Below are 72,089 nucleotides of genomic sequence, written 5' to 3' on the forward strand. Positions count from 1 at the left end.
TTAAAAAATGGGCCGTGGAGTTTTACGATACCAATAGGTATAGTGCGCCTCGTAATAGTGTTTGGGATGCCTTTAAGGCCGCTCTTCGAGGAGAGACGATAAGCTGTTCCGCCAGGATTAGGAAAGATGACAAAAGGGAGATTGAGAAGTTGTTAGATATGCTAATGGTAGCGGAAGAACAGCATGTTAAGGATTTAGGTCAGGGACGGGAGGGTCGGGAGAGTCTAAAAAGGATAACAGTTATTAAAGCGGACCTGCAGAAAACAGTCACTCAGAAAGAAACTAGCGAGTTTCAGGCTTCCAAGGCAAGTCGCTATGAAACAGGAGAACAGGCGGGTAAGGCACTTGCCTTGCAGATAAGGCAAAAGAGGATTAAGAATGTAATCTCCCGTATACAGGATGAAGATAAGGAGTATACAGAGCCCAAAGACATTTTGGGAGTCTTTCAGAATTTTTATCAGAATCTTTATAATAAAGAGGGCGTTTTGGGTGAACACGATCCAGTTTCAGGCTATGTGGATGATGGGCCTTGTCTAGACATTCAAACTAGAGAAGATCTCGATAGAGATATAGATATGTCAGAATTAACTAAAGCTTTACAGGAACTAGCCTCAGGTAAAGCAGCAGGACCTGATGGAATCCCTCTAGAGGTGTATAAATGTTTAGAAAAAGAGATCGCCCCAATTTTACTAGATTTATTCAATGGTATCTTGTGGTCAGGTTTAATTCCCGAGTCCTGGAAGGAAACTAACATCGTTATCTTCCACAAGAAGGGGAAACCTAAAGAACTGCCGGGGTCCTACCGACCAATATCATTGATTAATGCTGATACCAAGCTATATTCTAAGATCTGGGCTGGTAGGTTGGGGGGGATCATTGGGCGTCTTGTTTCCCCGTGGCAGCATGGGTTTATACCTGGGAGAGGTACTACAGAACACACTAGAAGAGCAATTGCGCTATTTGATGCCCATGATGCCACGGGGGGGGAGATGGCCATGATCCTCCTCGACGCTGAGAAAGCCTTCGACCGAGTGGTTTGGGACTTTCTCTGGAGGATTTTGGTTGGTAGAGGCTTTGGTAATAATTTTCTGATGGCAATTAAGGCTATGTATCTTGATCCCGTGGCTCGGGTTATGGTCATGGGGGAAAGGTCTGATAAAATAGTGATAAAGAGGGGGACACGCCAGGGGTGTCCTTGTTCCCCGATCCTATTCTCCCTATATATAGATCCTTTCATTCAAAAAATTTTAGGCTCTCGACAAATTAGCCCTGTAGTGTTTAATGGCTTCACTACAAAATTGCTCGCATACGCTGACGACTTGGCGATAACTACATCTGACCCTCACCAAGCAATGCCAGCGTTGGTTCAATTGGCCAACGAATTTGGGCTTCATTCAGGTTATCGGCTAAATGAGGGGAAAACGCAGATAATTTGTACTAAAAATATAGTGAAGACCGATCATAGATTTGTAAATTCAGCCACATACCTTGGAGTTAGAATTAATTCAGCAGTCAAGAAGATGGTTGGAGAGAATTATATTCCCCTTATTAATGAAATCGAAAAGGATTTGAAAAGAATTGACGTCCTACACCTATCATTAATTGGTAGGGTAAATGTTTTAAAAATGACGATGTTCCCTAAATTGTTATACTTGTTTAGGGCCATCCCACTGCTGTTAGAGGAAAGTGTACTGAGGAAAATCGAATCCACTTTTGTTAAGTTTGTCTGGCAGTACGGCAAAGTTAGACGTTCAATTAATTTTATGTCACTACCATGGGACAGGGGAGGTCTGGCTATGCCGAACCTCAGACTATATCATTTGGTTTGCCTTCTTACACAGATGAACATACTACTTGAACCGGACCATCTAACATCTGAAGATCAAACTGAGAGTCAGGTCCCTCCCTCTATTTTCGAGCTGTTATTGGGGAGGAAGGCTTATGGGTTATTGCACTGCGAGTTAGATCGAAGATACTATAGGAAGGCTAGGTATAAGATCATTGAAGGAGTCTGGGGGACTTGGAAAGCTATCAGTAAAATCATGAAGATTCCCAAAATAAATAGCAATGTAAATCTTTGGAAATCAAATCTATTTCCATATCTAGGCCAAAGTGTGTACTGTACTGTATGGAGAGAGCATGGGATAAGATCTCTGGGCGACATCATGAAAGGAGGTGCTCTCTATAGTTTTGACGACCTACAGAAGATGTATGGGATCCCCGGTACCCACTGGATTTTATATGAACAAATTTCTCAAACATTATTAGCACAAAGACCAAAGATTTTAATATCCCCAGATAGTCAACTGGTTGAGTACCTAAAAAAAGGGGGAAAGAAGATAGGTACTGCCTACAACTTTGCGTTGCTCGCCCTCACAGATGATCTGGAGAAAACTGAGGCCACATGGGCACAAAAATTGGGGGATCCGGATGTCGATATAGACCTAGCCCTAATATTAAGTCAGAAAGTTTTTCGTGCAGTAAACTTTAGGTCTCAACATTATAAGACGTTGTTTAACCTATACTATACCCCTGCGAAATTGTATGGGTGGGGAATTAGAGAAAATGATAAATGCCCCAAATGCAATTCAGGCCCGGCAGACCTATTGCATATGTTTTATGACTGTCCTAGTTTGGTCTTAATACGCAGTGAAATAACTTTATTTTTGGAGGGGCTGCTAGGTATTAATATCAACCTATCCCCTACCCTGGTTATTACAGGGATAGATAATAAACTTCATGTTGAGAGAGATACCCAAGCGTTATTGTTCATTGCAGTAGCGGTATTACGAATTCTTATCTCGGCTGGGTGGAAGGATACTGTCGCTCCTACATTTCAAATGTGGTTATCCAGATTGTTAGGTATGCATAACCTAGAAGCATGTTTATATGAATTTAAGGGGAGGACAGCTCGAGAATTTGGTAGAAATATCTGGGAGCCCTTGAAGAAATGGAGGAACTAACAAAAAGATAAATCACATTACTTATGAGTGTTTTAAGTTGATCAATGTATTTATAATAGGAATATGAACCCCCCAGGAACTATGAATTATGAATGTACATTTTTATACTATGTTTTGTACTGTGCTGACTAACTTTTTTTTTTTTTCTTTTATGTGTTACTTTCTGCATTTTATACATGTATAATTTTTCAATTGAATATGTATTGGATTTTAATGGAATTACACCTTATTTTTCAATAAAAAAAAAAAAAAAAAAAATGAAGTTTGAAGCTAGATTAGTGAGCTATAAGATGCCTGGTCTTAGCAAAATTAGGAAATGGTTTAGTTGTGGTTGCAACAAGGATTCCCGATTGGAGGACTCGTGTCCGATACCTCCGGTTTGAACTCCAACTTATGAGCTCTATTCAAAACACGGAGTGGGTCCTATTACTTATAATGAAGTGTGGGTCCACTATACTAAAAAAGATGGTGTTTTACGATGGCCCCAATATGGTAGTTTCAAATCAAATATTTTAGATAACCTAGAAGTTGTGCTGTTCAAGAAGAAAGCCCGGCTGGCAATGTTTGACTCTTTCCGCCTTTGGCGAAAAGAAGCCAAACAGAGAGAAATTAAACAAGCAAAAAGAGATAGGAAAGATAAAAATATGTCAGTATTACAAGCTGCTAGGCAGTTAAAGGAAGATGGAGAAGAACGTGTGAGTGAAGTCTTAGATGGACAGCGTTGCATGGCTATCGATAAATGTTATCCGGCCTTGCCGCCTTCCCTTCCAAAAGTGAAAGAAGACCCTGAAAAAGATCCTTTGATCTCCCATTTACTGAGATTGCCACCTTCCTATGTGCAGGGTGCTACTGAGCCTCCATTACCCCCGGTTGTTCCACCCTTTGTTGTTCAACCTCCTGCTGTTGTTCAGCCAACCGGTGCTCCACCGATGGTTTTGCCTCCTCCTGCGCAACCCATTCTAGGGTCGCCAGCTTTGCTACCTGCTTTGCCTCAAACTCCTTTGCCTTCTGCCTCTGCATCTTTGACTTCTACTGTTCTTGGCCCTACACCTTCTTTGCCTCAGAATACTTATTCTCCTGTTCTTATGTCTACTTCTTCTCCTTCTGCTCGAAAACGAATGACCGAGACTGTTGTTAATCTGTTGTCACCATTGTTTGGGTCACTGAATATGACCCCTGTTTCGGAACGTAAGCAGAGTCGTAGTCAGCTTCCTAGTTCTGAGGAATGGACAGTGTTGGATTTAGTGGCTCGTAGGTGGATTTTAAATGCTCCGAGGTATGATTTGCCAGCGGTTATGGATGTTTTCTTTCAGTGGGAACCGCCTAAGCAAGGTATGTTTTTGATGTAATGTGTAGTTTTCTGCGTCAGGAATGGGAAGATAATGAGTTGGGTCCGATTCCGCAGGATGTGCTTGATGTTCAGTCAGAGTTTGCTAAAGGGATGATAGTGGAATCTGATGTTACAGATGCCGTAGAGACGATACTTGCTTTCAGATCTAGGCTTTCGCCTCAGACATTGTATGAACCTGATTCCTCCGTTAGGAGGAAAGTGAAACAGTACCCTATGAGAAAAGTTCCTCCTGTATGGAAAGAAGCAGTTCAGGCTAATGTAAATCAGGGTATTGCTGCCGCTCCGGCTCATTTTCAGCGAGTATGGGTACATGTCCCTTGGAAGAGAGCAGAGGTCTTGGCTCTTAAGCAGACCTTCCCTGACCCTCGTAAGAATCCTGATGGTTATTACAAGGAGTTATCCCAGACAGTTGAAGCGTGTATTATGAATTTAGCTGACATCTATATGTTGATGGGTAATGTAGTCCCTCAACCTTTGTGGGCGAAGAATCGTCATGAGAATCAAGCTGCTGAATTAGGTGATACCTGGGCGAATATTGTTGCTGCAGATGGTAGACAGGAGGGAGGTGCTAAACCTGAAACTTTAGTTTCAGAATTACCAGGTAGAATTATTAATTTGATGAAAACGATGATGCCTGCTTTACGAGTGAATTGGGATAAGTTAGCAGCATGTAAGCAGAAGAAAGACAAGAGTGTATCTGATTTCTTAACTAGGTTTGAAGAGATGTTTATTGATCATAGTGGTCAGGATATGAGTACGGAAGGTGGTCAAAGGTTGTTCGTGGATAAATTTGTCTTTAATTTGCTTCCCGAACTTTCTAATAAGTTAAAGGACTCTGAGAGTTCATGGGCTGTTTTGTCGTCGGCCCAGATTTTGGCTACTGCACAATATTACGAGAATAGGGATAAAGATGAGAAGTATAAAGTAGAGAAGAAAACTAAGGAGTTAAAGACGAAAGTTATTTTGCAGCAAGCTTATCCGCCTTGTCAGAATCAGCCTCAGTTTCAGCAACCTCCACAATTTCAGAGATTGTTACAGAAGCCTGAGCCCTATGCTCCGCGATTCTTTCCCGGTCCTAATCAGTGTGCTTATTGCAGAGAGGAAGGTCATTACAACAATAGTTGCCCGGCTTTGTTACAGCGTGCGAATGGTGTACCTAGTCAGAGAGGTCGTGGTAGTTTTCAGCAAGCTCCTAGGGGTAGGGGACGTGGTGTGACCCCCCAAAATGAGCGTTCCTCTTCCTTACAGAATTCTGCGAATTATTTTAACAGACAGAATGTTCCGAGTGGTCAGTCTGCCCAGTATTATGTTGAGGATTATTACGTCGAAGGTGAGAGTTCTGGTTATAATGATAACTAGGACAGCCAAGGACAAAGTGAGGGAGTAGTGTCAGTTCCAGTAGATCAGAGTGGACCTTATGTTGAAGTGATTACATCAGGTGTGGTAGAACCTTTTCTTTTGGATACTGGTGCGACAAAGAGTTCTATTATGCACTCTAAACTTCCTGGCGCACCTTTGTCTGGCTTTATTTTCAGCTGCCCCAGTTCGTAATCCGGTTTCTAGTCCTTTGTCCCTTTCCATTGGCCCTTGTGAATTGGAAGCTCCGCTTATTCTAACGACTGGTTGTGGTGAGAATCTGTTGGGTTGACACTTGCTGAAAAGATTGTATGCAACATTGCATTATTCTCCTTCAGGAGTATAACTTACCCTCGGTAAGAAAGTGATTTCTCCAATGTATTTGTCTAAGGATTGTTTGCCACTGGAATTGCGTTCGCTTCCTGATACACTTTGGGCCACAGGTCCAAATGATGTTGGTCTTTTGCAGATTCCTCCGTATGTTGTTACCCTTAAATCGAATGCTAGGCTGCCTCGTATTCCACAATACAAGATTTAGAGCGATGGCGAGAGAGCTCTTTTAGCGATTGTCTACGATCTTTTTGAGAAGGGTGTAGTTGAGGAAACGAGAGGTAATGTGTGTAACAGTCCTGTTTTGCCTGTCCTTAAACGTACTGATGCTTCTCAGCCACCTGTGTACCGGTTTGTGATTGACCTTCGAGAGGTCAACAAGATTGTCGTGCCACAGTTTCCTGTGGTACCTGATATCACTGCTTTGTTGACTTTGATTCCTGCTTCGGCAGCTTGGTTTTCTGTCATCGATTTGAAGAATGCTTTCTTCAGTATTCCTATTGCTGAGGAAAGCATGGATATTTTTGGCTTCTCATTAGGAGGCCGAAGCTTCCGGTTTAAGAGAGCTCCCCAAGGTTATTGTGAAAGTCCCTCCATCTATAGTCAAGCGTTGAAAACTCAGCTTGATGGTTTTGTGTTACCTGTTGGTGCTACTCTTATTCAGTACGTCGATGATTTGTTGATTACTGCTGATAATGAAAAGATTTGTAAAGAGGCTACTCTTTCTTTGTTGCGGTATTTGTCTGACCTCATCATAAAGTGTCACCTTCAAAGTTGCAATATTGTCGCCAAGAAGTGACCAACTTAGGTCATCTCTTGTCGAAGGAGGGAAGGAGATTGACCCCAGAACGAATTCAAGCAATTGCGCAAATGAGTGTGCCATCCACACAGAGAGAAGTGCGTGCCTTTTTAGGTATTACATCGTATTGTAGACAGTGGATTCCCAATTTTTCACTGTTGGCGAATCCTCTGTTAGCATTGACTCTGAAATATACTCCGCATCCTCTTCCTTGGTCTGACGAATGTCAGAAAAGTTGTTCTGAACTACGCGATGCATTGTGTTCGGCTCCTGTGTTGGGTACCCCAGACTATAGTAAGCCTTTCACGTTGTACGTGCACGAGAGAGAAGGTTGTGCGTTGTCACAACCATTTGGGGACAAGCAGCGTCCATGCGCGTATTTTTCAGCAACGTTAGACCCAGTTGCTAAGGCGTTGCCGAGTTGTCTGAGAGCTACCGCTGCAGCGGCTGTTTCTATCCGACAGTCTGCTGCTTTGGTATTGGATAATACGTTGATTGTGATGGTCCCACATGCAGTGGATACCTTATTAAACAGGACTAAGACACAGCACCTTACTATTGCAAGTCTGTCAGGTTACGAGTTGACATTGTTGGCTAGTCATGTTCTCATCAAAAGATGTAATGTGTTGAATCCAGCTACGTTGTTACCGATCTCTACAGAGACGGATCCTCAGGAACAGCATGATTGTTTTCTTCAAACAGAGGAAGAAACGAAAGCTAGAGTTGACCTAAGGGATACTCCCCTTACGGATGTTGATGGTACGCTGTGGGTAGATGGTTCGTCTTTTAAGCTTCCGAATGGTGAAACGACTGCAGCGTATGCTATCACAACCTTATATACAGTTGTTGAGACAGCACGCATACCACAGAATTCTGCGCAAGCAGCAGAGTTGATTGCACTGACTAGAGCGTGCGTGTTGTCAGAAGGAAAGCGAGTGAATGTTTACACCGATAGCCAGTATGCGTTTGGTGTTGCCCATAGTTTGGGGCGTTTGTGGAGAGAGCGTGGGTTCCTTACTTTGCATGGGACAAAAATACAGCATGGGCAGTTGGTGAATGAACTTTTGGAATCTCTCACTCTCCCAAAGCAGATTGCAATTGTGAAGTGTAGTGCGCATAAGAAAGTTGTGGACGATGTTGGTCGAGGGAATGCGTTTGCGGATGAAGTTGCGAAGGAGACGTCGAAAGACATGATGAGCCGTATGTATGTTGCAGGCCCAGCTAATTGGGTTATGGCTGTTGGAATGTGTGAAGACACAATAGAAAGTGTGAAAATGATTCAGGCTGAAGCGACTGAGAAAGAAGTGAGTGTTTGACGAGAGACTACGGGTATGTTGGATCCTACAGGTTGTTGGGTTGAGTTGTCAGAACACCAGCGATAGTTGTTGCCAGATGCGTATGTGCTCCCAGTGGTCACAATGGCTCATGGAATGGCTCACATAAGTTCAAAGGGAATAAGTAAGTTGTTGGCTCCAGTTTGGCAGAATGCTGGAATTCCGAAATGTGCAGAGAACATGGTGAAGCATTGTATGATTTGTCTGAAGTATAATCCTGGTAAGGGAACTCCAACTCCAGCTGGTCATTTTGCTCCTCCAACGTATCCATTTGAAGTGATACAGTTAGACTACATTCACATGGAGGGATGCAATAATTTGAAGTATGTCCTTGTGGTTGGTTGTGCCTTTTCCAGATGGATAGAGGCCTACCCCCTAAATGATAATACTGCCTTGTCTAAAGCCAAGGTTTTGCTGAGAGAATACTTCCCTAGGTATGGTTTGCCAAGAATTGTATGGTTGGACAATGGGAGTGAATTTGTGGGTAATCATGAAGAAAGTGTGTGCTGGATTGGGAATAAATCAGAAGTTTCATGCTGCGAATCACCCCTAGTCTGCTGGACTTGTTGAATGTTACAATGGTACCTTGAAGCTGAAATTAGCTAAGGTACAAGCAAGCACTGGTCTTACATGGACGGATGCCTTGCCATTGGCTCTTTTGTCAATGAGGACGACAGTACATTCTCGTATGGGACTTAGCCCATGTGAAATTGTGTTTGGTCGTCCTGCCAATGTTTGGGGTGTGCCTCGTCCTAAAGAATACAGCAGTATTGAGTACCCTATGTTGGTGTATTACTTACATGACTTGACTGCTAAATTACGTGTTCTCCACCAACAGGTCTATGACAGTTTGCCGACAGCTACTACAGATCCAGGACATTCAATCCAACCTGGTCAATACGTCCTCATCAAGAACTTCCAGCGTACCAAGAATTTGGAACCTAGATGAACTGGTCCTTACTTAGTCCTTTTGGTTACTAGAACCGCTGTTAGAGTAGTCGGCAAAAAGAACTGGGTGCATGCCACCCACTGTAAAAAAGTTCCTTTGCCTTTACCGTATGATCAGTGGGTGAGGGATGGTGTAGCTGATACAGATTGCGAGCGAGTCCCCACATTCATGCCTTATAGTGATGCTTATTTGACATGGACACAGTCAGAACGCGAGGATGATGATGTTCTGCAAGCTGCTGTGCCTCCTCATCTAAAGATTGACACCACCAATCCGGAACTTTTATTCAAGGATCCAACTGTACCTGATAAAGAACGCTACGATTTGAGGCCAAGAAAGCCTGTTGCTATGGACAAATAAAACCGAATTTTTTATATAGTGAATTACACCTTGTCAGATCAAGAGACTTTTTTGCTTTTTCCTTTTTCGAGTCACCATCCGGACTTAGCTGCAGGGTCGCAGTACAGCCTTAAGGGGTGAGCCACGTATTGACACAATGTCTGTGGTTCAGGGTCGTTAGTGCGATCTTGGCGCACACTTAAGTGAAGAAGGTAATAGCCGTGAGCAGCACGTTAGAGGATGGAGTTTCTTGAGTCTGATAAATGTGTTAGGAAAGTGGATTCTAAAGTCCGAATATGTATATTGATTCGTAGCAAATGTTTTTTAATAATGTGTTTCCTTATGCTTGTGAATATTACGTTAGCTTGTGTGGGTTGGATTTTCTATGTCACACAATTGCCGCTTACATCTACCTCCCAACCTACTCTTTTTTTTCTACTGCTTCTCCACATGAGTTTCATACGTTACCTGAACTTGAACAGACACGAAGATCAGAATTTGTGAACAATTCGTTTATACAGATGTTGCATCAGCATCAGCTAGTCATAAATACTACGAATTGTTGGGTGTGTGGTCTTATGCCACATACTACAGATAAGGGAATGCCATTTTTAGTCTTGCCTTTTTCGCCTAATGGGTCAATTTGGGCACTCCAATCAATGTTTATCTATGCGAATGAAGACTCTTCTGTACGTTCTGTCAAAGACAATGCGAGTAATAATGCCTTAATACGGGGAATAGTTGATATGATGAGAGATATCGATGCATATAACGCTATCCCTAAAGATGAGGTACGAGCATATATCGGTTGGAATAAGACAACATATAGAGTTAGCTTGACGGAGAAAGAAAGACAGCGGAGGCCTCCTCCTATTTGGATTGTACCCCACCGAGGTCATCTTTGTTTGCAAGGTAATGGTCAGAATCCGAGAGCTCAGCTTGGTAAGAGTGTGTGTGTTCACACATACGTTTATACGTCCCAGAAATCTCCTCCGTTCGTGCCAACCAAAGGCACGTATTTTATTTGTCACGACAGAGCCTACACACGGTTGCCATCTGATTTTTCTGGCACATGTTATGTGGCATTTCTGCTGCCCCCTACATACACTGCTGTTTTCGACTACCATAAGACAAGATATGGTAGAGGTGTTATCGATTCGAAAGATACTGTCGCACAAGAAGTTGGAGACTTCTTTAAGGGTTTCCTACCCTTTTGGGGCCCTATGGCTAATAGTAGGAATATTCGCCAGCTCACGAGAGTGGTTGAGGCCACTATAAATGAGACTGCAGGTGCCCTTAGCAATATTACAGCTGAGCTTCAAGCGGATCACCTTATGACATTACAGAACCGCTTTGTTTTAGATATTATACTTGCAGATAGAGGTGGGGTATGCAAATTGATTAGATCTAGTTGCTGCATTTTCATACCAGATAATGCCCCGACAGTGTACCAAGCCATCTCTAGACTACATAAGATCTCTGAGTCTATTCATGTGGACGAAGGAAACTGGTCGTTGATGGGATGGATTTGGGAATTGTTGTCCAAATGGGGATGGAAGATTCTGATGTTTCTTGGTATGGCGTTAGCTATCCTTTTCTCGTGTTGCCTATGCATCCAGTGTGGTCCCGCCATTTGTAGTCTTTGTGCTACAATCTGTGTGAGAAGACCCGTCCCGAGAGAAGTGAAGGATAATAAGAGGATGTTACAGCAACACCTTGATCACCTGATGAGAATAGATATAGACCTAGATTCAGATTGACTTGAGTTTAGGTTATTGCCTACGTAATGGCAAAAGGAGGGTCTGAGGTTCTGTAAAATCTGCCTTGTCCTGTTATATTATGGTTCTGTCACGATTTTGGTGATGCTGTACCGTATTTAGCAAGTGCGGCTAATATGGAGTGAATTCGTCATGTTAACTAGCGAGTTCATTACGTGTTCAGAGACTTTGTCTCGAATATGGGTTCCATTTTGTTTGTGCCTCCATTTTGGTCATCACGTAGGCCCATGGAGGTAACTAGACAAACGAAGTTGCATGGGCTTCGTTGTTCATGCACTTATTAACTAAACCTTTTCTTGACTCTAAGGTGCATTCTTTATCTGAAACTGACCCTTTGGCCCACATGCATCAAGCATTTTTGGAGTCGCAAACGGTGCGATTCCTTAAAATCGGCCGTTTGCGACTCCAAAAATGCATTTTGGAATGCATCAATCATTTTTGGAAATCGCTACATTTGAGCGATTTCCAAAAATGCGATTGCTTTTAGGAAATCGCAAATGTGCGATTTCCTAAAAGCAATGCATGAATACATTTTCAAAAGAGAAATCGCATTTTGCGGGACAGATTTACCGAGTAGTTGAACTACTCGGTAAATTTGCAAAAACTGTAAATAATGCAGAAAATGCATTTTTAAAACGTTCATGTTACGGACACACATGTCCTTAGGACATGTGTGTGTGCAACATGATGCGAAAAATACATTTCAGGGGTGCATGGGGGGGTCCTTTGGACCCCCCCCTGCACCCATGAAATGTTCTAAGTGCCACTCGCAATTTGCTACTGGCTTCAAATTGACTACATTGATTCCTATGGGCCTCTAGGCCCATAGGAATCAATGTAATGCGATTCCTTAATTGCACTTCGCAATTAAGGAATCGCAATTTTCGAAAAAGAAGAAATCCTAAAAACTTTTAGGATTTCTTGATGCATAGCATTTTGCATTTCTCAAATAGCGATTCCTTAATTTTCGCTATTTGAGAAATGCAAAATCCTACATTGATGCATGTGGGCCTTTGTGAGGCCAATTCCCTTAGTTGATTGCTATCTGAGATTGCAAGTCAAAGTTCAGGACATCGTTAACTTTTAGCTTTTCTACACATGCCTTATCTTGCTCGTTATCTATCATTGTCTCCTTTTTATGCTCCTTCGTTATATGCATTGTGCTTTCAATTATGGGTTTGTCCGGCTTGTGGAGATTGAATTTGGGACATCCTAATAATCAACTTGTGGGGTTGGTACAATGTAAAGTGAGCCTTTTGGAATGTGATAATGTATAGAAATGTGTTTCTATTGGTCAGAATTTGCTGCAGTGGGTGTCCATTTGTAATGTGAATATTGTGTATAAATACTCATGTCTTGCTCTACAAAAGTGAGCAGTTTCTTAAGTTGTACACCGTGTTGTGTTGGTGGGATTACTGCTACTAGCTGCAGCTAATAAATTTAATCTCTGACGCCACCTAGAAGTATTCTGAGGCTCTGTTTGCCAAGACAAGAGAACCCGAAGACTTTGGGCGTGTCCCTGGCGCCGCTGGGTTCTAAGAAAACCCGGTTCTTCAACCCGGGCTCTCACTCCCTGCTCTGCCCTCCCACCTCACAGGGCTCTCACTCCATGCTCTGCCCTCCCACCTCCCTCACCCGGGCTCTCACTCCCTGCTCTGCCCTCTGTCACCTCACCCGGCTCTCACTCCCTGCTCTGCCCTCCCACCTCACCCGGCTCTCACTCCCAGCTGCCCTCCCACCTCATCAGGCTCTCACTCCCTGCTCTGCCCTCCCATCCCACCGGGCTCTCACTCCATGCTCTGCCCTCCCACCTCCCTCACCCGGGCTCTCACTCCCTGTTCTGCCCTCCCACCACACCTGGCTCTCATTCCCTGCTCTGCCCTCCCACCTCACCGGGCTCTCACTCCCTGCTCTGCCCTCCCACCTTCTCCGGGCTCTCACTCACTGCTGCCCTCCCACTTCACCGGGCTTTCACTCCCTGCTCTGCCCTCCCACCTCCCTCACCCGGGCTCTCACTCCATGCTCTGCCCTCCCACCTCACTCGGGCTCTGACTCCCTGCTGCCCTCCCGCCTCACAGGGCTCTCACTCCCTGCTCTGCCCTCCCACCTCACCGGGCTCTAACTCCCGGCTGCCCTCCCACCTCCCTCACTGGGCTCTCACTCCCTGCTGCCCTCCCACCTCACCCGGACTCTCACTCCCTGCTGCCCTCCCACCTCCCTCACCCGGGCTCTCACTCCCTGCTGCCCTCCCACCTCACCCGGGCTCTCACTCCCTGCTCTGCCCTCCCACCTCACCCAGACTCTCACTCCTTGCTCTGCCCTCCCACCTCACCGGGCTCTCACTCCCTGCTCTGCCCTCCCACCTCACAGGGTCTCACTCCCTGCTCTGCCCTCCCACCTCACCCGGGCTCTCAGTCCCTGCTGTCCTCCCACCTCACCGGGCTATCACTCCCTGCTCTGCCCTCCCACCTCACCCAGGCTCTCACTCACTGCTGCCCTCCCACCTCACCGGGCTATCACTCCCTGCTGCCCTCCCACCTCCCTCACCTGTGCTGTCACTCCCTGCTGCCCTCCCACCTCACCTTGCTCTCACTCCATGCTCTGTTCTCCTACCTCTCTCACCTGGGCTCTCACTCCCTGCTCTGCCCTCCCACCTCACAGGGCTCTCACTCCCTGCTCTGCCCTCCCACCTCACCCAGGCTCTCACTCACTGCTGCCCTCCCACCTCACCGGGCTATCACTCTCTGCTGCCCTCCCACCTCCCTCACCTGTGCTGTCACTCCCTGCTGCCCTCCCACCTCACCTTGCTCTCACTCCATGCTCTGTTCTCCTACCTCTCTCACCCGGGCTCTCACTACCTGCTGCCCTCCCACCTCACAGGGCTCTCACTCCCTGCTCTGCCCTCCCACCTCCCACACCCGGGCTCTCACTACATGCTCTGCCCTCCCACCTCCCTCACCCGGGCTCTCACTTCCTTCTCTGCCCTCCCACCTCACTGGGCTCTCACTCCCTGCTCGACCCTCCCAGCTCGCCAGGCTCTCACTCCCTGCTCTGCCCTCCCACCTCACAGAGTCTCACTCCCTGCTCTGCCCTCACACCTCACAGGGCTCTCACTCACTGCTGCCCTCCCACCTCACCAGGCTCTCACTCCCTGCTGCCCTCCCACACCCGGGCTCTCACTCACTGCTGCCCTCCCACCTCCCTCACCCGGGCTCTCACTTCCTGCTCTGCCCTCCCACCTCACAGGGCTCTCACTACATGCTCTGCCCTCCCACCTCCCTCACTCGGGCTCTCACTTCCTGCTCTGCCCTCCCACCTCACAGGGCTCTCACTCCCTGCTCTGCCCTCCCACCTCACCAGGCTCTCACTCCCTGCTCTGCCCTCCCACCTCACAGGGTCTCACTCCCTGCTCTGCCCTCCCACCTCAGCAGGCTCTCACTCCCTGCTCTGCCCTCCCACCTCACAGGGCTCTCACTCCTTGCTCTGCCCTCCCACCTACCTCACCGGGGCTCTCACTCCCGGCTCTGCCCTCCCACCTACCTCACCGGGGCTCTCACTCCCTGTTCTGCCCTCCCACCTCACAGGGCTCTCACTCCCGGCTCTGCCCTCCCACCTACCTCACCGGGGCTCTCACTCCCTGCTCTGCCCTCCCACCTCACCGGGCTCTCACTCCCTGGTGTCCTCTCCCCTCCTCTCCCCCCACCCCCATGTGTTTCAGCCTGGGCACACACACAGCCGCTCCCCAGTACTTCACAGGTCTTTAAACGACCATTTGTTTGTTAATAAGGCTTTGTTCACCTCTTAGTCCCCCTGCATCTCCACTCTTGACTGTGGCTGGAATCGCCCGGCCCCCACAGAGCAGTCTCTCTGATAACGCACTGCTGCTCCCCGAGGTGTTTGCTGAAGTAAAAAAAAAAAAAACACAGGTGCAATGTGTCTCAAGCTCCGCAGGCCGCCACTGAAGGCTTGCTGGGCCGCTACTGGCCTGCGGGCCGTACTTTGAGTACCCCTGCGCCTGGTGTTGAGGAAGCTGCCGCTCGAGTTGAACTTCTACTCGAGCGGCAGAAAGAAGCAGCCCCCTCTTGCACTGTGCGAGTTCCATTGGCCGTGATTTTACAGCAGGAGACAAACACCTGGCACTAAAAATCAGTGAGAAGGGCGCGAGGTAACCCACTACGCTGCTCACAGAACTCCATGTAGCTTGGCAGAGTTTTTTTGTCAGTTCGCAGAGTTCCACGTAATGGAACTTCACGCACTCCACCGAGGCTTACTTGGAACCCGGATGAGCCTGTAAACTAGCACAATATATCTACTCAATATCTCACTGAAATGACCCAGGGTACTTGGCACAACAGATTCACACTGTGAGGGGCAAACACCCGGCCAGGAGAAACACCCAAAACCTAACATCAGATTGAACGTGGCCATATAAAGTAGAAAGTAATAGTTACCAATTATTTTTGGGTCCTGGTGTGATTCGATAGTTGCATGTAAGTATAGACATTATGAATGAGTGTGTTTAGTGGATGCTAATGATATGCATTTTTGCATTTTGAAAAGATAGTTGGTGTCATGGACAATTGCATGACAGAGTGCATTACAGTCGTATTTTTAGACCACAGGATATTGGGTCAGCACATATAGTCTGTAGATCAGTTTCACTCACTGAATATGTCTTAAGGTTTTTAATCATTCCCCATCAATGACCATTTTTAAGTATGTCACAAAATGGTGTCGTCTTTTGTATGTGTTAAATGTTTTGCAAGGAAACATATTATATGTTGCTATAGCCATCCAGTTGGGAGGAGTCAACTAATGTAGTTGTCCTGAGGAAGGAGGTACATATTATCTAATACCACAAAAACACATCGACGGAACACACAAAGATGACCCACAGTGCATGGACGATTTCAATATGTCAATGAGCATATCACAATAAGTAGGAGTGCACCTTCTAATTGAGAAATTGATTGGATTTTTTGGGGGAAATTCTCCCCCTTTTACCTAATGTTGTGTTGTTTGTTTCTTCTTTTTTTTCCAGAGTTTTATATAGCGCGAACTTGACCCGAAGGTGTAAGGTATTTGAGCGCTTTACACGAGCACCAGTTGCTTTAAATGAGGACACATTAATTTTTAGTAGGCACAGGAAGATTAACTGATTTTGCCAGGGTTACAGGATGTTGCGCATCCTTGCTGAGATGTGACCCAGTTCACCAGATTTGAGGTCCAGCGCCCTAGCCATTAGGCTACTTCCTCTCCCCTATGTTATTAGTTTTCGGCAGGACTGTGCTTGTGAAATCTATTGTGTTTCATATAAACTTAAGAGGGGTTTAAATCCTGCCACCTCTCTTTCCAGGCTTTTCATTTGTTTCTGTGCTTGCCACTTACTTTTCCTCCATTTCTATTGGCTGTAGCATATTTTCCTGCGTTTACCAATGTTTGTAACTCATCTGCTTCTCTTGTCAGTTTCCCGTAGCCGAAATAATGTTAATAGCCGCTTTGGAAGAACTATTTTTCATAAAGTTTTGCATTGTTCTTCTTTTTTTGTCTTGCAGCAGAATTGTATAACACAATTTATCACCCGGAGAGATGAAGTGACCTCACAGAATCACAGAACGCCGCGCCGCAGAGACTTGAACCAGGATCTACAGCTCTTGATTCAGCCGCTCTGGTCGCTATGCCACATCCTCTCCACTCCCATGAGACTTGTCAGGGAGCTCTTTCCTTTGCCCCGAACAGTGATTGATAAAAACAGCTTATTATTCTTCACACAGGCGAAACCGATGAATTTCCATTGCTTGTTTTTGTTACATTGATTGTGAGAGAGCGCAAATTTGAATGAAAAATATGTATAGGGCATATTTACAAGCACAGTGTATAACGTAGGAACGAAACGTATATCGTAATGTGAAGTTGACACTTATAGCATATAGATAACCGATATAATCCGAAGTAATATAGGAAATGTAACTGTATTCACTTTAGAACATGTATTAGATTTAGAAGGTCCGTATATGTAGTAGGCTGATATAGAAATGATGTAGAAATGCTTATGAAATATAGCACGTGCAAGTAGAATTCATGTACGTGTGTAACCTTTTTAAACGGAGAAACAGCGAGAAATGAAATGTGAAGAAATGTGTAGAACATATATAAACGATATAGCGAATGATGATATAAAGTTATGCCTTACGAAGTTATATTCTATGTAAATTGTATTCAAGTATAATCAAGACTTTTGCTAAGTACGAATATATAAATGTGTGTTAAAGGTTATACTGTGTAGAAGGCTTTTTGTGAGAATGCTAGAAAGGTTTAGGTCATTTGTGATTCTAACCTGACTGACCAAGGGTTAGCAGGAACACAGTCCGATGTATATAATGTAGCGGACTTTCAGGAGTCGTAAATAGCTTGATGTGGACGTGAGAGCCAAGAAGTCTAGCACTTGTTAGATTTAAGGTGACAACGCTGGACAAGGTTTATGGCCTGAACGTGACGAGAAGCGCTTAGAATTTGAAACTTGTTTTGAATGACCATTCACAGGACCTAGAAGGTCAAAGAATAGCAGTTGTAAGTTAAAGTCTTGTTTAAGTTCATATGATTTCTGATCTGAAAGTGTCAATTGAAATTGCCAATAAGAAGATGAAGATGACATCTAAAGAAGAAAGGTCAACTTAACGGACGACGAAAGAGATGAAGCAATGGAAGAAGCCAGAAGCTGACATCATCGGGGAAAGTCCGTGGTGGGCGTCAAGGGGCGTTCCACCCACACTGTGATTGTGTATTTTAGGGACAGCACCCCGGGGATAAGATAGCGAATAGCCCAGCAGGGAGCTCAGAGAGAGAAGGGCGAAGCATAGATGACTTGAGCAGATGCGCTGAGAGAGATCAGAGCGCAAGAGAGCAGTATGCCGAGGACCCTTAGAAGAGCGGATGGGTAGGCAGAGAGGGTACTGCTTCTTAAACTTAAATTACCTTTAGAGGCTAAGAGAGTTTGAACTTCTTTGGGAGTCAAACTGCTGACACCTTTTTAGGGAAGGAACTAACGAAGTAGGGATGTCACATAGCATAGAGTAGGGACAGATTTAACGTGATATTTTTCTCTTTCTGTAGACGACGCCGAGGAACCACTTCACATCGGAGCTTTAACTTGCTGAATGTGGAATTGATATTGTATTCTCTTGTATACTTTGATCCTGAGTGGATTGTATCGTATATAAATTTGACTTTTATATAAAACTTTCAAACTTTATCAGTTGTAAGTGGTTCTTCCGAGTGGTGTCCGTTAATGGGGTTTGTCTAAACCGATACAGGGGTTGTCTTTTACTCAATGACAGATATTAGCGGTCCAAAACAGATGAATGAGATAAGTTATGAAATTGATCATAAATTGATATCAAAATCTCATTCCCCGCAGTTGGTAGCAGAGGATGGTTATCTTCTTGAGGAAGACGACCTAGGCCAGGTTAGTTTACCCCAAGGTCCCTAGTCATCGTCGACCAGAAGAAGAATTGCAGCCGAAGACGGTGCTGACGGAGCGTCGAAAGAGAAAAGCAGCAGAGTCGATCGAGAGTGAGTATAAGGGTCATGCGTTGTAAGATTGCGGTGTTTTATGTTGTTCCTGTGTTGTAATGTCAAGCGGAGTTGAATGCCTGTAGTGTGATTGAGGGAAGGTTGTGAGCGTGCGCAACCGGATGAAATCTTATGTCCAGAGGACTTAAGTGGTTCGGGTGTATCGAACACCCAGAGTAATTTGTCTACCATTGAAAGGGGGTCATGAGGTACCATTGATTTCCCGACAGACCGATGATAGGGGGAGCGTATGAGTGAGTGAATGAGTAACGGACGCTGGTCGTACGTTTACTGCGTGTAAGTAACCTATCAGTTGAGGCGATCGTCTGACCGTAAGAGGGAAGACGTTTCGTCAGTTGAGGTAGAAATTACAGTTAGACTGTGGCCGTACAGTCAGAGAAAAGTGATCGCTTGGACGGAAGTAGTCATTTTTCAGTGTATGAATGAAAACGCATACGAAATTGTGAGACTAATTGAGAAAGAAGGAGAATTGCTGCAAGAGGGAACGAGTGACGTCAACATAGAACCGCGCTGAGATTGGTTAGTTTGTCAGACGTCAGCGAAGAGTTGCACTGAGATAGGCCGATTAGCAAGAGCCGCGTAGGGATTGGTTGTTGGTTGTCATCGGGACGTAAACAAGGAAGAATAAAGGGAAAATTGTAGATTATCGAAAATGAAGTGCTTTAAGGGTTTAAGAAAAATCTTTAGGAGAAATAGAAGAAACTTATATGCCGGAGAGGAAGCTCCACCAGAAGGCACACCAGCTTATTATATGGCAGTGAATGTAGGCTTGCACTCGATATTATGGATCTCCGAGTGGAATAAGCTAACTGAAGGGAATAAGGAACTGGCGTTTCCGAGATTCGGAACGTTTAAGCTAGATGTGTTGAACGAACTAAAAGCGGTAATGCTTGCAACAAGACCTCTACCGAGGCCAACACAGTTCGAAGCACTTAGTGTATGGTTTAGAACAGCACACGAAAAGAGCGTAAAGAGGCGCCAAGAAAGAGTGAGACGATCAGTAAAGGCAGTACAAGATGCTAAATGGGACGATGAAGCTAAGAAATGGAGAGTGCAAAAGATAGAAGCGGATAAACTGTACCCGATGCTAGAAGTTACGGGAGAGAGGAAACCTCTAGAAGAAGAAGAGGAAAGCGAGACAGAAGAGGATTTGATAGAGAGGCTATTGACAGATAGACCACCTCCGTACAGCGGAGGGGCCGCAAGTCCTATATTACCACAAGAGGACGGAGCTAGATGGGGAGAATATAAATCGATCCCAGTATCAGAGTGGGATGCCAAGAAAGAGGAGGAGGTACCTCAATCTAGTTCCGAACAGAGAGTAGTGGGAAGATTCGTGGTCCAGAAAATGCCAGAAACGCAACATGCAAGGTCCTACCAAATGCCAGATGCTCTACAAGTACCGGTTACCATAGGCCCTATTGTGTCAATCTATAACCCAGAAGGGGTCCAGCAGGAGGAACAGGCACGATGGGACAGGGAAAGGGCAGAGATGGAGAATAGAGATACCATGATGAATCCTCAGAGGCAGATATTAGCACCGATGAGTCGGAGTACCCCATTAGATGCGGCAACAGGTCCCTGGGTAGAACAAGGGCGTCAAAGAGGGCCAATGGACTTAAGGGGACCAAAACCGAAGACCTTTAAGGAATTAAGGGAATACCTGAAGGATTGGGATACTGCCGAGGAGATTAGGAATAAAAGTGTAGAAACAGGAGCTGAGTGGAGAGACCAAGATAACCGAGTCCTCTCTCATTGTGGAGCTGGCGAAAGCAGCCCGGAGTGGGAGAGAGGGAGTCAAGAAAGCAGAGGAATTAATTGTCCTACTATTAGCGGCAATAGGCAAATGTGCGACGACAGGAGTACAGGGTGTGGCGAAGTGCCTCGCGTCACCTTTAGTGAAGGAGAACAAAGGACGCAGGAGTACCGTAATACTTTCAGATGCACTCACCATACCCCGGGTGAAACAGTGCAACATTGGAATCACGGGAACATGGAGAGTCGTGAAGGGTCTCGCCATGCATCCGGTGAGCGCGAGCAAAGTCATGACAACGTAGGGAGTCGCGAAACGTCTCGCCATACTTCTGGTGATCAGGATCGAGATCGCGGGAGCATGGGGAGCCATGAAGGACCTTATCGGTTACTGAGCGACACCAGACAGCAGGCGAATTACAGTGATTTTGAACAGAACGGTGGATCCTATCTCGTATCTGGAGAAACCGAGCCAAAAAGGCGCAGTGTAGGGATGGGGGATGGAGTAATGTTCCACCACACACCACGGGAAGATGGAAAGGCTTGGGATCTAGAGAGGTGGGAACAAAGAGATGGAAGGAAAACTCCTCATAACTCACCTGTGTTTAGGCGTAGGGCGCATAGTGGAGGTGAGAGAGGTATGAGCGAACCACCCAGGACTGATATACTGAGAGCTGAAATAAAAGCAAATCGGCTCGACGTGATGAGTTTGAAGTCAGACTTAGATGAAATAATTGACGGCACAGTGAAAATAGAGAGATTAGAATTGTACGCACCAGATGAAATATTGTTTTTATCCAAGGATGTTACTCGGAGAGCGAGGTCAGCTCATGAAAATTTATCGAATCTAGCAAATAGATATATGATAGACCTATCACGAACTAAAGCTTTACAGGGTAACCATAGGCTAACTTGCTCAGATCAGGATCTGGATGAGCGTAGAACGATCGCGCTGAAGGTACACATAAGGGAATTGATTCAGAGTATTAGAATATGGAGGGATCTGGATAGATGGGAGGAAAGATGGTCTAAGAAGGGATCCGTAAGAAGGAGTTCACTTACAAGGTCCCCGGTTACAGACCTAATGCGAATGGAAGCATTCCCTTTGCGAGAAATCGCGAACGGAAATTACGTCCACGTACCATGGAGTAGGGGGGATTTGGCGGCATTTACCAATTCCTTCCCAAAGCTTAGAGAAAATCCCGTCGAGTGGTACAAGCAGGTAGAAAGATTCGTGAAGATCTCGAAGGTACTGTGGATCGATTTGAACACATTGTTCGATATCGTAGTACCCGGAGATTTGTGGACGGCATGCAAGCTTAGTGTTGAATGGCCTACTTGTGAGCCTCCAAGAGATACCCGGACGAATGGTCCATCAGTCAGAGTCATGGAGAAATACGAAAGAGTCATAACGTGGCTGAAAGAGAAAGTGCCAGTGCACGATATAGACTGGGTTAAGATAGATCGAACTACTCAGGAGCCGAAGGAAACAGTCCATGAGTTTTATGAGCGATTGCTGAAAGCATTCAAGCAGTACAGTGGGTTGGATGTAATGGATCCTAAGGACATAGGGCAGTTTGTGTCGAAGTTTGTTCTCGAATTGAGACCAGACATAAGCCTAATGATTCAACAGCATTTGATCTGTTGGCAGAACAAACCTTTAGATGAAATTTTGAGGTATGCAAGGTACTGTAGTGACGAGATAGATTCGAAGGCTAAGAAACTCAAGGAAAAGTTAATGCTGGTACAAATGCAAGCAGCTGGAAAGGGTGGACAGCGGCAGCAGGGAACAGGAACGCAAGCAAAGAAACAGAATAATCAGAGCAGAGACGAGGAAGAAAGACCGAGACCGAGAATGGATATCGCGACATTGAAAAGGACAACGAGGTGTCATCAGTGTAACGAAGTGGGACATTGGCGACGCGAGTGTCCTTACAATGTCGAGACAGGGGAATTAGATCAAGAGGAGGAAGAGGTACAGAATAACGTGGTTAAGGGAGCCGCAGCCCCGAAGGGAAAGTTTATCAAAGGGGGGACTCAGACTCCTCGAGCCCCGTTTCCTCAACCACCCCGCATCACAAACGGAGGGAAAACCTATAGACAAATGCCATTGTTTGTAGGAGGAGAAGAATGTTATTACGTTGATCCTCTTACAGGGCAACGAGTAAGCAGGGAGGAAGACTGTACTCTAGGAGCAGCCCTGGAAGTAGATCAGAGAGGACCATACGTAGAGGCTGAAGTAGCTGGATGTCCTACAACCTTTTTGGTAGATACGGGTGCCACTCGATCCACGTTGAGATCAGCGGTAGTTCCGGCTTTGCCAATATCGGGAGAAACGATTCAGGTGGTAGGAGTCGCAAACAAGAGGATGACGAATCCTTTGACCGAACCAGTGTCAGTAAAGATAGGGAATTACAGTGACGAACATCAGTTTGTGATCTGTGATTCTAGCCCTGTGTGTTTGCTAGGAAGAGATCTATTGTGCAAACTGAATTGCACAATACATTGTACACCTGAAGGAGTAGAAGTACAGACGAATGATGAGGATGCCGATTTTAAAATTGTAAACTCGCAAGAGTGCGTGGAACTATATCCTACCTTAACGGTGGAGGAACTTCCACAGGATTTGAGAGAGAAAGTGTCAGCTGAGGTGTGGGATTTTACTGGAGAAGAAATAGGACTGATCAAAGGAGTAGAACCAGTAAAAATCTTGGTAAGACTCAATGCGGAGTATCCAAGAACCCCACAATACAAGTTGACTCCAGAGACGATTGCAGGAATAAAGCCTGTGATCGAATCCATGATTAAACAGGGAATACTGAAGGAGATCGTGGGTAGTCCATGTAACTCCCCGATCATGGGTTTGCAGAAGCCTAGTGGAAAATACAGAATAGTGCAGGATCTTCTGAAGATTAATAACATTGTTGTTTCATGTTGTCCAGTGGTACCGAATCCATCAGTAATATTATTTCAGATACCGTTCCAAGCTGAATGGTTTACAGTGATAGATTTGTGCCAGGCTTTCTTTTCGATACCTTTAGATGAAGAGAGCCAGTATCTTTTCGCTTTTAAGCTGGAAGATCGCGTCTTAACATGGTGTTGTATCCCTCAGGGGTATACAGAAAGCCCATCGATCTTTAACCAGTTATTAAAACGAAACCTTGAAAGTCTAGTACTGCCCAAGAATTCGGTTCTAGTCCAGTACATAGACGACCTCCTAGTTGCGTCAGAAACTGAGGAAGCTTGCAGAGAAGACACCATAACCTTGTTAAATCACTTGGCCGAGAACGGTCACAAGGTGTCTCCAAGTAAATTGCAATATTGTAAGACTGAGGTGCAATACTTGGGTCATAGGATTGAAAAGGGAAAGCGGAAGGTGTCTCCAGACAGAATAGAGGCGATCATGAAAATGAACGCGCCTACAACACAAAGAGAAGTCAGGATGTTTCTAGGCATGGTCGGTTATTGTCGGCAGTGGATAGCTAACTTTTCGCTGAAGGCAAAACCGTTATTACAACTGACGCATAAAGGAGTAAGTGATCCGGTACCATGGGACAAAGATTGTTTGATGGCGTTTTTGCAGCTGAGGGAGGACTTATGTCGTGCCCCGGCTTTAGGAATGCCTGATTACACAAAGCCATTTTTGCTTTACTGCTGCGAAAGAGAGGGATGCGCTTTAGCAGTTTTAGCTCAGATCCATGGAGATGCGCGTAGACCAGTGGTGTATTTTTCGGCTACATTAGATCCAGTAGCCGCAACGTTGCCCGGATGTCTCAAATCCGTAGCTGCAACGGGTGTCAGCATTGAGAGATCGGAAAGCGTAGTTATGGGTCATCAGTTAGAAGTGTATGTACCACATTCTGTAGAATTGTTAATGACCAGGACTAAGACTCAGCATCTGACAAATAGCAGGCTCACACGCTACGAGCAAGTCATACTGGCTGCCGAGAATGTGACCCTAAAAAGATGCTCCGTCTTGAATCCTGCAACTTTGATGCCACTTCCGAATGAGGTGGATGATGAAAATTGTACAGATCATGACTGCCTTGATGTGACTGAACTATGCACCAAACCGAGACCCGATATTGTAGATGAGCCATTGACTGACCCAGATGAAATTTTCTTCGTTGATGGTTCATGTGTAAGAGACAATATCGGTCAGCTGAGAGCAGCTTATGCAGTTTGCACAATTACGAGAGTAATAGAAGCCGCTTGCCTGGAAGGAGTACACTCCGCTCAGGTAGCTGAAATTGTTGCTTTGACTCGTGCTTGCTTAGCGGGCGACAAACTTCGAGTCACCATATACACCGATAGCCAGTATGGTTTCGGGGTAGTTCACGATTACGGGCAGTTATGGTCTCAAAGAGGTTATATGACCTCCTCTGGTTCTCCTATTAGGAATGGAGAATTCGTGAGACTTTTGTTAGAGGCATTGCAAAAACCGATGGCCATAGCAGTGGTCAAATGTGCAGCCCATACAAAGAATGTTGACTTTGTGTCACTAGGAAACCGCTACGCGGATGAAGTAGCGCGTTATTGCGCAGAACAGGGATATTCTCACACTGATGTAAAAGTAGGGGGGAATCCAGGAAAGAACTGAATTGACCATGTTGTTAGATACTGTTGATACGTGGGATGAATTGAGAAGTGTTCAGGAAAATGCACCAGATGATGAGAAAAAGAGTTGGGAAACAGCTGGTTGTTCTAGAAGTGAGATGAATTTCTGGATATCTGCAGATGGGAGAGCAGTTTTACCAAATGAACTTATTAGTCCAATGGCAAGGAAATTGCATGGATCAGCACACATAGGAAGAGATGCTATGGTGAGAGTATTCAGACAAACGTGGTTTAATCCAAAATTTAGAGTAGCGGCAGAAGCTGTGTGTCAGCGATGTACGATCTGTCAGCAACTAAATGTGGGTAAGAGAACACCAGTTACATTGAGTCACATTGGGAGGTCTGGGGGGCCTTTCCATAGGATGCAGCTTGATTTCATAGAAATGCCTAAATGCAATAGACTCAGATACGTTTTAGTGATTGTTTGCATATTTTCTAGATGGGTTGAGGCTTACCCTACACGTAGGTACGATACACTTACAGTAGCAAAATTGTTACTTAGAGAGTTAATACCGAGGTTTGGGGTGCCATCCTCTTTGGAATCGGACAGAGGAACTCTTTTTAACAGCGAAATAGTGAAGATGCTATGTTCAGCTTTGAGTATCGATCAGAAGTTACACTGCAGCTATCGACCAGAAGCTTCAGGGATTGTGGAGCAAATCAACAGCACAATCAAGTCCAGACTTGCCAAAGTTTGTTCAGCAACATCCCTGAGTTGGCCAGACGCACTTCCAGTGGTTCTTATGAGCATACGTAGCACACCTGATAGAAGAACAAGCCTCTCTCCACATGAAGTGCTAATGGGGAGAGCCATGAGATTGCCATCGGTTCCGACTGCAGCTCTAGTGAACATCACAGACGATTTGATCTTGGACTACTGCAAGGGACTATCTGATGCCGTTAATTCTGTGTCCCTCCAGGTCCAGGCTGCAGAGGTTCCATCAGCACAAGACTTGTGCCACGACCTGAGTCCGGGAGACTGGGTCCTGGTGAAGAAGCATGTCAGGAAGAACTGCTTAGACGTGCGCTGGAGAGGACCGTTTCAAGTTATACTTGTGACGAATACCGCAGTAAAGTGTGGAGGTCTGCCAAACTGGATACATGCCTCACACACCCGAAGAGTGCCAACACCTCCAGAAGAAACAGCTCCTCTCTCGGATGAGAATCCAGCGGAAAGCGGAGAAGCCATAGAGGGGGAAAGCCAAGCTGTAGAGGTGATCGAAGAAACTGAAACTGTGTTGGAACAGGACGACGAAGGTCAGGACACTAGTGGGACCGAAGTCGCCTCAGGAGAAGAAAGTAATTGGGAGTCCGACACAGATATCGAACAAATTGAGAGTGACCAAGAGACTGGTCCAAGGACAAGGAGCGGAAAGACAAGGAGTGACGAAGCCAGTTGGCCGGAGAGAAGGAAAAGGCCAAGTTCGGAAGGAAAGAAAGAAAGAACACTTGTCCCGATCGCTGAAGAATCGGATCAGGAGGAAGAAACGACAGACTCAGGAACAGAGAGTCCAAGAAGATCGAGAAGGGTACGTGTGCCCTGCAGAAGGTACGCCACCCCAGAGTGGACTTATCTAGCAGATGTCTTGGGGACAGAAATCTGGGAGAGTGAAGAGCGTGAAAGTAATCGATCTCGATCCATTTGTGGCAGTGGAGATATGGATGTTGACGCCGGGACTCGAGACTGAGGGGTTACTGACTTTCACACTTCCCATACCCCCATACTTGAGTCGGATTAAAGATTTAGTGTTGAACAGATTACAATTTCCAACATTTGGTCATCAAATATCAGAGGAAGAAGATAAAGTCATTCGTTTTGAATTGTTGGAACTTGTTGCACGAGCTGCAGGTGCGAGAATAATTGTTGATGCATAAAAGACTTTTGTGTATAAGCTATAAAGAAGAAGATAACCTAGCACCGAGTGGAAAGAAGAATAAAATTAGGGATTACATTTAGTGGACGGAGAAGGGTTAGGGTTGTCTGTTGCTAAAAAGAGAAAAAGACATTGTTGCGAAAAAGAGACGTTGTTGATAAAAAAGCACTTTACAGATTGAGAAAGCGAATAAAGCAAACAAAGACTGCCGAAGGACAAACTTTTTCGCAAAAGAAGGAGGGAATTTGTTTTGATAACATGGAGAACGGCAACCCAAACCGAAAAGCTAGATGTATAGTAGGTACACTTATAGTAATAGTAATATTTCTCATAATTACAGTAGTGACAATATCGTACATAATGGGACATGAAACAGATAAAGAAACAGCAAATGTACAGCCTATAACGACTTTGAGACCTGCTCTTGTGGGGAAAAAGGAGGAGAGCAATGTTATACGTGAAAAGGCGTTATTGGCAGATGAAGCTCGTAGATTACACATAGACGAGTCACAGGGAAATTTTAGGTCAAACGCATATGCTAAATTATTGTACGAGTATATCGATGCCATGGAGGCCAAAGATTGCTACGTTTGTATGCAATTGCCGGCTTCTGTAGACGAAGGCATTAGATATCATCATCTCCCATTGACTTATGGGATAACATGTAGTTTACTGCTTAGTATATTTTATGGTAGAGAAGGGTTTGAGTACTACTTTTCAAATTATGATTCGGTACTGCCTGAAGTTCCGAATTATAAGCAAATGAATAAGTGGGACTATTACAAAAAGGAGGATAGATTAGCTAAATTCTTTCTTCCTTGGGATACACTAGATACATCATATGCACGCAGAAATAATCTAACTTGTAAAGTATCAGAGGTAGAGAAGAAGTTCATAGGACAAGTAGACGATAGATACAGAAGGCAGAAGATTCTAAAAATGTCAGGACAATGGAAAACGGATTGGACCGAAGAAGAGAAAGCACATAAAAAGAAAGGTAGCAATGGTCCAATAGCATTGGATAGAACGCAGAAAGGAAAGTTATGTTTAACTCGAAGCAAGACATATTATGAGAGTGTATTTGTAGGTGAAGTAAATTGTGAACCTGCTTTTAGATTGGAGTACTACACGAAAGATTTTATGAAAGGAATGCAAGTTATTCCGAATGTGTATTTTGTATGCGGAAGAAATGCCTATGTAAAACTACCTGACAATTGGTATGGTTCGTGTTACTTGGCAATTGTCTTCCCCAAAATATATCATGCAAAGGATGTAGCGATAATAGAAGGAAAGGCTTCAAAGAGAGCAAAAAGGGAAGTAGGAGATGCAGAAGTAGTAGGAGATGTATTTGGAGCGATGTTTCCTATGTTAGGTTTAATACTTAACGACGTTAAGATCAGGAGACTGGCTACAGTTGTGGATAGATTATCTGCAAGTACTGCAAGATCATTAATGTTGGTAGAAGGTGAGATGCAGTCGATTAGAGCAATGGTTCTTCAGAACCGACTTGCTTTAGATGTACTGCTAGCAAAAGAAGGCGGAGTTTGTAAGGCTTTGAAGGTCCAGGAATGTTGTACTTATATTCCTGATAATTCAAAACCACTTGAGAAAGTCATACGGAACATTACGCAGATTCATCAAGAGATCGAAGATTTATCAAAAATAAATGTTTGGGAAAAGGTTGGTCATGGAGTAGGAAAGGTTAGGAGTTGGTTTGCCAACCTTGGGAAAAGCATAGTATGGTACATAATAAAGCCTATATTGATAGTATTAATTTGTATAATCACATTGTTAGGTTTAGTAAAATTATATAAATGGTATAGGTCGAACCAGTTACAACGAACAATGAGAGAGCAAGAAAGGAGATTATCTGCTTTACAAGATCAACAGTACAAAAGCTTAAGAGCTCTCGAGACGATGAAAAGAGGGAATATTGTAACTAGTTCTGTTTAGAGATGTTATTCAAATTGCATTTAGTGATGACTCCTAGAAGTCATCAAAGGGGGGACTGAGAGAGCGCAAATTTGAATGAAAAATATGTATAGGGCATATTTACAAGCACAGTGTATAACGTAGGAACGAAACGTATATCGTAATGTGAAGTTGACACTTATAGCATATAGATAACCGATATAATCCGAAGTAATATAGGAAATGTAACTGTATTCAACTTTAGAACATGTATTAGATTTAGAAGGTCCGTATATGTAGTAGGCTGATATAGAAATGATGTAGAAATGCTTATGAAATATAGCACGTGCAAGTAGAATTCATGTACGTGTGTAACCTTTTTAAACGGAGAAACAGCGAGAAATGAAATGTGAAGAAATGTGTAGAACATATATAAACGATATAGCGAATGATGATATAAAGTTATGCCTTACGAAGTTATATTCTATGTAAATTGTATTCAAGTATAATCAAGACTTTTGCTAAGTACGAATATATAAATGTGTGTTAAAGGTTATACTGTGTAGAAGGCTTTTTGTGAGAATGCTAGAAAGGTTTAGGTCATTTGTGATTCTAACCTGACTGACCAAGGGTTAGCAGGAACACAGTCCGATGTATATAGTTTAGCGGACTTTCAGGAGTCGTAAATAGCTTGATGTGGACGTGAGAGCCAAGAAGTCTAGCACTTGTTAGATTTAAGGTGACAACGCTGGACAAGGTTTATGGCCTGAACGTGACGAGAAGCGCTTAGAATTTGAAACTTGTTTTGAATGACCATTCACAGGACCTAGAAGGTCAAAGAATAGCAGTTGTAAGTTAAAGTCTTGTTTAAGTTCATATGATTTCTGATCTGAAAGTGTCAATTGAAATTGCCAATAAGAAGATGAAGATGACATCTAAAGAAGAAAGGTCAACTTAACGGACGACGAAAGAGATGAAGCAATGGAAGAAGCCAGAAGCTGACATCATCGGGGAAAGTCCGTGGTGGGCGTCAAGGGGCGTTCCACCCACACTGTGATTGTGTATTTTAGGGACAGCACCCCGGGGATAAGATAGCGAATAGCCCAGCAGGGAGCTCAGAGAGAGAAGGGCGAAGCATAGATGACTTGAGCAGATGCGCTGAGAGAGATCAGAGCGCAAGAGAGCAGTAGGCCGAGGACCCTTAGAAGAGCGGATGGGTAGGCAGAGAGGGTACTGCTTCTTAAACTTAAATTACCTTTAGAGGCTAAGAGAGTTTGAACTTCTTTGGGAGTCAAACTGCTGACACCTTTTTAGGGAAGGAACTAACGAAGTAGGGATGTCACATAGCATAGAGTAGGGACAGATTTAACGTGATATTTTTCTCTTTCTGTAGACGACGCCGAGGAACCACTTCACATCGGAGCTTTAACTTGCTGAATGTGGAATTGATATTGTATTCTCTTGTATACTTTGATCCTGAGTGGATTGTATCGTATATAAATTTGACTTTTATATAAAACTTTCAAACTTTATCAGTTGTAAGTGGTTCTTCCGAGTGGTGTCCGTTAATGGGGTTTGTCTAAACCGATACAGGGGTTGTCTTTTACTCAATGACAGATATTAGCGGTCCAAAACAGATGAATGAGATAAGTTATTAAATTGATCATAAATTGATATCAAAATCTCATTCCCCGCAATTGTGCTCTGCAATAATTCGTATTGATGCATTTTTAATGACTAATGAATATATAATTAAATGATCTATGTGTGTTTTAAAAATTCCTGTGGTACTACATTTGTTCCATTGTGGTGACTGAATGCGAGTGTATTTATTGTTTAAATAATCTAGCAAGGGGAATCCTTTAGATTGACTGGTTGCTTAAACACTGTCCCTTGTTTTGAGGGGTGTCTCTCTTTTTTCAAGCAGAAGTAAAGGGACCCTTTAATCGGACACTCCAGAATCCCATACACGGAAGGCTCTGTCCAGGTAAGTCCTCTCTCTCTTTCTTATATCGGTCACTCACTGTACCTCCCTGTTGTGTAATTATTACATTATTTACGTTTCTGTTAGTCTAATCTTTATATGTTTCTAATTGTACACGCTTTGTGTGTACTGTAGTCTATTCCCTGTTCCTCGGTACAGGCGCTATGGTGCCTCAAGAGGCCTAGTTGGCACTACATTGCAATGAATAAACACAGAAATTAAATCCGTTTTATTTTATATTCTCTCGGGAGAGATGCATTTCACTCCCCTTTAAACCGATGTATTTTCTGTGGAAATCACGAGCACCTTCTCCCTCCCTTCCCCGTCTCTGCCCGTCTCTGGAAATGTATTCCTGCCTGTCCTGGACACTGTCCTGTATGTGAGGTGTGACCCCTGCTGCTAAGGGTGCCCGTAGAAGCAACTCGTGGGTGTGAACCCCCCTCCATGAGTCGTACCACGCAGCGGGGGAGGGAGGGGGGTGAAGGTAACAAGGCGCTGCCCTTTCGGGAAAATCCCACTGTCCCTTGAGTGACAGCGACTAGACACGCCCCCCTCGAGGACACTGCACATAAAGAGCGGCTGGGGCCGGGTGTGGAGTGAGACACCAGCGGTGACTGACGGGCTCCAGCTACCCCAGCAGACGGGCTCCAGATTCATCACGCTCCGGACTCACTCCGGATTTAGCCCACACTCCAGACTCATCAGCCCAGGCTCTGCGGATTCAGCCCAGGCTCTGCGGATTCAGCACAGACTCACTGCGGATTCAGCACAGGCTCTGCGGATTCAGCACAGACTCACTGCGGATTCAGCACAGACTCACTGCGGATTCAGCCGCAGTCTAGACTCACTTCGGATTCAGCTCAGACTCAATCCAGATTGACTCCAGCCGCAGGATGCCGGAGCCAGGGAAGGCCCCAGAGCCCCTTCACTATTCCATTGGGATCTTGTCCATCTCTGCAGGTAGGACCCATACTGCCACTTTCGTCATGTTTGATGCCTTTATATAGCGCTAGGATCCGATTGAGGCAGGCAAGCGCTTTGTGAATGGAGAGTCCAGGGCTCTGTTTAGGTGCTGGGAATCATATAAGTCTTGAGTTGTTTTCTGGGACCTAAGATAATGGTTTAGGATGGGTTAGGGCCAGGAGCCGGTAGAGCTGGCGAGAGTCAGTGACATGCTATCTTCACAACTCAGTGCGACTGACTGTTTCAGCTCCACCGGCCTTCGGAGCAGAAGCCTCTCAGGAAGTCTTGGGTCCCTTATAGCTCAGCTCATGTCTGAATACAGCCATGTAGGCGCTTTCTCCCAGTACCTCATCTGTGACCAATCATTATTGAATATTGGAATAATAAAGTGAACAGGTGTTTTCTGGGTTATGGCGCGTGCTGCGGAGATCTGAAAGGAACAGGTGTGTGTTTGTGTCACGGATGTCTTTGCTGTGTATCCGGGCTCCTCCCAAAGGGGGAGAGGCTGGTGTGAGTGTAAGTTATCATTTCATGTCTGTCTCTGTGTTTCCAGACTCCCTCCTAAAGGGGGACCCTGGCAGGCGTGTGTTGTATTTATCTTTGCATCATGGCTGTCTTTGCTGTTCTTCCAGGCTCCCTCCTGCTGGCAGTGACGTCATACAGCTCCTCCAGAGCCACGCCCCTCATCCCCAGCACACCCCTGGGGGTCCTGTTGATCATATTGGCAGCTCTGCTGGGATATACAGGTGAGATCACACGCGTGGGGTTCAGGGGAAGTAGAGAGGGAGGCACACGGCTGAGAATGTGCGACACAGTGCCTTAAATACACCATGATTGCTTTAATGCGCTTATGACATCTCAATATGGGAATGTAGCGCTTGAAACTAATGCTAGGCGGAGATGCCCAGAGAGGAAGCCTTCCCTCGCCCACCCTGTGGGAGGGCCTCGGGGTTATGAGTGAGAAGAGACCCCTTCTTTCGGATAATGATAGGAAAGTAAACCTGTCGAAAAGCCTGGTGCCGGTTCTGTGGGTCAATGGTGGGTAAATAAAGTGCGGTCCAGGAATCAATAAAGCCTGACCCCGGCTCTGGCTGAGAGTTTGCAGAACTGGTGAGAACTATCGGCCAGGGAAGGCAGGAAGTTACACTGATGCTGATCTGAACCTTTTTCTTGCTCCATTTCTCGATCTTGTTTCCACCTCTGCTTTCTCCCTCGGACCATCAATGTTCTCTTTCTTTTTCCTCACTTCCAATACTTTTATCATTCTTTTCTTTTAATGATTTTCTTTTCCCTCTTTAGTCACTTCTCCCCTCCGTCTCTCTTCCTCTCTCTATCTACTATATTTATCTCAGTCCTCACACCACCCACTTCCTTACATTTGTGTTTTCATTTACTCAGTCTCTCTGCTTGTCATTCTCTCTCTCCTTTCTGCCGTGGCTCTTTTTATTCCTTGGCCACACTTTTCATTGTATAGTTTTCTTTTAATTTTTAATTTACTTTTCCCGTCTCTCTTTCTTTATCTCCTCTCTTTGTTCCTCCTCTTTCTCTTCATCACCCATCCTTTCTCTTTTTCCATCCTCTCCCTTTTCTCTAATTTTCTTTCTTCCAGTATTTACCTCTCTCTTTTCCTACCTCCTTTCTTATTTTCTTCTCTCAATCCTCTTCTTAGCACGTTGTCTCTTGTTTCGTTGTCTAGTTCCCTTTTTTTATTTAAATGTATGGCTCCCATATCTCTTTCTCTGTGTCCTCTCATTCAATCCCTTTCAATCCTCTAATGCTCTCCCCTTTCAGCTTTCTTTCTCTTTAAACCTACCTTTCCTATACTAACTTCTTCCTTCCAAATCTTTCACCCTCTTTCCCATCTCTACATTGTCACCTACTTGTGTCTCTAATTTTCTTTCTTCCTATATTTACTTCTCCCTTCTTCTCTCCCGCAGGAGTCCGCAGGAGCCGTGGTCCTGTCCCCTTGTTTGCGTCCTTCTGCCTGACGGTCTCGGCGCTATGGTGCTCTAAGGGAGTGATCCATATTGTAGGAAGGGGGAGGCTCTAGTTGGCGCAGTGCAACACTAGCGACAAGCAGGGACTCTCTCTTCCTCGTCAGGGCTGAGGGTTACCTTCCAGACAACCTCTGCTTACCCTCTAGGTAGTGTGGCTTAAGCAGTCGTAGGCTAATCTTTGGGGCACATAGGGTTAAACACTTGCAACAGTACACCTTTACAACCAACCCACCACACAACGAGACCAGACTGTATTCTGTAAAAATATATATCTTTATATAGATTTTAAGCAGACTTGCGAATACAGTCAATATACTTTATGAAAACGGTTGCAGGCTACTCAATTCGGGTTACCACAGTTCTTATGCAGTTCTCTTGAGGCCCGTAGGCCGGTGTTACTCAAAGTTCTTGTGGAGCCGGCGGCTTCCAGGGGATCTGTCCCACGTCGCGTTGCCTTCCCGGGGTCGCTGATCGTTGCGGCTCTTCAGCCGAGCAGGTCACTGGTCATCCGGGGCAGCGGTGTTCTGTGGCGGCAGGGTCCTTTCCTCGTCGTCCGCTCCGACCCTGGAGGTGGCGGCTGTGCGGTGGTGACAAGTGGCAGTACGGTCCCCAAGTGCAGGACGTACCCAGCCAAGTGCCGGTGCAGCTGTGGGCTCACAGCTGGGCTGTCGGGCAGGCTACCGACCTTGCGGATTCTCGTAGGGCAACTGTCCGTCTTTGCAGGTGAGTGGCTGCTCGTTATGCAGTCACCTCGGGAGCTCGGACCGGACGGGTCCTCCTTTGCTTTGCTCTCGGGCTCCCGGTGCAGTTGCGGTCACGGTGTTCGGGCCAGCGGCGGCTGGTCCTCACTTTGCTTCCGCTGTTGCTTTGGGCCCCGGTCACGGTGGTCGGGAGGATGTTGATGCCTTAGAGGAGATTCCTCCGTCAGTGCTGCGGCGATGGTCAGCACCCGCAGTCGCTTTCTTCCAAGGGGGTAGCGTCCACTGGTCCTGGGACGCTGGTCAGGGGGCAAGTTCAGTTGCAAGCCCTTGGAGATCTCTTTAGCAGAGTTTGGCACAAGTAGAGCAAAAGTCTTTTCGTAGTCTTTTTGTCTTCCTCTCCTTCAGCAGCAAGGCACCAGACACCGGCAAGAGTCAGCACCCTTCCTTGTCTCTCACGGTCCTTCTCGTAGGGCAGAGTCCTTCTGTGGCCCAAACCGGATCTAATTTTCAAGGAGCAGGGCTCCTTCTTTTATAGGCCAATTCTTTTGTTCTCGCAGGCCAGGGGGGCCTTTGCATAGCCACTCTCAGTTCTGGAGTATCCCCGCGGGTGTACTCCGGCTTCTGCTTTCAGTGTGAGGGGCAGGCGCATCAGACGCCCCACAGGAGGTGGAGCCAGCATTGTCCGGACAGGGGTGGCCAGAGTACCTTGTTGATGGGGGCTTCGCCCTTCCTGGGCCAGGTGCCGGCAGAGTCATCCGCCGCTCCCCAGGAGGGTGGAGCCAGCATTGTGGTGGCCGAGCACAGTGACAGTTCGAGTCAAGAGGCACTCCTACCTCCCACTAAGGTGTAATCTGCGCATTCACCACCTGTCATCCCTCCAGCCCTGTCACTCACACATCCCAGACAGTCAGATACACATACCAGCAGAGGCGGCTGAAATGGTTAAGCAAGCAAAGGCTAACTTTCTAAAAGTTGTAACAACAAAGGGAGTTTGGCCCATGCGGACGGAAGTGGGGTAAGGGCCCAATTACTGTATAAAAAAGGAAGGAACCCACACTTCAGTAATTTCACACCATTCAACTTAAGGTGAAAAAGAGAGAGATAAACAAAGTTTAATATGTTTATCCGGGCGATTAGTTGCGCCGTTTTATTTTTTCAATTTTGTCAAAAAGTGAAGAGTCACTTTGGTCTAAAGAAATCACAGTGTCTTGAACGTACTAGCCACCAGCGTACAACAAGAAACTTAAATCAAACAGTGCATCAAAACACAATAATTTAGCACAACAAACAACGTGAATTCTGAAAGCATACTATGAGTGAAACTTACAGTGTGTAAAAAAACACAACAAAATGTGGCAAATTATCACAAAAGAAAGGGGGAAAAAAAGATATATATAATCATATATTTTAACATGACATAATCAGAAAATTGTTAAATGTAACCAATAGGGAGTCTATTGATGAATCTCCAAAAAAGGAACAAAACCACCTCTCGTTGGCCGTATTAGCAGGCTTGTAGTTCCTAACAATTTAATCTGTTTGTCAGAACTGAGGACTTAATCCTGTCCGCCTACGCGTTTTGAGTTTGTGATGTGTCTTCTCAAACTCTCCTCAGGGCAAATTGAATTCTTTTCCCCGTTTATTAAACCTATTCATAAAAAACATAAAAGTTTTGGGGACACTTGTTACTATTAGCTCCCATCAACCTAATCACGCTTTCTCATACACACTACTTTTTAAAATAACACGTACCTCTGGGGAATAGAGGTGGTACAATTCATCCAACCCACATATGTCGATCTCAAGGGGGTTGGTGGGTTCTGTGCGTGCAGGGAAAATCAATGGTTTGCTTCGATTTTCAAATCGCTTTCCACATAGTTAACTGCAGGTAAAATGGGCGTATTACTCGCTGTTTTCAATGCGGGAAACATAACACTTTCAGATGGTATTAGAAACCAGTAATCACTTACTTTGTTTTCTTTTCTTTTCGAAAAATAAGGATGCCTTAGTTCAAAGGGTTGTACCGGTTGTCTTTCAACAGCGACTGGTGCCGTGAGTCTGTTGAAAAAAGCACGGACGGCAATTAGTAATCACTCGGGAGCTTCGAGCTCCTTTGTAAGTGCACAAAGCGCGCGTTTGGTGTTTACCAAAGACTGCGCTGGGACGGGTCGGCTTTTCTAATGTTGAACGCTCGTTCCATTATAGAAAGGCGTTTGTGTCTTGTTTGGGCTTCGCTTTGTTGCGCGCTATCAGTTAGTGGAACGCTAGTCCTACCTGGCCGCTTGGCAGCGTTCTTCACTTCCTCATTCCTTCACTGAGAGTGAATGTGAATTCGGTTGCCTCAGTGATTCAAAGGAGTGAGCTCATCATAGGTGAGCCAATCAGAAGAGGATTCTTTTGCGTTCTCGTCTGATGCATTATGGGGCCTGAAGTCCCTTTAATGATGAAGCCGGGATTATAATCTAGAAACTTCACTCATTGAGTTCAACCCGGTATTTATGGTATTAAACCGGAGTATCAAGTAGGCTTCTTTTCGTAGAAGCGCTTTCTCTACATCAGGTGACCGGTGCTGTGGGTCAATGCCAGATAGGACTGTCCATGTAAAATCAGTTTCCTTGTGATTTGCTGACGTGAAGTGTTCAACCATTGGGGCATTCTGCACTTTTCTCTTGAGCCTAGAGCGATGTTGTGTTATTCTAGCGTTAACCTGCTGGCATGTTTTGCCTATGTATAATTTATCACAGGCGCACAGGATCCCATAAATTACATTCCTACTCTTACAGTTTGTTTGCAAACTGTGTCTCCATCTGATGCCGTTATGACAAAATTCATCTCCCTCCACTGCACTTGCACAGGCCACACACGTACCGCATTTATGGTGGCCTGTGATGGGTTTGAGGTTCCATTTCGCAATCAAATCACTTTTGGATTTTGGTAAAGAGCTGTCAGCTCTAATGATTTGTTGACCTATACTGGGGTTTTTTTTCAGCGCAAAAATTGGTTTTTGCAGGGGGAAATCTAATCCCTCCAACAAATGCCAATTCCGTAGAATAATCTGTCTGAATTTATTCGTGTGAGATCCATAGGTCGTGACACACACGAGTTTGTCCAACTCTTTTTTGGTTTTTATTTGGAGTAACTCTTCTCGGGGAGTGTAGCGTGCTCTTTTTTTCGAGTGTTTGAGGAGTTTGCTGGGATATCCTCTTTTGGTCAGTTCATCACAAAAGGTCTCAGCATGCACATTAAACTCATCAAGGTCCGAACAGTTACGCCGAATTCTAAGTAATTGGCCGTAGGGTAGATTCTGTTTGAGCCCTTGTGGGTGAAAGCTTTTATAATGTAAGATCGTGTTTTTGTCTGTGGCCTTTTTAAACAAAGTGGTGGTGAACTTGCCACCTTCGGTGCCCACGGCTACATCAAGAAATGTCATCCGCTGGTTACTGCAGTCAATCGAGAATTTTATGTCAGGATGTCTCTGATTTAACCATTCATGGAATGCCATGAGGTCCGTCTGGCTCCCCTGCCACAGGAGCCAGACGTCGTCAATGTACCTAAGCCATTGTATGATGTTTGCATCATATGGGTTGTCCTTATAAATAAATTTCTCTTCGTACTGTGACATGTACAGTACCGCCATTTCTGGGGCGTAAGGACAACCCATGGCTGTGCCCTTGGTTTGTACAAAGAACTCATTTTCGAATTTGAAGTAATTGCTTTTTAGTGTAACCTGGGCCAAGGCTAGAATAAAAGAGGTTGGAACTCTGTGTGGTCTCTCACGTTGGTCAAGATAAATTTCCATCACCTCAAGAGCCTCATCTTGAGGAATTTGTGTATACAACGAGGTCACGTCTAGTGTTGCCATCAGCTGTGTGTCAGGGTCAAAAGTCATTTACTGGAGTTTATTGAGAAAATCAATAGTGTCTCTCAGGTACGATCTAACCCCAGTCAAAAAAGGTTTCAAGAAGAAATCTATATATTTCGAAGCTGGTTCAAGGGCCGAATCACAACCCGAGACAATTGGTCTCCCTGGTGGTTTCGAGCTGTTTTTATGGATCTTCGGCAGGAAGTAGAGAACAGGTGTTCTCGGTGACTTCTTGTTTAGAAATTCATATTCTTTAGTACCAAGGAAGCCATTCTCTAAGGCCTCTTTAGTGATAGTAAGGATTTTGTTCTGAATTTCGACAACCGGGTCATTTTTGACCACTCGGTACCATTCTAAGTTGTCAACGTGTGTCCTTCCTTCCGACAGATACATTGGGCGCGGCCACACAACCACCGCACCACCCTTGTCAGCCTGTTTGATTATAATGGAAGGGTCTGTTTTTAACTCCTTTATGGCTGCGAGTTGTCCCTTGCTTATGTTATAGTTGACAAATGATTTGCTTTTCTCTAGTTTAGTGAGTGCTGACAACACTGCTTGCTCGAAAGCGTATACCTGTTTCGGGATATTCGTGGTGGGTAAAAAATTAGATTTTACTCGAAGGCCAGTAGTCTCACCCCTTGTTGGAGTTTCCACACCGGCAAAGTATGTTTTAAGTCTGATTTTCCTTTCTTAGATTTTTGTAGGAAAATCAGACTTAAAACATACTTTGCCGGTGTGGAAACTCCAACAAGGGGTGAGACTACTGGCCTTCGAGTAAAATCTAATTTTTTACCCACCACGAATATCCCGAAACAGGTATACGCTTTCGAGCAAGCAGTGTTGTCAGCACTCACTAAACTAGAGAAAAGCAAATCATTTGTCAACTATAACATAAGCAAGGGACAACTCGCAGCCATAAAGGAGTTAAAAACAGACCCTTCCATTATAATCAAACAGGCTGACAAGGGTGGTGCGGTGGTTGTGTGGCCGCGCCCAATGTATCTGTCGGAAGGAAGGACACACGTTGACAACTTAGAATGGTACCGAGTGGTCAAAAATGACCCGGTTGTCGAAATTCAGAACAAAATCCTTACTATCACTAAAGAGGCCTTAGAGAATGGCTTCCTTGGTACTAAAGAATATGAATTTCTAAACAAGAAGTCACCGAGAACACCTGTTCTCTACTTCCTGCCGAAGATCCATAAAAACAGCTCGAAACCACCAGGGAGACCAATTGTCTCGGGTTGTGATTCGGCCCTTGAACCAGCTTCAAAATATATAGATTTCTTCTTGAAACCTTTTTTGACTGGGGTTAGATCGTACCTGAGAGACACTATTGATTTTCTCAATAAACTCCAGGAAATGACTTTTGACCCTGACACACAGCTGATGGCAACACTAGACGTGACCTCGTTGTATACACAAATTCCTCAAGATGAGGCTCTTGAGGTGATGGAAATTTATCTTGACCAACGTGAGAGACCACACAGAGTTCCAACCTCTTTTATTCTAGCCTTGGCCCAGGTTACACTAAAAAGCAATTACTTCAAATTCGAAAATGAGTTCTTTGTACAAACCAAGGGCACAGCCATGGGTTGTCCTTACGCCCCAGAAATGGCGGTACTGTACATGTCACAGTACGAAGAGAAATTTATTTATAAGGACAACCCATATGATGCAAACATCATACAATGGCTTAGGTACATTGACGACGTCTGGCTCCTGTGGCAGGGGAGCCAGACGGACCTCATGGCATTCCATGAATGGTTAAATCAGAGACATCCTGACATAAAATTCTCGATTGACTGCAGTAACCAGCGGATGACATTTCTTGATGTAGCCGTGGGCACCGAAGGTGGCAAGTTCACCACCACTTTGTTTAAAAAGGCCACAGACAAAAACACGATCTTACATTATAAAAGCTTTCACCCACAAGGGCTCAAACAGAATCTACCCTACGGCCAATTACTTAGAATTCGGCGTAACTGTTCGGACCTTGATGAGTTTAATGTGCATGCTGAGACCTTTTGTGATGAACTGACCAAAAGAGGATATCCCAGCAAACTCCTCAAACACTCGAAAAAAAGAGCACGCTACACTCCCCGAGAAGAGTTACTCCAAATAAAAACCAAAAAAGAGTTGGACAAACTCGTGTGTGTCACGACCTATGGATCTCACACGAATAAATTCAGACAGATTATTCTACGGAATTGGCATTTGTTGGAGGGATTAGATTTCCCCCTGCAAAAACCAATTTTTGCGCTGAAAAAAAACCCCAGTATAGGTCAACAAATCATTAGAGCTGACAGCTCTTTACCAAAATCCAAAAGTGATTTGATTGCGAAATGGAACCTCAAACCCATCACAGGCCACCATAAATGCGGTACGTGTGTGGCCTGTGCAAGTGCAGTGGAGGGAGATGAATTTTGTCATAACGGCATCAGATGGAGACACAGTTTGCAAACAAACTGTAAGAGTAGGAATGTAATTTATGGGATCCTGTGCGCCTGTGATAAATTATACATAGGCAAAACATGCCAGCAGGTTAACGCTAGAATAACACAACATCGCTCTAGGCTCAAGAGAAAAGTGCAGAATGCCCCAATGGTTGAACACTTCACGTCAGCAAATCACAAGGAAACTGATTTTACATGGACAGTCCTATCTGGCATTGACCCACAGCACCGGTCACCTGATGTAGAGAAAGCGCTTCTACGAAAAGAAGCCTACTTGATACTCCGGTTTAATACCATAAATACCGGGTTGAACTCAATGAGTGAAGTTTCTAGATTATAATCCCGGCTTCATCATTAAAGGGACTTCAGGCCCCATAATGCATCAGACGAGAACGCAAAAGAATCCTCTTCTGATTGGCTCACCTATGATGAGCTCACTCCTTTGAATCACTGAGGCAACCGAATTCACATTCACTCTCAGTGAAGGAATGAGGAAGTGAAGAACGCTGCCAAGCGGCCAGGTAGGACTAGCGTTCCACTAACTGATAGCGCGCAACAAAGCGAAGCCCAAACAAGACACAAACGCCTTTCTATAATGGAACGAGCGTTCAACATTAGAAAAGCCGACCCGTCCCAGCGCAGTCTTTGGTAAACACCAAACGCGCGCTTTGTGCACTTACAAAGGAGCTCGAAGCTCCCGAGTGATTACTAATTGCCGTCCGTGCTTTTTTCAACAGACTCACGGCACCAGTCGCTGTTGAAAGACAACCGGTACAACCCTTTGAACTAAGGCATCCTTATTTTTCGAAAAGAAAAGAAAACAAAGTAAGTGATTACTGGTTTCTAATACCATCTGAAAGTGTTATGTTTCCCGCATTGAAAACAGCGAGTAATACGCCCATTTTACCTGCAGTTAACTATGTGGAAAGCGATTTGAAAATCGAAGCAAACCATTGATTTTCCCTGCACGCACAGAACCCACCAACCCCCTTGAGATCGACATATGTGGGTTGGATGAATTGTACCACCTCTATTCCCCAGAGGTACGTGTTATTTTAAAAAGTAGTGTGTATGAGAAAGCGTGATTAGGTTGATGGGAGCTAATAGTAACAAGTGTCCCCAAAACTTTTATGTTTTTTATGAATAGGTTTAATAAACGGGGAAAAGAATTCAATTTGCCCTGAGGAGAGTTTGAGAAGACACATCACAAACTCGAAACGCGTAGGCGGACAGGATTAAGTCCTCAGTTCTGACAAACAGATTAAATTGTTAGGAACTACAAGCCTGCTAATACGGCCACCGAGAGGTGGTTTTGTTCCTTTTTTGGAGATTCATCAATAGACTCCCTATTGGTTACATTTAACAATTTTCTGATTATGTCATGTTAAAATATATGATTATATATATCTTTTTTTCCCCCTTTCTTTTGTGATAATTTGCCACATTTTGTTGTGTTTTTTTACACACTGTAAGTTTCACTCATAGTATGCTTTCAGAATTCACGTTGTTTGTTGTGCTAAATTATTGTGTTTTGATGCACTGTTTGATTTAAGTTTCTTGTTGTACGCTGGTGGCTAGTACGTTCAAGACACTGTGATTTCTTTAGACCAAAGTGACTCTTCACTTTTTGACAAAATTGAAAAAATAAAACGGCGCAACTAATCGCCCGGATAAACATATTAAACTTTGTTTATCTCTCTCTTTTTCACCTTAAGTTGAATGGTGTGAAATTACTGAAGTGTGGGTTCCTTCCTTTTTTATACAACTTTCTAAAAGTAGCATTTGCAAACCCAGGATATTAAAATAAACTTGAATACAAGAAATATCTTATCATCCTGAGTTCAGGCATACTAAACATGACTCGCTACCATGCTCCTTGAGCCTGCGGGGATTATAGGGTGTAATAATCCTCGCAGCCCAGTCTGGCCTAATGGAGCAGGTAGCCTTCAATAGTGAAATACGGTCTTCGTTGTAAGTCACTACTAGGACATGCCCCGCACATCAGAGCTTGTCCTACCTTGCACCTACAACGCACCCTGCCCGCAGGCCTACCATAGGGGTGACTAATATGTAGTCAAGGGAAGGGTCGGTGCTGGCAAGTGGGGACACTTGCCCAGCTAGCGTGACAGTACGAGACTGCACGCGGGTTCTGCGGTCGCAGTTCCCAGACACATCTTTACGGCTGCTTCGGTGGGTGGCGCAACCAGCGCTGCAGGCCCACCAGCAGTATCGGCATCTACAAGCCCCGGCACTCTCTTGTGCGCTTTACTAGGGACTAACAGTAAATCCAATGCACCAATCAGGGATACCAATCGTATGTACAATTTACAGTAGGGAGCACTTGCACAGCGGCACGGATCAGCCGTGGCGCAGTGCCCTGAGTATCGGAAAACCAGCAAAACATCGGAGGCACATCAGCAAAAAGGGGAAGGGAGACTCACGCCAAGGTGCCAGGTCTAACATGTGTCCCCTCCAGCTGAAATGTGGGGGGAACTACCCTTCCCCAGGGAGTTCCACATCACTAAGGCGGAAAAATCTGGACAGACCGTCAGCGTTGGCGTGATCGGTGCCAGGGCGGTGTTCCACCGTAAAGTCCATACTCTGTAGAGAAATGGACCACCTCAACAGTTTCGGGTTCTCACCCCTCATTTGCATCAACCATCTGAGGGGCCTGTGGTCCGTCTGAACTCGGAAGTGAGACCCAAACAAGTAGGGTCTTAGCTTCTTCAGCGCCCAGACCACAGCAAATGCTTCTCGCTCTATTGCACTCCACCTACTTTCCCGTGGAAGTAACCTCCGACTTATGAAGGCTACGGGTTGGTCAAAGCCCTCCTCAGTCATCTGTGAAAGAACAGCCCCTACACCATGCTCTGAAGCGTCTGTTTGCACAATGAACTCCTTGGAGAAATCGGGGGCCAGGAGCACGGGCGCCGTGCACATGGCAGTCTTCAGGGTGTCGAAAGCCTTCTGACAGGTGTCAGTCCAAATCACATTCCTGGGCTGCTTTTTCGAAGTCAGCTCCGTCAAGGGGGTCACGATCGTGCCATAGCCCTTGACAAACCTCCTGTAATACCCAGTGAGCACCAGGAAGGCTCTCACTGCAGTCTGGGTCTTGGGGGGTTCCCAAGCCAGGATGGTTTCGATTTTGGGCTGCAAGGGGGCTACCTTGCCACTCCCAACTTGGTGTCCCAAGTACACCACTGAACCCTGCCCAATCTGGCACTTGCTTGCCTTGATTGTGAGGCCTGCTCTGCGCAGGGCCATCAACACTTCCCAGAGGTGTCGCAGGTGTTCGGGCCAGGTGCCGCTGAACACCGCGATGTCATCCAGGTAGGCGGCACTGAACTCGTCCAGTCCAGCCAACACCTGGTTGACCAATCTCTGAAAGGTGGCAGGGGCATTCTTCATTCCAAATGGCATAACCCGGAACTGGAAATGCCCATCTGGTGTAGAGAATGCCGACCTCTCCTTTGCCCCATCGGTCAAGGCGATCTGCCAGTACCCAGACGTCAAATCAAACGTGCTGAGAAACCGGGCAGTCCCTAGCCGATCAATGAGCTCGTCAGCTCTGGGGATGGGGTGCGCGTCAGTCTTCGTGACTGAATTGAGTCCTCTGTAGTCCACACAGAACCGGAGTTCGGGTGTGGCTCCCGGCGCAGCAGCCTTCGGAACCAAGACCACGGGACTGGACCAAGGACTGCTGGAAGACTCAACCACCCCGAGGGCAAGCATCTTGGAGACCTCCTCCTTGATGCAGGCCCGTACCCTGTCAGTTACCCGGTAAGCCTTATGCTTCACCGGTAAGCTGTCTCCAGTGTCCACATCATGGACGCACCAATCTGTGACACTCGGAACCAGGGAGAACAGGTCTGGAAACTGCCCCAGCAACTGGCGGCAGTCCTCCTGTTGTTCGGCGGTCAGGGAGGGTGAGAGGTTAACTCCATCCACTGACCCATCCTTCTCACAGGCCACCAAGAGGTCAGGAAGAGGCTCCGACTCCTCCTCCATTCCGTAATCGGTTGCCAACAACATGCCCACTTCGGACCTTCGCAAGTGGGGCTTGAGGCGGTTGACATGTAGGACCCGCAAAGGGTTCCTGGGCGTCTTCATGTCCACCAAGTATGTCACGGGGCTCTTGCGCTCCACAACCTCAAATGGTCCTGTCCACTTATCTTGAAGGGCACAGGGCTCCACTGGGGCCAGGACATACACCTCCTGTCCAGGCTGAAGCTCGACCAGAGTGGCATTCTGATCGTACCACCGCTTCATCTCCTCCTGGCTCGCTTCCAGATTTGCCTCGGCAAGTTGTCTGAAGCGTCTGGTTTGGTTTCTGAAGGCCAGCATGTAGCTATATACATTCTGGGGAGGTTTCCTGGGAGATTGCTCCCAGCCTTCCTTTACCAAACTCAGTGGTCCTCTCACGGGGTGGCCGTACAGCAGTTCAAAGGGGCTGAACCCATGGGACTTCTGTGGTACCTCGCGATATGCAAAAAGCAGGCATGGCAAGAGGACGTCCCACTTACGCCTCATCGGACCTTCCAGGCCCATGATCATGCCTTTGAGGGTTCGGTTGAATCTTTCAACCAACCCGTTACCTTGGGGATGGTAGGGTGTGGTGAACTTGTACGTTACGCCACACTCCTGCCAAAGGGACTTCATATATTTCGATATGAAATTGGTCCCCCTGTCGCTCACCACCTCTAGAGGGAATCCTACTCGTGAGAAAATTCCCATCAGTGCACGCCCCACCACGGGAGCCGTCACTGTCCTCAGAGGGATGGCTTCAGGGTACCGGGTGGCATGGTCCACCAAGACCAGGATGAACCTGTTGCCCATGGCTGTTTTGGGGTCCAGAGGCACAACGATGTCAATACCCACTCGCTGGAATGGCGTACCGACCACAGGGAAGGGTTGGAGGGGAGCCTTGTTCTTCCCTCCCGTCTTCCCACTTGCCTGGCAAGTTGGACAGGTTCTGCAATACGCATCGGAACTCTTGTGCATTTGGGGCCAGTAAAAGTGGGTGACAAGCCTGTCATAGGTCTTGTCCATCCCCAAATGTCCTGCTAAAGGCACATCATGAGCCAGACCCAGTAGGAAGGCTCTGAACTTCTGGGGTACCACCAGCACACGGGCTGACCCAGGTTCAGCAGCCTTAGGCTCCGAATACAGGAGGTCGTTCTCCCAGTACACGTAATGTGTTTTGGCCTGAACACCATTGGCCTGGTCTGCAGCCTGCTGCCGCATACCCATGAGAGAAGGGCATTCTTTCTGCTCCCTGCAGAATTCCTCCCTGGAGGGTCCTCCTTCTTGCTGCCAATGGGTCAGCTCAGGCAGGTCCCCCAGTTCGGCGATCTGTTCCCCTGTAGGCTCCAGGGCATCCCCCTCAAGGTCTGCCTCCTCCTGGACCGTAGGAACTTCAGGGGCCGGTTTCCCGCGCCCCCTGCGCCTTCTCCCTAAGGCCGGTTCCTGGGCCTCTCCATCAGGCCCCAGGACCTCTCGATCACCCTTACTGGCTGCCATCGACCGGGTGGTCACGCACGCCCAGTCAGGCAGACCCACCATCCGCAGGTGAGTCGTTTTCTCCACCTTTTCCCAAGGGGAGTGCTCCAAGTCGTTCCCTAGCAAACAGTCAACAGGCATGGTTTTTCTCACACAGACCTGCAGAGTACCAGGGACCCCCCCCACTCGAAGGGAACTTGAGCCATCGGACACTGACTCTCAGAATTATCAGCGTTGATAACCCTACAGTAGGCATGGGGTACAACCTGCTCTTGAGACACCAGGTGCTGCCTCACTGCAGTCACACTGGCTCCTGTGTCTCTAAGAGCCTCGGCTTCCTTACCATTGATGATCACCACCTGCCCATATTTCTTAGTGTTAGAGGGCAGGTAGTTCGTAGGGATCATCTCGCTGTCTCCTAACGAGACCAGGGTCATGTGAACGGGATCTCCACCCCCCGGGACCATCATTTCTTCTCCCAGGTGAACGCTAGTCACTTGTCGGGGCGGAGCACCAGTGGGTGCGGGTTTTCCAAATAGGCGACACTTGGGGTCACTGGATATGTGCCCAGGCTCGCCACATTTGAAACAATTGAAGGGCCCCTTTGGAACAGGTTTACCTGTCGGGGCCCCATTCTGCTTCGGGGGTGGGGGAGGCTGAGAACCCTGCTGCGGATTCCCTTGGGAACTACTTTGGGGGCCTTTTTGGAACCCTTTCTGTTTTCCCCCCTTGTCCCCCCCACTCTTCTGCTGGGGACCCTGCCCACTCTTGGCGGAATCTCCCATGGGACCCTTGTGGACCCTGGTGCTGAGCCAGCGGTCCGCCTCCTCAGCAAGCTTCCTCGGGTTGGACAGCTTGCTATCGATCAGGTGTTGGCGTAACTCAGGAAAACAGTGATCAGACAAGTGCTCCCATGCAATTAAATCAAAGAGACCTTGAAAATCATTAACTTTGTTACCTTTCACCCAACCATCCAGTGCTCTGCAAAAGTAAGTCACATACTCCACATACGTATTCCCAGGCCGCTTAGTACATCCCCTAAACTTCTGTCTATACATTTCAGGGGTAAGCCCGTACCTGTTTAATAAAGCTTCTTTCATGTGGGCATAGGATCTCTGATTCTCAACGGGCAAATCTAGCAAGGTATCTCTCCCTTCGCTAAGAAACCTTCCCCACAACCCCGCTCCCCAATCCTTGTCAGGGACCCGGTGGGAGGACATGGCTACCTCGTATGCCCTAAACCACTGTCCTATGTCATCCCCCTTAAAGAACTCCTTAACTACGTCCTTCGGGATGTGCACTCTTGACTCTACCTGCACTGGCGATGTGCTGCCACCAGAGGGAGGACGATCCAAGCCTCTCTCCTTGAGACTTATCTCCCTCATTTTCACTTCGTAATCCATCTGGTGCTTTCGCTCTTCCAGCGCCATTCTTTTGGTTTCAAGCTCCAGCTGGATTTTCATTTCTGCCAACTTCCTCTCGTGATTCCGGGTTTCCTTCCTGTCCGCCAGCTCCTCTGGCGACAGGCCTTTACCCAAGCTGTGCTCGCTGTCTTGCCTTTCTAGATCGATCAGATCCCCAAGCGCATTTTGCTCCTCTGTCGTATTCTGCTCGGCGAGGACGTCTTGCTCTTCCGGGGTCTTTCTGGACTCCACCCAGGCTTTCAGGGCCTTGTAGAGCTCCGGCTTGTTTTTGCAACCAGCGTGCGGAACCTTTAGTTTCCTACAGAAAAACTTCAGCTCCATCTTTGAGTATTTGTCCAGCTTTGCGGCATCCCACTCTATCTCCAACACCTCGGAGGTCGTGGACTCCGCTCCATCCAAGCTCTTTGTGCCCGGCATGGTTTCTGCGCTCGGAATCTTCTTTCGGCAAAATTCAAAAATCAAAGTCTGTGGCTTAGTAACTGGACCGTAATCCTTGTGTAGTGGTCAGAAGCTCAGGTATAGATATCGCAAGTGTAAATTCGAAATCCCACCGCTGCCACCAATGTAGGAAGGGGGAGGCTCTAGTTGGCGCAGTGCAACACTAGCGACAAGCAGGGACTCTCTCTTCCTCGTCAGGGCTGAGGGTTACCTTCCAGACAACCTCTGCTTACCCTCTAGGTAGTGTGGCTTAAGCAGTCGTAGGCTAATCTTTGGGGCACATAGGGTTAAACACTTGCAACAGTACACCTTTACAACCAACCCACCACACAACGAGACCAGACTGTATTCTGTAAAAATATATATCTTTATATAGATTTTAAGCAGACTTGCGAATACAGTCAATATACTTTATGAAAACGGTTGCAGGTTACTCAATTCGGGTTACCACAGTTCTTATGCAGTTCTCTTGAGGCCCGTAGGCCGGTGTTACTCAAAGTTCTTGTGGAGCCGGCGGCTTCCAGGGGATCTGTCCCACGTCGCGTTGCCTTCCCGGGGTCGCTGATCGTTGCGGCTCTTCAGCCGAGCAGGTCACTGGTCATCCGGGGCAGCGGTGTTCTGTGGCGGCAGGGTCCTTTCCTCGTCGTCCGCTCCGACCCTGGAGGTGGCGGCTGTGCGGTGGTGACAAGTGGCAGTACGGTCCCCAAGTGCAGGACGTACCCAGCCAAGTGCCGGTGCAGCTGTGGGCTCACAGCTGGGCTGTCGGGCAGGCTACCGACCTTGCGGATTCTCGTAGGGCAACTGTCCGTCTTTGCAGGTGAGTGGCTGCTCGTTATGCAGTCACCTCGGGAGCTCGGACCGGACGGGTCCTCCTTTGCTTTGCTCTCGGGCTCCCGGTGCAGTTGCGGTCACGGTGTTCGGGCCAGCGGCGGCTGGTCCTCACTTTGCTTCCGCTGTTGCTTTGGGCCCCGGTCACGGTGGTCGGGAGGATGTTGATGCCTTAGAGGAGATTCCTCCGTCAGTGCTGCGGCGATGGTCAGCACCCGCAGTCGCTTTCTTCCAAGGGGGTAGCGTCCACTGGTCCTGGGACGTTGGTCAGGGGGCAAGTTCAGTTGCAAGCCCTTGGAGATCTCTTTAGCAGAGTTTGGCACAAGTAGAGCAAAAGTCTTTTCGTAGTCTTTTTGTCTTCCTCTCCTTCAGCAGCAAGGCACCAGACACCGGCAAGAGTCAGCACCCTTCCTTGTCTCTCACGGTCCTTCTCGTAGGGCAGAGTCCTTCTGTGGCCCAAACCGGATCTAATTTTCAAGGAGCAGGGCTCCTTCTTTTATAGGCCAATTCTTTTGTTCTCGCAGGCCAGGGGGGCCTTTGCATAGCCACTCTCAGTTCTGGAGTACCCCCGCGGGTGTACTCCGGCTTCTGCTTTCAGTGTGAGGGGCAGGCGCATCAGACGCCCCACAGGAGGTGGAGCCAGCATTGTCCGGACAGGGGTGGCCAGAGTACCTTGTTGATGGGGGCTTCGCCCTTCCTGGGCCAGGTGCCGGCAGAGTCATCCGCCGCTCCCCAGGAGGGTGGAGCCAGCATTGTGGTGGCCGAGCACAGTGACAGTTCGAGTCAAGAGGCACTCCTACCTCCCACTAAGGTGTAATCTGCGCATTCACCACCTGTCATCCCTCCAGCCCTGTCACTCACACATCCCAGACAGTCAGATACACATACCAGCAGAGGCGGCTGAAATGGTGAAGCAAGCAAAGGCTAACTTTCTAAAAGTAGCATTTGCAAACCCAGGATATTAAAATAAACTTAACTACAAGAAATATCTTATCATCCTGAGTTCAGGCATACTAAACATGACTCGCTACCATGCTCCTTGAGCCTGCGGGGATTATAGGGTGTAATAATCCTCGCAGCCCAGTCTGGCCTAATGGAGCAGGTAGCCTTCAATAGTGAAATACGGTCTTCGTTGTAAGTCACTACTAGGACATGCCCCGCACATCAGAGCTTGTCCTACCTTGCACCTACAACGCACCCTGCCCGCAGGCCTACCATAGGGGTGACTAATATGTAGTCAAGGGAAGGGTCGGTGCTGGCAAGTGGGGACACTTGCCCAGCTAGCGTGACAGTACGAGACCGCACGCGGGTTCTGCGGTCGCAGTTCCCAGACACATCTTGACGGCTGCTTCGGTGGGTGGCGCAACCAGCGCTGCAGGCCCACCAGCAGTATTGGCATCTACAAGCCCCGGCACTCTCTTGTGCGCTTTACTAGGGACTAACAGTAAATCCAATGCACCAATCAGGGATACCAATCGTATGTACAATTTACAGTAGGGAGCACTTGCACTGCGGCACGGATCAGCCGTGGCGCAGTGCCCTGAGTATCGGAAAACCAGCAAAACATCGGAGGCACATCAGCAAAAAGGGGAAGGGAGACTCACGCCAAGGTGCCAGGTCTAACACATATCATGGACGGGCAGGGGGTCCTCGGCGGGTCCCTTGATCTTCGTAATGCCATGGTCCCTGGTCTTGCAGCCTTCACCCTGGGACTGCTCATCATCAGTCTGGTGGCCGTCCTTCAGAAGGAGGCTGCCCTCGCCATGATGGCGTTGGCCATCTCGCTCTCCGCTGCCCATGAAACCGCCACATACTATGACAGTAGCTTTGGTGCCTCGGCGGTGGCTTCTAACCACCTCATCGTCTGTCTCGTTGGGGCGTACTTTGGTGGAGGGAGGCTCCTTCATATACTTACTGGGAAGTTGGTCACCCTCCCTGGCACAGATCTGGCTACGGCTAAAGCCATCCCCCAGGGCTCACCCATGGCCGCCAGCAGCAACGACCTGGTCATCATTGGGCTGATCTTGAATATGGTGTCCGCCAGCGTCTTTGGATGCAGGGTCCTGGGAGTGACCACCAGTCTCTTTGTGGGGCAGGTGCCTTGGCTTTGGATGGCGGGGGTCTTCCAGATTGGGGTCTGCATCCTGTCCTATCTATGCTTGGATACCCTGGCAGCCACCTTCTTTGGCTTCACCTCCATCCTGCGGTTCGCTGAAGGGTATTCCTTGCTCTACCAGTTCTGGCAGGCCACTGAACCCATTTTCCCTGTCCCACTACTGGTGGTCTTTCTGCTCCTGTTCATGGTCTTGGCTGTATTCTTGGCTGGTAGGAGCCTGGTGGATGGGCTGTATCGGTTGTTTTATGTGAGCTACTGCATCGCTTTGGCGTCACGTCCCACTGGATTCTTCCATGGTGGATCACAAGGAGTGAATTTGGCTATCTACGTGGCTTCAGCACTTATGACCCTCATTAAACTTTACAACATGAAAGCGGCCACCAAGATTCCAACAGGGGAGGGGATTGTTAAGAGCCTGTTCACACCTATTAGCATTTTCAAGTTACGTCAAGAAAAAGACCTGCATGTACCTTACCTTGGCTATTCTAAGTATGCGGATGGAGAGGTGCTTGGCCACGCAGGCAGCATTTTGGCCGCCTTTGCAATCACTATGTCTGTGGACCCAACAGACGCACGTGCCACTGTTGTCCTACCGTGGGTGGTGGTAGCTGGAGGGCTTCTGAAATGTGTCTGTGGCTCTGTGGCCTTCTCACGTGGTAAGACCCTTGAGAGCAGCACCTTTATTCTTTATGGAGTTATGTGGATCATCTGGGGTCTCACCAGGTACGGTGGCCTCTACGGCCCCACGAGGGGCTTCCACGTGGCTGTGGGCATCATCTGCTTCATGCTCTTGAATGGGTTCATTATTCTCTGCACGCTGTTCCTAAGCAAAACCTGGTTCCTGTATTGCCTCACCTTTGAACTCATCCTCATCAGTTTTCTATTGGACGCCGTCGCAGCCCTCCCAGTTGGGTATGACATTGCTGTCACCATCATCTTTGGCCTGGTCAGCTTCTACTGCTTCCTGGCTGGGCTGGTCAGTGACACCTTTGAAGAACCCCAGCTGCCCATGGGCAGTCCACTTCTGCAGCTCCAGGGGCATGGGGGTGGAGCCTCCAAGTGCCCCCACCTTCCTGCCAGGAGGGCCACATCCGTCAAGCAGATCGCAGGTAAGGAGATTCTGGGGGAAAATCCTTTTTTTTTTTAATGTTGGGAAATTTAAAACTTTACTAATTTGATTACAGTTATGTCTGCAATTTTTAAATGTTCCATTCGTAGTTTAACAAAGTTGTACATTGTTTACTGCTAAACTTTGTCCGGAAAGACTAAGTGAAAACATGATTTTACCAGCAGAAAAATTTCTCCTTGGCAAATATAAGACTTCTATTTTACCTCCAAGCCACATATTGAATCCTTAATAACATAAGTCATGTTATAGTTTGTACTTCTTTGTTATATCCATATTTTTTGGGGTTTTGTGGAAAAATTAAGCTGAAATAAGTATATTTCCACATTCATTTAACCGATAAATATGCACTTATGGTTGAATGTCTGCCAGGGTTCAGTGCTGTGAACACTTCAGAAGATAAATCAGTGCATTATGTGAAAATATGTGAATTTCAGTATCAAAGTTGTGCATATTTACTGCTGTTAAAGCCTTTTACTAAAATTCCTTTCTTTTCTTAACCCTCTTATCTACCAATCCACACATCTATTGACCTGGCAGTCATGGCAAACAGGGTTTAGAATTACTAAAAAGCACCCCAATTTCAGTTTTTATCCACATTTAAAAATAAATACATGCAAAAAAATAAATGTTTTCTGTCTGCATTTATCTGCAAAAATCAGTAAAAACGGAAAACAGGGAGCCTTACCTATAATCATGGGGTTCTTGCTCTTCTGTTGCAGAAATCATGAAGGATGGAGGAATCTGTGGTGTCCCCACAGACACGGTGTATGCGGTGGTGGGAGCCTGTAACCGGCCTGCGGCCGTGGAGAAGGTGTACAGGTGAGTGTTATCTTCACAGCCCTTATTTTCAATCAATAGTGAATATTTTAGATTGATGAATTCTTATAACAATGAGAACCACAGAATGAAATAACCAAACACCAATCACACTGAGGAAACCCGAGAAAGAAACAACAATATACCAAGAGCAGTGAACCCCTGGAAATGAAGCAACAACAAACAAGTAACCTTAGACACTTCTGTAAAGAAGAAACTAAACGTCCTTATAAAACTAAGAACAGACCAGAAGTGCTATCCCTCTTTCTGCACCTTTTGGGGCATGTGGACAACCCCTAAAAACCAGGATTCATTTTGCGACAAGTAAAAAGGACCAGTGTCTTGCTCTATATGACTGTATAAATCGTTCAGTCTTAAGATGGAGAGTAGATCTCATCCTAAATGTTCCTTTTTCCATCATCATGTCCCTGCTGGTGGTCTGAGATTGGCCAGAATCTCAACTCTGGATCCTCCAATCCCAGTGAGATGGATCTCGTCCCTTCACTCAGTTAACCTCTGTCTTGTTTCCTTCCAGGACAAAGCTGAAGCCCAAGGACGCCCCCATGTCCATCTGGATCTCGACCTTGAAGCAGCTGGAGCCGGCTAGACACCTGTTCAGCCCTCTGCTCTGGGACTTCATGCAGGCGGCCTGGCCTTCGCAGATGAGCCTGGTCATACCAAGAGGTGAGCAGGGGGTCTCTATCTGAGAGCACATGAAGACCAGCAGATCCCAGTTCATGACCACAAACAAGGGGGAAAGATGAGAAAAGTAACACCCATCATCTGGATACAAAACTACCACACACATTAATTGTGACTGCGGACTAGGACCCAGTCCCACCCACCCCAGGCTTCAATGCTTCATGTGTACACACAGACCATACATGCTCTACAGTTTCCATGTAGGATTGTTTCCATGTTCCCTCATGTACTGTTTCTTTACTGCTCCTGTTGCAAACATTCACCACAAATTCCGAGTGTGATCTGACCCGTTACATTAGAGTCGCCTGTCCTGCCAACACCTGTGCTTTATCCTTCACATGTCTATAGGGAGGAGGCCCCTACATTGCCTGATCCATGTATATAGGACAAGCACCAACATACTGCCTGCTCTGTGAGTCTAAGGAGGATCTTTAAGTGATTATTTGGATCTTGGGCGCTCCTGTAAATATTCTGGTCCATAACTGCAGAGGATGAGCCCTGTCTGCTCACTGACCTGTATCCTTCTCTACAGGGTCTGAGCCTCTCCATTATCTGCCTCCACCCATAGGATGGGCACTGTCCGCTCGCTGACCTGTATCTTTCTCTACAGGGTCTGAGCCTCTCCATTATCTGCCCCCACCCATAGGATGAGCACTGCCCGCTCGCTGACCTGTATCCTTCTCTACAGGGTCTGAGCCTCTCCATTATCTGCCCCCACCCATAGGATGAGCACTGTCCGCTAACTGACCTATATCCTTCTCTACAGGGTCTGAGCCTCTCCATTATCTGCCCCACTCATAGGAAGAGCACTGCCCGTTCGCTGACCTGTATCCTTCTCTACAGGGTCTGAGCCTCTCCATTATCTGCCCCCACTCATAGGATGAGCACTGCCCGCTCACTGACCTGTATCTTTCTCTACACGGTCTGCGCCTCTCCATTGTCTGCCCTCACCCATAGGAAGAGCACTGTCCGCTCACTGACCTGTATCTATCTCATAAGGGTCTGAGCCTCTCCATTATCTGACCCCTCCCATAGGAAGAGCACTGACCGCTCACTGACCTGTATCTTTCTCTACAGGGAGTGAACCTCTCCATTATCTGACCCCATCCATAGGATGAACACTGTCCTCTCACTGCCTTGTATCTTTGTCTACAGGGAGTGAACCTCTCCATTATCTGACCCCACCCATAGGATGAACACTGTCCCCTCACTGACCTGTATCTTTGTCTGCAGAGAATGAACCTTTCCATCATCAGACACCGCCTGTGGGAAGTGCACACTTCGCTGTCTGTATCTTGTATAGATGAAGGATTCTCTTCATCATCTGACCCACACCTATAAGGTGACATCTTTACACTGCCTGACATATCCCAATAGGGATCCTCTCCATTATCAGAGCCCCGTCTACAGGGTGAATATGGTCCTTTGCACGCTTTTTGCCTATAAGGAGATGTTAGTTCATCATTTGACCCTTTCTACCTATAGTGCGAGCACCTGTGTAGTTTGAAGGCTGGTAATATGGAGGCTTCGAGTCATGGCCGCGTTGAATATTGGCTTCAAGGGATGAGCTGAACAGCAGCAGGGCACATTGTGAGTTTAGTGCACACCATAGGATCCTCCTGCGGCTTGGGAGGAGAGGGGTGCTCTTGTGAGCGCGCAGGAGAGGGCCACGTTCGACTGATGCATAGTCACTCACAGTGACTGCATGGGAATGGGGTATTTCCAAGGGTACCCCCTCACTTTACCAGTGTTTTTTTGTGTATTTCTCCATCATGCAGGACTCATATCAGTGGTCAGTTTATAAGTGGAGGGCCCATAGCTTTCCTGAATGGTGGGGTTTAGCAAATACCAAGGCTGTCTGACCTTGTTCCTCCTCATGCCTCTTCCTCCCACAGCCCTGCACTTCTTGTCTCTTTATCTCATCTTGAACTTTCTTCATCCTTGCTTTCATTGTCGCTGTTTTCCTTTCTTTCACTTCTTCCTTATTTCTCTCTTTTCTGCCTTTGTCCTCTTGCTCCAGGGTCCGAGTGTGATGATGAAATAAAAAAACTGTGGTCCCCAAACATGAGTGCTGGTGCCTTTCAATGGCAGACACCTGCCCAAAATAAGCCCTGCTCACACCTTTCTGTCTTCTTGAACCCACAGGCGAGTGGCTGCAGTGCTTCGGACTGGAGGACTCCGCTAAGTACATTGGCACCGCAGAGAGCATCGCCATCAGGATCCCGGATTGTTCTGTGACCACATCCCTGATTGACCTGGTGAGTTGTCCGGTGGTAGCGGGATGCCAGCACTGCCCGGGCATGGCTGGCACTGTTCTGCCACCAGTGATGAGCATGGCTGCCAGTCTGCTGCACCCTATGCGCGGGCATGAGTGGTACTGAGCTGCCAGTCAAGCTCGAGCATTGGTAGGTTTCATCAGCATACATTTAAGATATGTAAACACATCTCTCTATATCTGGGGAGGGTGAGGGGGACACTGCTTTGTGCCCAATGAAAGTGAGTTGAATCTCCTACTCTGTTTCTTTGTGTCTCACCAGGTTGGGCCCATTGTGGTATCATCAGCCAATCCGAGCGGAGAAGCCGACACCACTCACCACAACCAAGTGTACGCCAAGATGGGAGACAAGGTAAGTACCATTACAAGCACAAGAGGTGTATCTGAGGACACTGTTCAGAACCCAGAGTCCTGATAGGCCAAGGAGTCTTCTGCGTGGCCTGCATTGAACAGACAACATTTACCAGGGATAGCCCATGTGCACTGTCAATTATCCTGATGAAAGGAGGTTTGTCTAGATAGTTCTGATTTAGTAACTAATATTTGGTAGTTTGTTTTGCCAAATATACACTGGATAAAGTCTGGATAAAGTTTACAAATGTGATTCGGTTAAAAAAACTTAAAATTGCTCCATGGGACTAGGTGACCGGTGACAACTTAGTTTACCGACTGCAAAGCATTTCAAAATGATGTGATGGTCCCTCTTCTATATCTAGGGAAGTGATGTCACTCGTACTGCAGTGAAAGTGAGGCCTCTGCAGTGGATGAATCCTGGTCGATAGGGGAGATGGTAACCTCACATTTAATAATGATTCTGTTATTCTTAAACACTCCAGAGAGTAATGACTGGATGATGATACAACAGGATTATTCAGTAGAGTAGAGAGCGCCCTGTTGAGGTGCCCACCATGTCTTTGGTGCGAAGGAGGTCCAACCAGACCCTGAAATGAAGATAATGATGCCATGGTTTTAGTATCCATGGAAGCCCCGCAGCTGCCTGTGTGATGGGAGTCTGTGGGTGGTGATCTCACGTGTGTCTTTGCTCCTCAGGTGGACGGAGTCCTCTGCAATGGGCCTTCTCCAGAGAACATCGCCTCCACCATCGTCAACTGCACCAAGATCGACAGTGGGACCATTGGGTTCTTCCGGATAGGAACGGTGCCCAAATCCCACGTAAGTAGACTGTGTGTGTATGTGTGTGTGTGTGCATCTGTGAGTCTCTGTGTGTGGTTGTGTGTTTGTTTGTCCCTTTGTGAGCATGAGTGTGTAGTGTCATCCAGTGGCAAATACAAGGAAGGCAACTGATCACGTGCTCTTGGACATTGGGAAAAGAGAGTGGAAAGGACAGAGAGAGAGAGAGAGAAAGAGAGAGAGAGAAACAGAGAGAGAGCGAGAGAGAGAGCGAGAGAGATAGAAAGATAGACAGAGAGAAAGAGAGAGAGAGAGAGAGAGAGAGAGAGAGAGAGAGAGAGAGAGAAAGAGAGAGAGAGACAGAGAGACAGAGAGAGAGAGAGAGGGAGGGAGGGAGGGAGAGAGAGAGAGAGGGAGGGAGGGAGAGAGAGTGTGTGTGTGGAGCCTAGCATGTTGGATGTCCAGGGGCAGAGGGTTGCATGTGGAGGTACAGGAGTGCCATCACAAGAAGGATGTTTGAATATCTAGGTAGGAAGCAAACCTGAAGATTGGAGTTCTCATGGGCCATATTTAAGAACATTTCCCACTCCAGTTTGATGCCACACACAATGCTGCTGATAAGAGTAAAATGTGGAAGCCCCAGAGAAGAAATTGTGGGGCATAAACATGTCAGGAGAGGAGTCATGTCATGCCAAGAGTATGTGTTTGAAGTAGGGTCTAGTTGAGCATATCCAAGAAGGCAGTAAATTCAGAGAGGGGACTAGTGCCTAGATGGCCGAGGTGAGCTCGTGAGAAAGTGTGACTCATAGCATTTGAAAAGTCGTTAAAATGTCACTCATAATTACTCAGACATTATGAAAATGTCAGACATAGCAATCTGAAACCTTGGCAGATATGCATTAGTTTCTTAGAAGAACAGACATTGAATTACTGCAGCCCTCACGACCAGTCACAGCTCTGAGTACAGCCTGAACGCACTGAGGAAGAGTGGAAGATTCCATTCCAGCTCTCTCTGAGGGGGAGGCCTGCAGTCAGTCATACTTTGTCCAGGCTCCCTGGTGGTGAAATAATGACATTGCTCCTTCAGTAATAGCGCCGGTGTCTCTCTTTGCAGGTGCTCCAGCTGTTCAAGCAGGTCCAGATGAAGCACAGCTCCGATCTTGTCTCCAGCGCCTTCACCGAGGTCCCCATGGAGCCGCCATACTTGTCCAGTTCCATCACAGAGCACACGCTGCCCAAGAGCTCCGAGGACCCTTCCCAGCAGTCGTACGTCAATGGAGGATTCAGCATTGAGGATGAGAGGTTGTGATGGACTTGTGTGGGGAGAACGCTACCTAGTGGCGCAGGAAGGGTGCCCGTGACTCTAGTCAAAGCAAGGAGAAAGGACTCCCTACCCTATGACAGGGTTGTACAACACAGAACACAGTCATCCTGGGATGCAGTGGAACCCGAAAGGCTGGTGCCTTTAATAAAAATGCAAAAAACCTTTACCATCTTGAACGAGTATTTCAAATTCATTGATCACTGCAAAGTCATAGACGGCAGAGACCCCGCACGGCTCGAGAGGGTTCACCCCATCTCTTGTGTTTGATATTGCACATCTGTACTAAAACTCTTTATTTAATATGTTCTTTATTGCATTCTTGAGATTGTTTCAATGTGTACAACATCCTATTGGTAAGGTTTTCAAAACATCTGTATTTTATTTATTATCAATGTATTTATTTATTTTTTGTATTTTGTATATGAATAAACTCAAGTCTAAACTTATGTCATTTACCTTTTTTTTTTCTAAATCAGTCCATCAGTTCAATCTTGCATCCAGTTCACAAGCTAAATAAAGCCATTTTACATCCTCAAAAAATCCTCTTCATAGCACTTAACCGACTAGGCGCTATAGTTTGTGTAGTGTGGAGTGGTGGACCCCAATCCCGCTAAGGGCAGAGTTTGATTCTGGTTCATCAAATGACAGATCGCAACCACCCCTGAGGATTCATTTCACACACGTAGCTCACTGAATCGTACCTTGGCGCTGTAGCTCAGCTGTGGTTGGATTGGTTCTGCCCGCTCACTCTCATTCGGTCCTGAGTTCTTATTTGCGAACACTCTGGGTTCCCTTTATTGGCATCAGAGTGCAGTGCGGGCACCATCTGGGGGCCTTTACCAAACAGAAGCACAGAGCAGACAGTGCCTCCGCCTGAATCTCTACATGAGAACTGTGCACGACCCTCACTCAACCATGAACGTTCTCCCCCATCAGTGAGAGCTCACTACAGAGCAAACATATGGCACAGATCCCTCTGAATGTGGACTTCGATGCCCGATTCACAAAACACTTTATAAGTCAGCGCCCGCAGGCTCCGGCCTTGCATAACAAAGCGTTGAGAGTTAGACAGGCTTCAAGTCTCTGAAAACCTTCGTGAATTGTGAATTTCGTCTACACAACGGCATTTGTGCGTGCATACTTGTAGATGGTGTAAAATTACACATAAGGGAAAACATTGCATTTGTGTAATTTGTTTATAAAATAAAACAATAAAGCAATTCAATTAAAGCAACAATAAAAATATGATTATGGAGCAAACACTGATCTTTGTTTCTCACTCAACGTCTGAGCACCTAAATCTAGCTCCTACTTCACAGGTGTGTTGGGTGAGGCACAATCTCACCCCAATGAAGTGTATGTGTTGGAGTCTCTAAATCCAGGCGCTAGGGTTACTTGGTTGGCCCCAGTTAGAATTAAAAGACCCCAGACACATAACAGGTAAAGGAGTCTGTGCCAAGGGCGAAGCAACATGTATCGGATAAAATATGTCCTCTGGAAAAAGACATCGAAAATCCTTTCGAAATTACACCCAGTTTGAATGCTCATCACTTTCCCTCTGACAGTTAATAGCCCCTTAAAATTCTATTATGAATGCATCTCTAATATACCAGGTCTCTGCCATCATATGCCAGGCTTCTCCCAATACAAATCTAAGTTTTGCTCAAATATGCCAAAGTTTTCCCAATTACATAATGCTGAGTGTTGTTAATAAGATGATCAAGGCGCTAGCCTGTCCCCGGGGCTGCTCAGCTGTGCGAGACTTAAGGATGCTCCTCACAGTGCCAGGTGTCTGCTCACAGTACTTGGGGTCAGCACATAGTACCAGGGGTCTGCTTGCAGCGCCAGGTGTCTGCTCACAGGGCCAGGAGTCTCATCGCATCAACAGGGGGTCTGCTGACAGCGCCAGGTGTCTTCTCACATGGCCAGGGAACTGCTCACAGTGCCAGGGGTCTGCTCACAGTGTCAGGGGTCTGCTCACAGTGCCTGGGGTCTTCTCACAGTGCTTGGACCCCATTAGCGTTGCAAATCACTGCCCTTACGTTAAGGTATGGACTCAGAGCGTGTAATGGGCGAGTTAACTCAGACACACCAGGTAAAAATACTTACAATCGCCGGGGAAGAGAATCACACTTGGACTACGTTCTGGTCCAACTAGCGAGGTGGTCAACAATACAGGATTTTAGGGTAACAGACAGGCTGGACAGTGACCACAATGCCCTTGAGTTAGACCTTGTTCATCCAGCACCTCAGGGCCTAGTGACCCATGAAGAAGGGAATTACCCCACGCTCCTCATAGATAACAGCAGGAGAAGAATTAGGTGGGAGCATATGGTCACAAATAAGGACAAACTCCCACTGCTTTATGCAGAGATCACCCCCATCCTGGAAATTGTTGGGGACCTTGATAGTGTAGCAAATAAAACAGATATAAGGAGTAAACTGTTTGATGCCCATAAGGATCTTATAAAAGTTGCGGCACCCCACTTTACACGTAATGTACGAAAGCCAAGAGAGAGGTGCCAAGGCAAAACACAATGGTACAATGTAGCCTGTAGACGGGCCAAAACAGAACTCCTTGGAGTAATTAAGGAGGGCAAAGGAGGGGAACGCCTTAAGCAATGTAGGCAAGCCTATAAGAAACTTCTTGCCCAGGCCAAAATAGAATGGGAGGAAAACCAGTGGGAAGAACTCACAAAGGCCCTAGCAGTGCAAGATCAACGCCTGTTTTGGAGATTGGTAAACGGGGGATCAGGGAGCTTACACTCAGCAGTGGAGCCTAACATAGCTCCTGGAGTGTGGCAGGCCCACTTCCAGTCTCTATATAGCGCTGAGTCCGGAGAACTTCCTGTGCCAATTGAACCAGAGAGGCAGGGCCCTCAGGCGGATCAAATAACACTGAGCGAGGTCACTGCTGCCATTTCAGGCCTGGCCTCGGGGAAGGCGCCTGGGCTGGATGGGCTACCGAGAGACCTGTACAAGCAGGAGCCCACCGTCTGGGCGCCTTACCTCGCTGCTCTTTTTAATGGTATCCTTGGTGGGATGGAAATCCCCAGTACTTGGCTGGGGGCAGAGGTGGTCCCGATTTTTAAAAAGGGATCCCCCCTCCTCCCAGCCAACTACAGGCCGATTAGCCTGATAGATGTAGCGCAGAAGTTGTTCGGCAGGGTTCTCCTGAATAGGCTTCAGGAATGGATCGAGGAGGCAGGCGCCCTCAGTCCATATCAGGCAGGCTTTAGGAAAGGGCTATCGACTGTGGACCAGGTCTTTAGACTGAATCTGGTCTACTGGAGGACAGTGAGGTTCGAGGGTGGTAGTTTGTACACGATTTTCGTGGACCTACGAGCCGCCTTCGACCTAGTGCCCAGGGGAAAACTCTGGGTCATTCTGGCAGGGATGGGCGTACCACCAGATATTTTATTGACCTTGCAGAGGCTGCACCACAACAATTATGCCCAGGTGAGGTGTGGGAGGTCGGGGGAGCTGACTGATAGATTCCCCGTGGGCAGAGGGGTAAGACAGGGCTGTGTGCTGGCGCCGACCCTGTTTTGCCTCTTCGTCAACGGGGTAATCGCTCATCTAAACGCCACCGACTACACAGATGCCACCAAATTAAATGGCAACAGTGTGCCCGCAATAATGTTTGCGGACGACACACTGTTGGTATCTAAAACACCCATGGGCATCCAAAGGATACTTGATGCCTTTGTGGCCTTCTGTCAGGATAGAGGGCTGGAAATCAATCCTACAAAAACCAAATATATGGTTTTGAATCCAAGCCCCAAACAGCGCCCGAATCCCCTACTGGGAGCAGCGCGGCTGGAAAGAGTAGCCACGTTTGAATATCTCGGCGTGACACTGAACGAAAATATGACCTGGGGGACCCATCAAACCAGGGCTAACCTTAAACTAATACAAATTACCGGGGGTATTTCCCGGATGATGACCGGTTCGACCTATCGCCCATTGGGGGCCTTAATTCAGATATATAAGGCACAGGCCAGGGGGGCGATCCTGTATGGGGCTGAATTGTGGGGCCACATCCCATGTCGGAACCTGTCTTCCACGGAAAATAGGTTTATAAGACAAATTACCTCACTTCCCCCTAGCACTCCACTTCTCCCTTTGAGGCTTGATCTAGGGATACGGCCTCTCGCCGACGAGATAAGTCTAAGACCCATTGCCTTCTGGCGCAGGCTATGGAGCAGTGACGATCTTGCCGATTATAGGGCGGAACTGGTCGAATTATTAAAACACCCCAAGGCGCTTAGTATTCCCTGGGTCCAAAATATCCAGTCAATTTGCACAGATCTGGGGCTCCCCGAATTGTGGACCGAACCAGCAAATACAGCACCAAGAATCTCCAAGAGATCTTTGGCGAATCTGTATCACGAACACAAAAGGGTAAGGGCCTTAGCTACCCAGACAGAGGGGTCCCTTTCTTCTAAATTCCTGCAAAGTAAGGATATCTATACATTTGAAAAGGCTTTTGATCCCATATATCCCATACTCACTAGAAAGTTATTTCTCCAGTGGAGATATGGTACATTGCCTTTACGCTCCTTTTCTAGCACCTGGTCACAAGTCCCTTCAACCAAGTACTGTCCCCTTTGCACTGACAAAGAGGAAAATGATTTGCATGTGATCTTTTTCTGCCCAGCATACAAGGCAGCCAGAAAGTACTGGCTGCTGCCCTTGATTAAGAATTTGGGTGGCAGGGAATATACACCTATGTACAGGATTTTAAAATGTGATGTTTCCGGCCCAATTGTTTTTGCACTTTCCAAATTCTTTACAAATGTTTGGCATACGCGTAATCGTCTTTTAAAAAATGCTGGGTAGATTGTAGAATCGTTTTAATTTTTAATATTGTTAATATTGTCTGGTTTTTGATTTTAAAATTATGCACTGATGTTTTATCAAATGTGGCAGTATCTACGTGATTTTAATGTATGTGTATCTTTTATGACCAAATGGTCGAAATAAAGATTGAAAAATGAAAAATGAGATTATGGAGCAAACACTGATCTTTGTTTCTGACTCAACGTCTGAGCACCTACATCTAGCTCCTACTTCACAGGTGTGTTGGGTGAGGCACACTCTCACCCTAATAAAGTGAAGATGTCGGAGTCTCTAAATCCAGGCTCTAGGGTTACTTGGTTGACCCCAGTAAGAATTAAAAGACCCCAGACACATAACAGGTAAATTAGTGTGTGCCAAGGGCGAAGCAACATGTATCGGATAAAATATGTCCTCTGGAAAAAGACATCGAAAATCCTTTCGAAATTACACCCAGTTTGAATGCTCATCACTTTCCCTCTGACAGTTAATAGCCCCTTAAAATTCTATTATGAATGCATCTCTAATATACCAGGTCTCTGCCATCATATGCCAGGCTTCTCCCAATACAAATCTAAGTTTTGCTCAAATATGCCAAAGTTTTCCCAATTACATAATGCTGAGTGTTGTTAATAAGATGATCAAGGCGCTAGCCTGTCCCCGGGGCTGCTCAGCTGTGCGAGACTTAAGGATGCTTTTCACAGTGCCAGGTGTCTGCTCACAGTACTTGGGGTCAGCACATAGTACCAGGGGTCTGCTTGCAGCGCCAGGTGTCTGCTCACAGGGCCAGGAGTCTCATCGCATCAACAGGGGGTCTGCTGACAGCGCCAGGTGTCTTCTCACATGGCCAGGGAACTGCTCACAGTGCCAGGGGTCTGCTCACAGTGTCAGGGGTCTGCTCACAGTGCCTGGGGTCTTCTCACAGTGCCAGGGGACTGCTCACAGTTCCAGGGGTCTGCTCACATGGCCAGGAGTCGCTCACAGTGCTGTGGGTCCCCTCGCATTACCAGCGGTCTGCTCACGGTGCCAGGGGTCTGCTCACGGTGCCAGGGGTCTGGTCACAGTGCTATGGGTCTGCTCACATGGCCAGGGAACTGCTCACAATGCCAGGGGTCTGCTCACAGTGTCAGGGGTCTACTCACAGCGCCTGGGGTCTGCTCACAGTGCCAGGGGTCTGCTCACAGTGCCTGTCTGCTCACAGTGCCAGGGGTCTGCTCACAGCGCCAGGGGTCTGCTCACAGCGCCTGGGGTCTGCTCACAGTGCCTGGGGTCTGTTCACAGTGCCAGGGGTCTGCTCACGGTGCGAGGGGTCTGCTCACAGGGCTATGGGTCTGCTCACATGGCCAGGGAACTGCTCACAGCGCCAGGGGTCTGCTCACAGTGTCAGGGGTCTGCTCACAGTGCCTGGGGTCTTCTCACAGTGCCAGGGGTCTGCTCACAGTGCCAGGGGTCTGCTCACAGTGCCTGGGGTCTGCTCACAGCTCCTGGGGTATGCTCACAGTGCCAGGGGTCTGCTCACGGTGCCTGTCTGCTCACAGTGCCAGGGGTCTGCTCCCAGCGCCAGGGGTCTGCTCACAGCGCCAGGGGTCTGCTCACTGTGCCTGGGGTCTGTTCACAGTGCCAGGGGTCTGCTCACAGTGCCAGGGGTCTGCTCACAGTGCCAGGGGTATGCTCACAGTGCCAGGGGTCTGCTCACGGTGCTATTGCAGCGTCGCGTAAACACACACTACGCCTCACTGCGATTAGACTCAACTCGCTGAGACCAGACTCTGCAAACAGTTCTTGTCCTCTGCGTACCCGACCAGCAACAATGACAGCAGCCCGGCCGAAGCTGAAAGCGGGAGGCACCGGATCCTTGCACTTGTCGTCAAAAAGTTGTAATGCAGGCAATTAAACAAACATCAAACTTCTGATGAGAATGACACTTTATTTAATTCCTCTCGCTGGTCTGCGTCACTCACAATAAACAGGCGCTCAGCTTGGAATCGTCCCGAGCATAGGGGCAGATTTACAAGCCACTTGCGCCACTTTTGCATCACTTTTCCCATGTTAAAAGTGACGCAAAAGTGGCGCATGGGGCTTGTAAACCTGCCCCATAATGTTCTAGGAGGAACCAATCTTACCGCTAGAGCAGGGGCAACACAGGAACAATGAAAAAACATTAATACAATAAGTGGATATATTTCAACACAGCATATATAGCATTATAATACAAAAGAGCTCTCAACAATCCAATGTTCTAATTACTTATATGAACTTTCAGTCAGCCCCATTTATTCATTGGTCTGCTGTGTCAATCATGTTTTTCTTCTGCCCACTAAAACATAGAGCATGGTGTAGGAGAGTAGGATCTGCTTACTTTGCTTACCCCCACTTTTTGCTGTGCTTCACTGGTTTATCGACTTTAGTCTGGCTGTGGCCCTGCTAATCAGGACCCCCAGCCTAGTTGTTCTCTCTCTAAATTGATATCCTGTACATTAGGTACACACCAGATTGGTTACTGGGTTACCCTTGTGAGTCCCTAGTATATGGTACCTTAGGTACCAAGGGCATAGGTACCCCAGAGGTCTACCAGGGGCTGAAGCATGTATTATGCCACCCCTGGGAAGCCTTCCAAAATGGCACCACAAGTCTGCACTTGCAGCCTGGGTAAGGTGGTGTAAGCACCCCTTACTGAGACATAGGATACCTATATCTACCTTTAAAAACAAATATACATATAAACCTATACGTTACTCCTATGGTAGGCTTTGACAATCCTGAAGGCAGAGTGCTTTGTTTTGTGTGAGAGGGTGCCCTAGCATGAGCTGATCCCCTCTGCAGCTTTCGATATCCCTTCTTTATAGCTGGTCTGGCCATACCACATACTCTTAAATGCATTATAATCCTTGCGGTTAATGCAAACTTTGGTTTGGCTTTATCAAAACATGTTGTGTTTGGTGTCAAACACTTTGGAATAGTACCCCCCCCCCCTGCCAGTTCTGGCGACAGGGGTAGCATTCCATCCTTCTAGAGGGAGAAGACATGTAAACACTTACTTTCCCGGTAATAGTTTAAAAGAGTCCCAGCATCACAAAATGGATGCTGCGGCACAGACACAGGTCTGACCTCCTGCTGCTGGACAAAACTCTGGTAGGGGAGACCTGGACAATAGGTTTCTCGTCCTCACCTCCTCAGACAGGCTTTAGTGTATTGGGGCAGGGTGGGTCGCATTCAGTGAATGCTTTTCAGACACTGTCTGGGGCACACAAGGTGTCTCATTCATTTCCAAAGTTCAAACCAGTTGCTGGGGCACTCAGCCCCAGCTCTGGTGCGAAACTGGATAAAGGGGAAGGGGTGTAACCACCCCCTCCCCAGGTCCTCCCATAGGGGGGACCTGTTGGACTTGGGCCTTTTTGGAATGTTCACCACTAGACTTTTTGCCTTTAGCCCCTGGCATGGTGGTAGTGATTTTAGGCCTCTGCGCATCTTAGCACTGTGGCCCAGTGTAAAGAGCGTGCCCACTCTGAGTGCCTGTCCTGAGAGTGGCCTGCCCTCCTATAGGAATGCATGGGGGATATGTGTGTCCATTGTACAGACCCCCCAGGATATAGCGGCATGGATTCGCAAATTTAGCGGCACAATAATGGAAATTTAGCGGCACAAAAATGGAAATTTAGCTGCACAAATATGGAAATTTAAAGTTGCCGCATTTTATTTGGCCATTTTTCCTACAACAAACACAGATATCTTAGCTTTTTTAGTTATTTAAAAACATGAAGCTATGTATATTTGGTTTAATTACAATGTAGACACTTGTTTCCCTCGAAAAGCATGTACAGATATTCGAGTGTATATGGATATGGTTTGGGAATTCTCAACGTGTCAAATCCTGGTGCTGGTCGTGGGGAAATGAAGTGGTGAAGTATTCCAGGGGCGTGACGTCGTTGGACAGTCCGCACCATTGGTCTCTTGAAGTGCGTGCTCTGATTGTTGTCGAACCAGACCTGGAGTAGGTGATGGCGTGACCGAGCGAGATGTCAAATGCAGAGTTCACCCGAGTCCACCGTGATGCACACCCTTTGGCTCACAGCCCTACTTATGCCTCGTAGTGATGCACGGTGCACTTTCGGTTCTCTGCAGCTATATGTGTACTGTGAATGCACCCTCTCCTAACTCCTAAACTCCAACGTGCAGAACTCCCTATGCATTCCCAAGTCCAATGGCAAATCCAGAAGTCTCTTCTAAGTAGCTGCCTGCCCCTACCAATACCCACACCTGTGCAACGCAAACAACCTGCTCGCTTTCAAAAAAACTGCTGGAAACACATCTCTTCAAGAACATGTTCCACACTTTCTTGCATCCTTCTCTTTTCTCTCTGCCCCTAGAAGCAATTCAGGCATCCGGTGCACACTATTTAAATATATGTAAATAAAATAAGTATTCAGTGACAGTGCAGCTTGCATTGTGGGAACCCCACCTGCAAAATTGTATGCAGTGATGTGGCCAGGAGTATAGGGTGGTACTTGGGCACGCACAGTTATCTTCCCTAAAGGGCTGTAGTGACTGTGCGAGGTTGGACCTGAAAAAGAAAGGCTGCAGTGCACATTAGATAAAAACAAACACTCCTGAGGGCATTGTGGTGTCTTATTTACCAAAGCCTCCATCAATCTGGGAGTGTACCTGGCTAGGTAATAAAGGACCTCGTCTGGCAATTGAGTGGCATTTATTTTCTACCACAGATCTACCCGGTCCAAGGCGCCCAAGGGGCCATATCCCCTAATAAGTGTGACAATTCAGACTATTTTAGGTCACACAAAGCTATAATAGGGGCATGAGCGGTTGGGATTAATAATTTTCAATCTATATTGTGTAAATAAACTCTGCTGTTGTGCTAATCTCAAAATTAAAAACAGCGCCACCATCTGAAACTAGGGGTGGTACACTTTTGCAGACGCTTGGTAACATATAAGACTTGGTAAGACATCTAAGACTTTAATGCCCCTCAATCACTGTGACTGTGTTTTGTAAATATTGCGTAAATATTGCATAATTGGGACTTTTGCAGCTGTTTTACTGTCCTCTTGATTTACTAGGCCCTTCTAATTATTTTTACCTCAGAACTACACCTAATCCCACTTATTTGGTTCTTGTTTCCGGTATTTTAGGTCCTCTCCTGACTTGCAATGATTGCAGAGCGAAATTGTTTCAAAACATTGGTAATTTGTCTGAGGTCGCTTGCAATCAGACCCCCCAGGATATAGTGGCATGGATTAGCTTTTGTAAAAATACAGCGGTTTCTACGAAAGTGCTGATTTCGCGGGCACTTTTGTAAAAATGGCCGCATTTTTACAAAAGTGCCGATTTCGCGGCAAACCACGAAATCGCGATATCCTGGAGGGTCTGATTGTAGTTCCTGATATGTGGGGAGTGCAGGGTCAAGTTTAGTATGTGCGAACTCGTGAGAATAAATGTTGCGCGATGGTGTGCGCAGATTTATTGTGTCTAGTGGAGAAGTGCCACTTTTAGAAGTTGCTATTTCTGTGTGCTGTTAGATGTGAATTGCCTGTCTAGCTTGTGAATGACAGGGGCTGGCTGGTGTGGTTGGCTCCAGGAGCCAGGATGAGTCTGCCCGGTGGTGAATAGGGATATCTGCATGCAGATGGGAGGGAGGAGTTGCACCTGGGACCTGAATAGGGCTGTGCCTTCCCACTACAATGTTGGCTCCGCCCCCTGTGGTGTGTCTGATGTCCCTGGCCTGTCTTGTGAATAGAGAGGGGAGCTGAGCAAAACAAAGTGCTCCAGAACTAGTTGTGTCTGGTTATCCCCTTGCCTGCACCTTTGAGAACAAACGATTTAGCTTTATAAAAGGAGGGGCTGTGACCCCATGAAGATGTTCTCGTTTGTGGACTTGAATCTACCAGGGGCGTGCTGATGCTGGGGCCCAAGGGAAGGCTTATCTCCCTGGGCTCTGCCCTGCCCCATGAAGCCTGGAGGACTCATTGGGACCCTTCTTCCTGTCCCAGCTATGCACTAGGACTATTTTTGAGCTATTGATCCCTTTGGGGCTGGGTGTCTGTACGTTTAGCGCCTGGGCGCTTTATCTCAATTATGCCCGCTTATTTTAATATTCCATTGCAGGTGCCCACCCTGCATTGTGTCCGCTTGTTTTATAATTAATTATCCCCAGTGCGCAGGTGCCCACCCTGCGTCTTTGTTTTTACTTTATAATTAATGAGGGTGCCCACACCGCTTATTTGAGTCTAACGCGGGTGCCCACTCCGCTTCTACAGTTATATTCAACCCATGGGAGCCTACCACTCATTGCCCAATAATACTTTAGTGACCGTTGTGGGAGCCCAACCCGCGCTTTCAGCCTTTTTCGCTCCGGGCCCCTCCAGTGCAACCCGGAAGACAGTCGCCGTCCCTGGGACATCAACGGGGCCTGGTGAACTCTGTTTCCGCTTCACCCTGCCTGGGGAAGCAGTCCCGCACCTGGCTGGTCTCCCGTGTAGAGAGGGAGACCGGAGATGCTCCCCATCGTGCTGAGAGGAGATCCAAGTCCCTTGGCCCCAGAGCCTGCCTTCCGCCACTGAGAAGACAGCACTGGTGGAGAGAGAGCACCGCGTGGAAGGCGCAGCTCCAGAGCAGGTGAGTGCAGCTCGATGGAGTTTGGGGGGGGAAGGAGGCAGAGTCAGAGCGGCCCGTCTCGCAGTGGGCCGTTCCAACATTGTAAATGCACCTCCTGGGAGCCCCGGTGGGCCCCCGTGCTCGGGGGCAAGTTCTGCTTTGGCCCTGATTTGTTTAAAGTCCCAGTGAGGGGCTTGGGGCCTCATTTGTTCCACAGAGCCCCGTGGGGCTTCCATGCTTTTAGCCCCATTGCTCGTAGAGTCTAGATGGCTCCAATGCTTCCTATTATTTCTTGGAGCCTAGATGGCTCCCAAACTTCCTATTATTTCTCAGAGCCCAGATGGCTCCAACTGGGGGCATGTTTGATTCCAGAGCCTCCGAGGCTCCAACAAGTAAAAGGACGTATAGTCAATGCGAGGTGTTTAGAAATGGGGCTTACAACCGGTACACCAGAAAATCCGACCAAAATGTTATTATGGCCAGACAGAGCTACCCCAGGGACCAAAGAACGAGAAATAGAGCTATTTGTTACACCTGTATCCAGCAAAAACTCCTTAGTTGAGCTATGCAAATCTGCAGTAATGTAAGGACCACGCTGATATACAAGTATCTGAACTGTCCCTGGCAGTCCTAGCTGTGAGACATTCCTGTCACCTCATCCATGTCATAGTCATCATGATAATACTGTCCGCCCCGAGCGTCATCTAAATAGTTACTATCCGGGCCATCCTGTGAGGCCATGGCATGCTGAGCTCTGTCCTGTCTGCCAGCTTCCCGCCCTGTCCATGATAACCTCGTCCTCTAGGGGCCACGACTTTCTGCAACAACACTGGACACTCTCTACCCCAATGTCCCTCCCCCTTGCAAAACGCACACTGATTTGGCCCCACTGGCATAGTATTCCAGATAGTACGCTAAAGCTGCTGGTCTGAACCACCACGTCCTCAACCGTGCCCCAGAGAAACCTGCTGTAACAACAACTTTGTCTTCGAATCCTTATGATTTTTTCTCCGTCTTCTCCTTATCCTCATTGTCCCTATGGACCAATCGCTTTCAGACGCCTGCAACTGAGTCATGATCTCCGGGAGTAAATTTGATACAAACCTATTAACAAACAATCGGACAACTCCGTCAACTGTAATCCAGAAATACACCTTCAAACCGAGTGAAAAACTCTGACACACTCTCATCCTTCTTCTGTTGACAAGCCGACAATTTGTCCCAATCAACCTTTCTTGGTGGAATAAGAGTATGTTTATACGTGATAATACAGACTGGCAAAGAGAGTAAGTCTGCCCTAGGCTTATTGCCAGGCTTCCTATCCTGATGCCATGCCTTTATTTGGTCCCAGGTACCCCCTAATTCTGCAACATGGTCTTGTGGTTGCACCTGTCTCAAAATATCAACCGGAACTAGCAGACCAAAAAACATTTCAATATCAGCAAGTGTCATTACTCTTGAAGAGGCTGCCTCTGTCAGCTCCTTATAATAAGCAGTAAGATTTTTCATAGGATCAGGTGACTGAGTCTTAAGAGACAGAACTTCACTTCTGTTCCATGGAGTATAAAACCACTGTTTTTGGAAATGGGCCTCTACCCATGGTCTAGTAACAACATCATGCTGAACCCGCAGCTCTGGTATTTCAGGGTGATATATGGGGTGGACCTCCGTCATCGGAAACTGAGATACTGTCCTTGGGCTCTTCTCAAGCAACCTACTCCAATAACGAACTAACATTGCAACATTACCAAAAACTTGACCGGGCGCCATATCAGCAAAGTACACATGATCCTTAATTTCATTGATAATCCTTGGTGCTGCATTCTTGAATTACTGCTCACAAAGTCCGATCAAAGTAGCAGACATGTGCTTAAGGGCACGCTGCTGTACAAAAGGCTCATAGTCCTTCATCACACTCCACACATCTTCCACACTGTAAACAGGGTTACAAGCCCACTGGGCAGCCTGATTGGCTACTACCACTGTCTCTTCATTCCCCACATCAGATCGTATCAGTGTCCATCCCAGACGCTCCCTGACTGTTGCCCAA

At 47.0% G+C, this 72,089-nt stretch overlaps 1 protein-coding gene across 1 annotated transcript; it reads left to right on the forward strand.

The window, feature by feature from the left end:
- The first annotated feature begins 31,823 nt into the window (after nucleotides 1-31,823).
- On the forward strand, nucleotides 31,824-58,576 carry LOC147689234 (uncharacterized). Its single transcript, XM_086939902.1, has 10 exons — nucleotides 31,824-31,890; nucleotides 32,526-32,639; nucleotides 33,831-33,917; nucleotides 50,725-52,323; nucleotides 53,063-53,162; nucleotides 53,695-53,843; nucleotides 56,007-56,119; nucleotides 56,399-56,488; nucleotides 57,187-57,309; nucleotides 58,382-58,576. Exons 1-10 carry the CDS (start codon nucleotides 31,824-31,826, stop codon nucleotides 58,574-58,576), a joined length of 2,637 nt encoding a protein of 878 aa, XP_086796028.1.
- Nucleotides 58,577-72,089: the final 13,513 nt, after the last annotated feature.

The sequence above is a fragment of the Lissotriton vulgaris genome, chromosome 10 (genome assembly GCF_964263255.1).
Source record: "Lissotriton vulgaris chromosome 10, aLisVul1.2, whole genome shotgun sequence".
Classification (NCBI taxonomy): Eukaryota; Metazoa; Chordata; class Amphibia; order Caudata; family Salamandridae; genus Lissotriton; species Lissotriton vulgaris.

Bases quoted from the DNA above. Each gene is read 5' to 3' on its own strand.
- LOC147689234 (XM_086939902.1), top strand. From the start codon at position 31,824: ATGCCGGAGCCAGGGAAGGCCCCAGAGCCCCTTCACTATTCCATTGGG. The intron at 31,891-32,525 runs GTAGGACCCATA...CTGTTCTTCCAG, and splicing joins GATCTTGTCCATCTCTGCAG to GCTCCCTCCTGCTGGCAGTG. The intron at 56,489-57,186 runs GTAAGTACCATT...TTTGCTCCTCAG, and splicing joins ACGCCAAGATGGGAGACAAG to GTGGACGGAGTCCTCTGCAA.